Below are 72,089 nucleotides of genomic sequence, written 5' to 3'. Positions count from 1 at the left end.
GCAGACATCTTACTCTGCACGTCAGGCATACAGGGCACAGAGGTCCAGCCCAAAGAGCCAATTGGGTGCTGCACATCACCTTTGAAGATACGGTAGTCGCCCAGTCAAGACCGGCGCCTCTGCGAGAATCAGGTGAGCGTTACAATATCCTCTAGAGTCTACAACCAATTCCTTTTCTTCCCCTCGCTTTTTCTGTTTTTTACCCCATTATTATCTGTGCCATTAGATCTCTCTTCCTTAAAGGGCTCTGATTCCGCTCCTTTTAGATTTTTTGTGCCACTATTCAAACAGACAGCTTTTTTTCTTTTTTGTCTGTTTCATTTTATCTTTAGCTTCCCTCTTAGCAGAGGCTTTCAGGACCTTATTGTGTCTCTTCGTTTGTTTCCTTGTTTTTCCATTTGGCTTCTTACACCTTTTTTTTCATCTTTCTCCTTATTTAAAGTTTCTTCCGAGGTCATAGTTTCACCTACAGCAACAGGAATCTCTTCAGATCCCGCTAGTTGAGCTAGCCATATGAATTTGCCCATAACTGAGGCTTAAAGAGGAGTATCATTCAGTTCACAGTCAGGAATATTTGGCAAAAGAGGCTGCATACAGTTCATACTGCTTTTCAAGACACAGACCTTTGCGACTTCATCTATTTTCACATTCAATTTAATCACCTCATCTTTCAAATCAGCCCATTGATTTGTTAACAGGTCCATTTTCCCCACTTGCATCTCAGATAAAGAGGTCAAAAAGGATACAGTTTCCCGCTAATAGTTGTTAACTGCTGTTTTTAATGCGACCATCGATGAATCGCTTAATTCAAGTTCTTTTGTAACTTCAAGCAGGATTCCAGCATGTTGTTGGACTTCTAATTTAAGATTTTCAAATACCTTAACCAAAAAGCTCAGCACAAAATTCAGGGCCACTATTGAAGTGGAACCTAAGCCCTGATCTTTCTGAGCCACAGAGAGTTATCTTTGTCCGGAGCGACTTTTTGGCTCGAAGACACGGGGGGGGGCATTAGATCTCCAGCTCCTTAAGCCTCATCCCAAATGTCTGATATGCCATTTAGTTCATAGGAAGAGTCTAAAGGAATTGGATGAACCCCCTCACCCTCTACCTCCGGCAGAGTAGGCTGAGTTTCATTAGTCCAATCCCCAGTCTGAACTGAAAGATGGGGGGTTGTCCTGGTTATCTTCCAGGGGGCGCAGCAAAGGGGCCGATGTATTTCCTTTCAGTGAAGTTGGAAAAAAGTTTCCAATTGTGTTCTTCATTGTGGTAGCTGTTAAGGTATAATTTAGATTTGAAGAGAGAAAATGTTTTTACCAGGGAATTTGTCAGTGTAGAGACACTAGTTGTTATTTCAGTGGCCCCCAGATTTGGACCAATGGCAGAACTTGTAGGTTCTCGTGAGCCTTTTGCAAAGAAGCTCTGCCGGGAAAAAATCACCCTCATCCATTCTTGTATGGCCTAAATGAAGACCCCCCCCCTTCCTCTGACTTTGAAGTCTTCAGGTGCATAGTTATCAAATAAATGTTAGCGCTTGGCACTTCTCCCAAGGCTTCGCCCAAGACTGCAATTCAAAGATTATAGGGCTTCACCATACTTTTATAAAGCTAATCAAAATAATGTCAGTACCAATGATATCGCTGCCTCTGTTAAGGGATTAGGCCACAGGAACACTGCGATATCACCCAGCACAAAAGATCGTTGAGACGGGAGTTCTCAAGTTCTCCAGTTCAGAGCATCAACAAGCGGAAAACCCAAGGTGCTTTACTCGGACCAATGACACAGCTCAGTCTCTTTGTGGCTAGGGAGCTATAGCGACAGAAAGATTGAAATATAATGGGTCACTGCACCTGGTCCCACCGCTCTACAGAAGAACAGTGCGTACACCTCAAGTAAGTGATTCACTGGTCAAGTGGCGATGAACACGGACTATATTCCCAACAGTCGAAACAGGTGAGGCTCAAAAGCAGGATTTGCCTGCAGTCACCTCAACCTGCTATATAAACAGAAAGACACAAAAGACACAAAAAACAGACACAGAAACAAACACCAGGAGCGGTCTGCATGCATCTAACGCTTACCGCTGCTTACCGGTGCTTATCGCTGTTAATACCTTTTTCCCTGATCCACCTGGGTATTCAGAGGTATTCAGCACATGCCACAGCCATAGGCCATGGGCATCAAGTGATTACAGGTAACAAGGACTCGCACACCAGACTTGGACACCAATTTTTGTCCTGCGTCGGTGACCTGCACAGCTCAAACTCTATCGAGACTTCCTCGTTCGGCGGTCAGCGATTAGAGGAAAGTCCATAGTACCTATCACCAGCAGACATCAAGCCACACTGCGCACTACTGAGAAAGACTGAGAAAGACAGCCGCTTCCGACGTCGCTGTTTACCAATGCGGTAAACACGCATTTTGTCGAATGATTTTACATCGTGGGACTTTTCATTGTCAACCCTTTCATCGCCAAAAACTAGTAAAAAGTAAATAAAAAAAAATTTAAAAAGGAGTTTTTGGCGATGAAAGGGTAGCGATGAAAAGTCCCACAATGTAAAATCATTCGGCGAAATAACGTAGAACCACCAATGCACCCTAGAGCTGTTTCTGACCTCTGTGGCAACTTCATTTCATCATCGCTTTGATCTTCCCTGAACATATCGACATCAGTTATGTGAGTCAGTCTGTACCCCTCCTCAAGAGCTATCACTGTTCTCCATGGTCTACCCTCATCGTCTATCCCTTGAAGCATTGCCATTTCTTTCCGTACTGTGGCTGCTTCCAACTCTATAAGAATAATCTGTCCACCCTCCTCATTCTTAGTTATTTGTGGTCTGAATAAGAACTCTTCAGGTATCCTCACAATCTTTCCCACAAGGCCAGGTTGCCTTGTCAGTAAAACGCTTACCTCATATAGAAAAATCTCTAGATCTACTGGAACGTCTCGCAAAGCCACTTGCCCTGTGAACGCAATATAAACTCTCCCGCGTTAAAATAGTGTATTCCTGGAGAGGAGCACAATTTTCTTTGATCAGCAAATTAAATCGTCATGTTAAGTTTCATCATTAAATCTCTTCCTAAAATGTTGAACGGTGTCTGTCGTGAATATAACAGAGGAATGGACATGTCACATTCTCCTATGGAGACTGGTAATTTATCAGTAAAAGGAGCTTGACTCGTAGCTCCAGAGAACCCTTGAGCATTCATGGCACTACCTGACATTGGATATTTTCCCTGTCGTATACACGAATGAGTTGCTCCAGTGTCTACAAGAAAAGAAAAGGATTTGCCTTCTATCGTCATATCGACCCTTGGCTCCTTCTTGGGGGTCTGGTGTCACAGATAGTACTGAACACATCAGGTCACCCTGTGAACTGTCCTATTGTGGATACAAGCTCATCCTTGTCCCTGTGAAAGCTTTTCCTACTACCACAGTGACACCTCCTATTCTAGGTGTCAATATCTGTCATATATTTGCATACTGCTGTGTCTGCATAGGGGCTTATTGTGACTGCCCTTGTGGTGGATTCATTTGTGCTTGTTCCTGCTGTTGCACTTGCTGTACTTGCAGTGCTTGTGCCTGATATGATGTGTGATCTTGGGCAAACGCCCTCTCTGGTCTTTTCTTGTATGGCGCAGGCTAAACTGTCCCCTCTTTGGACATTTTGTACATTCCCTTGGCTCCCACATGTGCACAATATGCCCTGTCATTCCACAATTCCAACATACTGGAGAAACTCTTCTGTTAATCCTTCCTTCATTATATTCTGCCTGAGCACTCTGGTTCTCATTCTGTGTATTTTGAAACCCACCTTGTCTATTCTGAAATCCGCATCCTCTTCCCCTATAACCGATACATCTGCCTGCTGGCGTAAACCTGTACCCACCTTGGTCCATCAGGCACAGATTATTTGCCTGTGATGTACCCATTGTTTCTGCATTCCCATTCTTTCTCCGCTTGTCAATAACGCCCCTTCTATGGCAAATTTTGACAAATCTTTCTGAACTAAATTGGCTTCCTCAATCTTTCTATTCTCATCTTTCTTCTGGTTCTATTCTTGTAATAACCTGCAATGGTGTACTATTGTCAACTGTATCTCAACCAATGACTTAGCTTCCATCCCCACTTGTTTTTTCATCTGCCTCCGTACTGGCTCAGGCAATCCCTGACATAAAATGTGGTTAAATAATGCCACTGTCTTTTCCCATGGCTCACGAGTTTCAAGCTGCCATTTCCCCTGAATATCTTGAATATAAGCAATAGGGTCTTCATCTTCTTTGATTTTGCGTGCCATAATTGCATCCACATCTGATGTGTCAGGATGCTGTACCCCAAGAGCCCTCCAAACATCTGCTCTACAATTATTGAATGGTGCTCCATCATGCGCTGTATTTTGTGCAGTCACACTTGAATATCCCGCTCTTCTCCAAATGTCGTCCGCTCTCTCCCCAAGAATAGCTGCCAGGAGACCTTTTATTTACCCTATTGCCAGCGTATTTCCTCTTGTCATTTTCTCTAATTCGTATATCCATTTCCCAACCCCGAAAGTCAAACTATGAAGCTTGTATTTTAAGTTATCCTTGTCCATCTGCGGCCATGGAATGTATTGCGGTCTTGCTCTCCCCTTCTCTAATAAGGAGAACTGCGTTAACCCCATCGCATAGTCGGATCCCATACTTGAGAGACAAGATTCAACTCCAACCATTGAGATGCTTAAGATCCAGAGACTGTCTGCTTCTGTCTATTCACCCTTCAGCCTGTACAACAAGGGGAGATAGAAAATGTGCAGTCTTTGGTCCGAAACTGTGGAACACGATTCCCAGAGAAATCAGGACTCTAGAAGCAGTCTATCAATTTCGAAAGGCTCTGAAGACGTTTCTGTTTAAATAAGGGTTTTGTGGTTGCTGGCTTTTTTTTTGTGCCTCTGCTATAGGCTTCACTCTGCTTTGTCTGAATTCATTTTTCCAGCTGCGCCGCTATACTGTTTGGTCCATCATGAGTGCTGTATAAATGCACAAATACAAATACAAAAATATACTATTTGTCTATTTATGGCAGGGATAATCGTACTCGTCTGTCTCCTTGTCAGCAATGACTTTAACCTGCTTATATATGGTGGAATCCTCCCTTCTCACTATGTGATCTTCCCCAGGGATGCTCAGGATATGCTATGGGATCTGATGTTCTATCTTTAAGTTGTTCCAGATCCGACCATGTTACTTCCTTATCTATTTGTGGGCTTCCTTCAGTGGTGCACACACTCCCTCCTTCTGCCCCTAGTCCAAACTCTCTTTCCTCATGTCTAGGCCAAACTAGTGTGACTATCATCGCCCTCACCCTTGTCTAATTTCAGTCTCCTCAAAGACAATGCCTGTCGTTCATCACTGAACAGATTTTCTGCCTCACTTTGTGATTGAGGTACTGTGGATCGATCATTGTTACCTCAGGTTCCATACTCGCTATCTGATCTTAACTGTTGATAGACCTCATAGATCCATTCGCCAATGCTTTCTGCATCAAATCTTTCTTCTTCTAGCGGTACTCTAGATACTGCTGGCGTTACTTCCTTTATTGGAAGAATCTCTTCCACTCTGTCCCATTGTATTTCCGGACTCGGCCACATTTGTTCTTTATGAATGCGACTGGCATCAAAACCTTACTGTCTCCCTTTTTGTTCTATTTCTTAATCTATATCCTTTGCTTTCTTGCATCCGTTCTAATTCTTTGTTCATCTTGCTTTAATTCTTCCCCTCTCCTTACTCCTTTCCTTATTTCCTCTTCCTCCCTTCATCGCTGTAATCTTTTGTCCCTTAATCTTTGTACTTCTTCCTCCTCTTTCTTTCCTTTCTGTCCTTTTCTTCTACCGTTCTTTCTCATTGTTGTACTTTCTCTGTTCTTCTGCCTGTTCTTCGATTTTCTCTTGTTCCTCCTGATATATCTCTTCTAGTTGCTCCCTACATTTCTTTCTCTGCTCATCCTATTTCAATCTTTTCTCTCGTTCGTTATCCATCTTCTCTTGTTTGTCCTTCTCTTCCCTTTAACTCCTTCGATACTTTTCCCATCTATCTTGAGTAATATCTGTCCTCCCATCCATTTGTTTTGTATGAGCGTTGCCTCGTCAGCCTTATCTTTTTCTACTTTCTATCTCTTAATCTGACTATTTCTGTCGACAAATTCGACCGCTTCTTCCTTCCTTGTCTTTTATGAATTTAAAAATATCTTCCTTTCTTTTATTCTCTTCCGGACTACCATCACTACTGTAAGCGGGAGGTTCATATATCGGATTACTGTACCCCGTGGCTGCTCTTAATTCCTTTAAAGGATACACTGCTATCTCTTCCGTAGCAACACACTTTGCTTCGGGCAAGGTAAGGGGAGCTGAGGGCCCAACACCTTCCTCCTTATGCTGATTAACCATCCACTCCTCAGAAGGTTTGTCTTCTCTTTCCTCTTGATACATTTTCCAAAGCTCTAAAATTGCTAAATGTTTCTCTAATTTCTTTCCTGAGTACGCAGCGTGCAAGTATGTGGTCTTGCATTGCAACACCTCTCTTGACAACGATCCCCCTTGCGGCCTCGGCATGAACATTTTATCTGCTGTGCCCTTTACCCATTCTGCACTGTACTGTTTGAGCTTGGGCATGTGTTTTGGCAGTAGTTTTGATTTAGGTATTTTTCTTTTGCGCCAAATAGATTAATTTATAAACTTTTCAAATTGCTTTCTCTACCATCTTGCTTTCAAAATCCAAATAAAGATTTTTCCACACTTGGTACTATTCCAAAAATCACCAGTGGATGAGATAGAGTTGGCTACTACAAGCACTACACACGTACAAGACAACAAACAAGGGCAATGTCCCTGGCTTATTATGGGACTAACAACCTGCCTTAAAATGTTGATCTCTTGACCCCGTGCATTCAATCAAGGAGTCTGGACGGCTATTATATGTCTCACAGAACAGAAACTTATATAACCTAATACTTCTCTACATAAGGATAGTTATAAAACCTCAATAAATAACGCAAGAAGTATTGAACCATGGGCAGTAAGACAATTTGAATAAACAGGACAAGTTTTGGCAAACACTGCACATACGTGGTACATTAGATAGCATGATTGACAATGCTATGAACTAATTTACAATTCTGGTGTGTGCCCTGAGGAAGACCACAAAGGTCAAAACACGTGTTGGCACAGGCACTGGCACACCTGCTTGATTATTAAGTCAGTGATTGACACAGGTTCAACTGTTTCTTACTGGCACAGGCATAGGCACAACTGTTGAATTATTGATTCAGTGATTGTCACAGGCTCAACTGTTTTTAATTTGGAAAGTGTAAATGAATTCAACTATGCTGTGATGAAGTTTCTTTATAACTGAATAGAACTAAATCAACAATCCCAGGTTATATGACTGTCAGCATACCTTTCAGTTGTACAGCGCGTATTTGTGGGACTACCAAACCTTTTCTGTATACAGTAATTTGAGGTTGGGGTTACCTCACAGTCCCACACCACTTGCAGCTGTCTCATATTCTTTGGTTTCAACTAAATAGAGACCAATTCATAATATGACTAAATTATATTTTAGAGACTCAGCGCTCTCCCAATCTCGTTACCCCAAAGAATATTGACTTTGTCAAAATTAGAGGTTCAAGATTGACCTTTATATTGCTCTTTTTCTTTTGTCCAGTTTCAATGGATATTTTCTTTCTTACTTTTAATGTGTTGTGCTAATTCAAAGAGATAACAAAGATAAAAAGAAAAAAAAAAGAAATTGCTGGGGTTTTATCATTATTTTTCAAGAATGCAGGTTTATTAAGACTTCAATGTACAGGCAATGATTATTTCTTACCTTTTTAGTGAAATGAAGATGCATTTGTCCTGTGCTTCGAGCCCCCATTCCTAGACTGGCATCTAGGATAATTTTGGAGGTCTTTTAATGTTGTTCTGGGATACCGCGTGATGATGTCATTTCGCTCACGCTTATAAGCATACTGACGTCATCGCGCAAATGCATGAAGTGGCCATTTTCCCTTTTTCATAAAGTGCTGGTGAGAATTGTAATTACTGACCTAAAGGTTTTAAGGAAATGATAATAGGTACATTATTTGGTCTAACGAATAGGAATTCCTAGATTATTACTTATTTTTGGTTCCGTTTGGTACATTATTTATATTATATCACTGGCGATTTTTGGAATAGTACCAAGTGTGGACAAATCTTTATTTGGATTTTGAAAACCAGATGGTAGAGAAAGCAATTTGAAAAGTTTATAAATTAATCTAGTTGGCGCAAAAGGAAAATACCTAAATCATAACCATTGTAACTATTGGACAGTCAAAAACAGGGGTATATACCTATGCAGACAACTGGAAAGCAAAATTAATTGGAAGACTCGCCAACAGGTAATGAACTGACTGCATATTTCTGCACAACCAAAGTGTTTTTGGCAATGTCTTGCATAGGTGCATCTCCCATAATGACAAGTCTCAATTGACTGTCAATACTTACCAGATCGTTAAATAAACCTTTTACTTTGGCTTAAATCACTATTTTCAATATTTTAAAACAACAAATTTGATCAAGCATCATCAATCTGTGCTCTATCCTATTATTTCACTGCCCTATGTATTCTTTTGATTGACGCCAATCGTTTTACTGCACTTTATCTTTACTTACTGTTACTTTTTCAACTCTTCACAATTTCTATCGCTCCTTCGTATTTTACTCAACAAACAACATTTAGACTAGTCACACATTTAACATTATAAACACTGTGATCACTTCTTCTGTTTCCTTTACATTTTATCCTATACAGGGTTTTAGACATTACCTTGCGCAGTCCTGATTGCGCATTGTATGTTTCACCCTACTCCCGCTGGAGTTTGAAATGTCTCCTTCTAATTTCCTTGAATTAGGAATCCTAGGCAGTATCTCTTTATCTTCAGAATACTCCCCCGTTACTCAAAATTATCACAATTCTGTCCCCTTATTTGCCATTCCCCTTAGTCTACTCGCCATTTGTTAATCGACTCAAGGTTTCGGTATCGACACCTCCTTCAATCCGACCACTTCAACTTCCATCCACAGAGTGCCCGTGGTAACCAGGCCGGGATTTCGTCAAAGGGGGACCTGTACACTGTCTCGGTTCTTCTTGCAAGTTTATTTCTATTCGGCCACTCTCCACAGGAAACTTTGCGTTCTTCCAGCTAATGGAGGAGGATGCCCGAGTTTGGATGAACTAGTTTGGATCTATAAACCATCCGCACCACTAACACGTGAGTTTAGGGCCCTTTAGGAATGTGCATATTTGATGGATGGGGTCACACAGATCAAATCAGAGTCCAAATAACCAAAGCAACTCAGGAAGATGGCAAAGTACTGTTTTATTAACAATTATCCAAAACAGTGAGTTACAACAAACATCAATGGACGTACGCTCAATTTCTCTCAGCGATGTTTTAAAAAAACGTAGACTTTATACTTAACATACATGAGAGGGGACGTCATACTATGTGGCGATAATGAAAAACCTACTAAGAATCAGGATTGGCGTAAGGGGAACATCTAAGTATATATTCTATTGGAACTAGGATGTGATTGGCTGCCCACTGTCAGGTGGATAACATATGCCTATATCGAAAACATGACATCTTCAGAAACATTAGATACACGGTTTTCCATTGGTTCTCAAACTATAAGGTCCTCCGTTATGTGGACCGCTACAATTGGTTGGCACCTTTGTGCCAGGTCTGGAACATTCGGTTCACTTTGGAGCACGTAAGCACAGACCCATGTGCAAGGAGATGTGTCATAACACTACCTCCTCACCCAATTAGCCCAGCATCTCTCATCGCCCATGCCTTCTGCCATGAAGATTGTCTTTGAACTTGGCCTTGCAAAAGTATTAATGTCGCAAAAGTATCAATGTCTTTAGAATACATGGGAATGGAGGCTCTCACTATAGTGTTCTGGGACTCCAAACTCTATTTTCATCCTTGGTTCACATGACAGGAGACCACAATCTGGTCCATTTTGCAGGTTTTAAATGCTCTAAATGAATTAAATTTGGCATTATTGGTGTTCTTTTTTTGCACCTTAACAAGGGATGATTCATTCTTCAGATGTTCGCTCCTTTCCAGAATACAAAGCTGACCTTGGCCGCTTCTGTCTTGACTACAGGCCAGACAGCCTTGTCTTGCCGCTCCACGATTCTGTTTATTCTTACTTTGACATAGTTTTCCCTTCCCTCTTCATGGCTTACTAAATTCATGATACAGATGTCCACCTTTTATACAATGGCGAGTTCGCCTGCATTCTATTCACTACATATAGCCAGCTTCTATGATGACTTAATCTTCTCGCGTTTCAGGCTCTGTACAGTATTTGAACAGTTGATTGTCTGCAGCAATTTGTGCAAGTGTAATCTCCCTTTTCATATTTAAAAATTCACTTGATTCTTTTCTTCGTCATTAGTCTCTTCAGGATCAATACATCTTCTTCAGCCAGTATCTTGGGACGTTGTGCATACTCTTTTGTGACATCACTGGCTTCTTTTCTCTGCTCCTTCTCATATTCCTTCAGGGAGTTCCTCCCTCAAATTGTCATCCCTTCGGAGATACATTTGGCTGGGTCGTCTCAATGGGTATCCTCTCCAAAAACACATTGCTGTATTTGCACAACTGCTGGTGTCAAACACGGTATGATATCAAGCTCTCAACATATTAGAGGCAGGGGAGAGGATTTCCTGCAAAGGCATGCAGCTGCTCCTCTAAACTGGGATTTCCCGAGAAGTGATTCAAAGAAGTTATTATATACTCCTAACCTTGAAACAAACAATGGACAGAATGGAATTCAATGAACAGAACCTTTAATAGATACATGTAACCATGCCCTGACCAATGGTTTAATAGACAAGTAAGAAATACTGTAGACCACAAAGTGGACCACGTATCGGTCTTGGACCTTTTTGTGAAGGACTCAATGAAGCAGGGTAGACCTAACTATAAACATAAACATTTCTTCAATTAGAGATCCAACAACAGAAGAGGGTGTTGAGGGCGGCAATAAGGCAGAGTTAAAAGAGATAGAATAGTAGTGGCAGTCCCCGCCATTGGAATTTTGAAGGAAAAGTTTTAAAACCTACACAAGGTGCAAATGATACAAAAAGATGCGGAAACAATGCTGCGAGTCCTCGATAATAAAAATACATCCGACATCTGGAGATTGCTGAAAAATCTAGACAATCTACAGATCTCCTCTGTGATAAATCCTACTGCAGAGGAGACCTGGATGGCTTATTTCCCAAAAACCTTTGAGTGGAAAGAGCATGACTCCACAGCGGAGAAGTGGAGGTATAAAGATGCCTGACCTTGACTTTTCACAAGCAGGATCTCAGTAACCTGATACAGAAATGTAGTAGATCCAGAGCCCCAGGATTAGATGGGCTGTCAAATGTGATTTTTGAAGCTATCTCTGGACATATGGAGTGATATATTATTAACCATTTTCTGCACTATTATAAAATCAAAAAACCCATTCCAGCTTCATGGAAGGTGGGGGTAGTTATCCCTATTTATACGAAGGGCGTAAGAACTTTTCCCAGCTAACTATCGCCCCATGTCATTATTGTATGCTCCGGCAACATCTTTTGCTTCCTTAGTTCTGAGAGACTTACAAAAGTGGGTACTAAAATCAGGTCACTTTGATAAGAATCAGACGGTCTTCGTGCATGGAGTGGGCACCACATTAGACGGTTTCCTCCTGAATCTGCTCAAAAATAAAGCATTGAATGGTGGTACTGCGCTTCACTTGGCTTTCATTGATTTTGGCTGCATTTGATAGCATAGTAAGACCGAGGCTATGGGAAAAACTGAAGGCGTTGGGGCTCTCGTTGGGCCTTCTTGCTATTATTGACCAGTTGTATAGTGATACCTCTACACATGTCCGTTTAAATCAACAAGGAAAACTATCAAAGCAAATTCCAACTGCTAACGGTCTTAAGCAGGGGTGTATTCTGGGCCCTGCTCTTTTCTATCTAGTTGTACTGGACCTAAATAAAGATATGGTATGGGCTAGGGCTCCCTCCTCCCCGAATCGGGGACAAACAAACTCTGTGGCTATTTTATGCAGATGATCTGGCAGTACTAGATCAAACCCAGATCAGGCGGAAACAGTCACTAAAAGCCCTGGAATGATACACAATGTGTAATCACTTAGAAGTAAACAACCACTATTCCTGTAACTAAGCTCTTGCAAGTAACAGCACCTCAATGCCCATGGGCTGCTTGCACGCTATATAAATAAATCCACAAATCTAATATCATGTTGATTGCTTCAAAAGTTGTCAGATCTAAAAGTGATTCCTTTAAATGTGCTATTGCAGGGGCCTCGATGATTAGAGGAAAGGTGTACCGATATTTGGGTGTGGATTTTACCAACAAAGGGGGTGAAGTTACCTGGGCCTGGACTTTGAGAGCTAGGATGGAGTTGTTGGCATCAGAATGATTTCTAATAGTAAAGAAGTTTGTGAAACATACAATACTGCCGGTGATCCAATTCTATCAAATGAAAGCAGTTCCAATAATTACATATAGAGTGGACGTGCGATTGTGTACAATGGACTTGCAATGGAATAGGCTCGAAGGAGTCCTTTGGAAAAAAGTCCTGGGGTTGCCAAGCAGTGTACCGATCCAACTAATTAAGTATGAGTTGGGACTGCTTTCCTTGCAGGTTGTGGTGAGCTGGAAACAAATCACCTTTTATGGCATATGCTTGTTGGCCAATGACTCTACCCTGTTCTGGATACTGGTAGAAACCTTAAAATTAGGAGACATTGCGTCACTGGTCAAGTGGAAAGAGGGATGTATGGAGACCTTGAGGGAATCTGATTGTGAGGAGGCAGGGCTAATTACAAACCCTCAAGAAATTAAGAAAAGAATCTGGAGGGCCACTGGATTAGGACCCTAGACCAGTGTAAGGCGTATAATATCCAAACAACATTTTTAGGAGGATGTTTATGCAGATATGTTCTAATCTATTGCCCATGTGAGAAGTCTTGGGAATATTTTGCCCACACAGGAAGTCTTGGGAATCTATTGCCCACACAGGAAGTCTTGGGAATCTATTGCCCACATGAGCAGCCTTGGGAATCTATTGCCCACACGAGAAGTCTTGGAAATCTATTGCCCACACGAGAATTCTTGGGAATCTATTTCCCACACGAGAAGTATTGGAAATATATTGCCCACACGAGAATTCTTGGGAATCTATTGCCCACACGAGAAGTCTTGGGAATCTATTGCCCACGTGAGAAGTCTTGGGAATCTATTGCCCACACGAGAAGTCTTGGAACTCTATTGCCCACACGAGAAGTCTTGGGAATGAGAGCGCGGCCTTTGCACCAACGATGCGGTGGATTCTGTAATATCCCGGAAAGTCTGGGGGCAATCAGGCGGGTAGGTCGATTGCACTAAAGTGGCAGGAATTAGAAGCACTAGATTAGACCAATATATAGCGCTGCATACACATTTGTCACCAGATGACTGGTGGACGATTCTGTTTAGTGGAACGTATTTGAGTCTCTCATTAACCATAATAGGTTTTTAAAAACACTTATTAACTGAAATAGGAAAAGTTGGCTGAGTAAGAACGGTTTAAAAGGGGATATTTTGAGATTTTGAAAGAAATGGTTTGTGTATACGCTTCGTCTATTCAGTTTAGTATGTACACATTTGTGAACGTGTTTTTTTATAAAAGTGTTTTATATTGATGTACATATGATGTAATGTGTTTTATAAGAACTAATACGTGTTTTTTTCTTTAATTATGTAATAGCTAAAAGTTTTCTAGTGCGAACTACAGAGCCAAATAAAAGATATTAAAACATTTTGTTGCACTGTCTGTCCCCAGTGCAGCCTGGCTGCAGTGAGGAAAAGGAGGCGGTAACACAGAGACTGCTGTTTTTCTTTTTCCTGGAAAGCTGGTAGGGGTGTTGGGTTGCGCCATAAAGCACGTGCACACGCTCATTTCCAAACAGATCCGCGACTCAGAAGCTCCAGCGGTTTCTCCTGTGAACAAGCTAAAGGAACATGGCCTCCGGAACAAACAGAAATGACATTTACCGTAGAGATTTCGACCCAAAAGACTACATGGACACCTACTTCAATAAAACGTCGGGACTTTTCATGGATGACCATTATCTAAAATTCATCCTCACACATCTGCACAACACCTTCTCTTCGGGTGAGTAAGGCGATGCCGTCCTCTGTGATGCTGTGTATTGTGCAATGGCGTCTGCAGAGCGGGTGCTTTGAGTAATGAATTGGCCTGCAAGGGGTGTAAGGAGCTCGTGGGGTGCGCTCCTTCGTAAATGTCAGAGGTTTCATTGGAAATAGCATGAAGGGGGTGTTCGAGCAATACTGTCTGAGGATTGTGCTTTTCACATGCCATGCTGTGTGGTCATGGATGTGGCTCACCTGTGAAGGTCTATGCTAACTAAACGCGTTTGGACAGTTATCCCTGCCTACATGTAAAACACACTGGGCATCATTCTGAGTCGGCCAGTCTGGCAAAAAAGTGGCAGTAATTATGAATACTGGCACTTTCCCGGACTGGGCGACTATGGGTTTGCCAGTGGGGCAGCTGGGTTACCTTCAGGTAAGCCAGGGGCCCTCGGCAAAAGAGCCCTCATTACTGGCACAGGCACCCATTGTCGGTCAAAACCCGTCATGGAGTTCAATGGGACTCCAGGAATGGGAACTTACACCCAGTGGAGTTACGTTGCTGAAAATGTTGGGGGGGACATGACATCTGAAGAAAAGGTGCCCCAGCCAAATGAATGGGAACACAATGGCGTGCCATGAAAGTTGGGGGGGACAAACACCGCCGCCCCCACCCCCCTCTAAAATTACACCCATGCTTACACCGTCACTTTGGCACCCGAAATCCAGTGGCAATGTCACTGAATGGAACGGGTGCCGGAAACAGTAACAACTTACTGGCATAGTTACAATGAGGCCCACTACTTTTTGGTAATAATAGCTTTTTTCTTGTTTACATCTGAAAAATACTTTTAAACATGAGAAAGACGTACCCATCATTTAATATAAGAAAATACATTCTAGGCAAAAGGTCAGAGCACGATTAATGTCATTTCTTTTCAGAATGAGTTTAGTTTATCATATTTGAAAGATGTGCACTACCTCCTCGTAGGTCTTCCTTGCTACACAGTCCTTGACATCGACATCATAGAGGAATGACTGTGTCGAGGAAGCGTTTGAATCAGAATAAGAAATATTACTGGTATGCAATCGTGCTGTTCGTCTTCCTCGTCACACAGTCACCTTGACATCTCAGAGCATTGACTGTTGCAAGCAAGAATTGGACTCGGAGTAATGAAGATTACCAGTAAGTAATCGGGCTATTGCCCAGTGCTTGGATGACAACAGGAATGCACGTCCTTTGCAGGGAAAGCTGCCTTCCCTCTTTTTCCTCTTTTCCTACTCTTGCAGAAGTCCCACTTCCAGACTTGCCCCTCCCCCCCTCCCCCCGCAATAGTTCCTTTCTTTTCTGTTTCTTCATGTCCTGCCTCCTCTCCCTATTTTCCTGCTTTCGCTTAGAAGCAGTTTACCTTTACATGTTGCACTGCACAATAAACCTACATGAATAACTGCATATTTTAAAAGTCATGTTTATAATGTACTGAGGTTCGTGAATTTCCAATGTTCCCTCAAGTAAAACATTGCTCTTTTGGATGCTAGGCTTCAGTACCAGGTTAACGATACTCACCGGTCCTAGGGTACCAATAGATTGGGGTCCTTGCTGGTAGTTGCTCGTGTTTTATAACCTTATGAAATAAACCAATGTTATAAATATTTTTTTTTAAATGCCATGATGTGCGTTCTGATCATTGCAGGAGAGTGCATTTTCTTATATCAAATTCTGAATGCTTGTTTATCATATTTAACTGTTTTTACTGATGGAAATTAGGCAACTGATATATTAGTACCAATTCATGCATTTTATGTCTAGGCTGATGGTTTTCACGAGTTTATCTAGTCCCTAACCAATAACAGCAAGCTAGTGTGACCCCACTTTCAAAGCAAGCTTAGCTGGATCCTACCACAATGATCAACTACCGACCAATTGCCGCTCTGCCCTGGATTTCCAAACCTTTGGAAAAGGTGATATCGGTACAACTTGCAGATCCTGTGGCATCCCATGTACTGTCAGAAGTCCATCAGTCCGGCTACTGGCCCCGGCATGGGACAAAGACGGCACGCCTAGCAGTCTGGGATGACATTTTGGCTGCCGGAGATGGTGGTCCTTTCTGTGTTAGACCTCTCTGCAGCTTTCTACACGGTCGGGCATAATATTCACTTAATGCGTCTTAAGTCCATGGTCGGCCTGTGAAACAACTCCTGGGCTTGGCTTGAGTCTTTTCTGTCCAATAGATCCAAAAATGTATAGATAGGCTCTAATGGGTCAAATGCTGGAATGTGCCTTGTGGAGTCCCCCAGGGCTGGCCCCCATTCCCTTTGTTATTTAAGAAATATCAGCTCTGCTCCCACTTTGTTTTGCACCTAGTCTGGTGCAAATATTAAATGTATTTGTCATATAGATAAATTGTTAGTTTCCCTTGCACATGTTCTTGTGATTGTGTGATTGAATGAATTTACTATTTCTTTGTCAGCATTGTAGTTTTTGTGTACATATGATAAAAATTCCGCAGAAATTCAGTACGTGTATACTATGTGTAATTCTGGACCTGCTTACCCGAGTTTGTGTCCTGCTCCAACTTTTACGCAGATGGCACACGTCTATTTTAGAATTGCGAATCGTACGGAGCGCTGGCATACTCTAGCGCGGTGTCTGTCTGAAGTCTAGAATTGGATGGGGCAAAATGGACGAAATCCATTAAATCCCACAAAATCCTGTAAACACAGAAATAATACTTCTTTCTCCAAAAAACACTCTCAATGACCCATTAAATCTCCCAGAACATGCATGTTTTTTTGATCTGCCATTGTCCTAATTTGACAAGTTTATGAATCTTGGTGTCATTTGCAAGCTGATATGGGACTACAGCCCAGATAACCAAGGTACCTACACAACCTGTACACGTAAATTGGGAACACAACAAGGGTAGGTTACTGCTTTTACTTTTTAGATGATTGACTCATGCACCCAATTCTTGACCTTTTTCTTGTCCCGTTTTCTTTTGTGGTCCTTTGTGTTCCTATGCAACCTGATGCCTGTGGGCTGTTTGGCGCGTCATGAACAAATAAATAAATAAATAAACAAAATAAATAGAGCTGTGCACAAAAAAAAACGTATTTAAAAAAAAAACGTATTCCTAGAAAAACAAGCGCGTGCAATGCCTATCTAACAGAGGAGAGCATAGGCGCAACCAGCCATTGGACAACTGTTGGTGTTCTGAAAATTAATGCGATATTTAAAAGAAAAAGCACAACAAACCACCGCTAAACACGTTCATATGTGCACAACTGTGATTAATTGAACAACAAAGGCCATAAACGAGCACATCCCACAGCCCTGTACAGTCTGCAGGAGATACTACAAGTTGTATTATAATACACAAGAGTGTGGATAGACTGAGAGTGTCACATTAAAATTCAGTGGTTAATGTAAACAAGTCAGTTCTTTCATGTGGGAAGAAAAAGGATATCTATTCAGTTAACCAGGTGTTTCCATTCTTCTGCCACGGTTCCCATGGGCTCTACAACAATTAGTACTAATCTTAACCTCTGGCATAGCTCTGGGACCCTCCACAACATCCAAGCCAGTACAGACATGGAAAAACCATATGCAAATCAGGCTTGGTCCCACCCCCGAAAGGGGCAGTCCAGCCCGTACTGCTCAGTCACATCCCTTCTGCACGAGACCACAAGCATCCCCAAACATGTCTCAGCCTCATTGGATGACATTAGTGAGGTGTAGCATGGGTCTCTAGGCCCAGCAGACTCGGGGCACAATTTTTGGCATGCTGGTCACTCTGGGTGACTATTGCAAGACACAAGAGTTGATGGCTGGAAGGTTCAGAGTTAATCTTAACATCTAGCTTTGCCCTGAACAACCCTTCACACCATTGTTCTTCAGCCTGCAAATCCATTACAGAAAGAGGAAAGATCATATCCAAATCAGGCCTCGTCGCACCCCAAACAATGAAGCCCAGACATAACTCCTTGGTCGCCTTCCTCCTGCATGGGACAACAAGCAAACCCAGACATAAATCTTTCTGGGTCAGAAACTGAATTGTACTGGGCAGGGAGTCCTAGACAACCAACTCTACATTAAAACCAGAGTGCGGTCAAGAGTGTGGCTGAATGGGCCTTCCATGATGTCCCGGGAGGATAGCTCAGTGGCAACGTGCTCGCCTTGGAAACAAGCTGACATGGAGCAACACGGGTTTGATCCCCGGGTCCCCACCTAAAAACCTCTGGGTATTAAGCATGTTATAAATAACCTGTTAGGGAGATTGCTTCAGAATGGCTAATTTCCCTTACCTACTGAGTCCCTCAGCTGTTTTGCTGGATTTCCAGGATTATATTGTTTCACCTGGTAAGAGTGTGAGCCTTTTTTCCCACTCTTACATGTGTTTTGCTGCGTGTTTTACATTTTTCTGTTCATAGACTGTGGAGTCTCACCTCGTCCATATGCATTATCTTTTTACTGTGTGTCACACACCAACTTTAGTGCAGTGACACAGGGTTGCTTTTTCAGGCTTCCCACTTTAAACTCCATTTTCTGGGACTGACTACTGTGTCCCAGAACATGGAAAGTTACCATTGACTTTATTAGTCTTTTTAAATTCACAGACCCGGTACAAACTATCTTCCATAGTGTACTGGAAAGGGTTAATAGTTATCCATTTTTGTCTGTTTCTCATGGAACATTATTTCGGTCCCCTTTCTTTAAGATTTGGCTGGTGGCAGTGATAGCTACCATTTATTTCCTACCGCAGACTATGAAAATAGCCTTGGTACTGTTTTAGGCTATGTCAGTAGCCTTGAACTTTAATCCGCTGGACTTCTTTTAATTTTATTTGGTTTTGCTGGGTTCATTTGCCATTTATTTTTGTAAAGGTCTTTCTCGTGTTTTACTCTGCGTGCCAAACCAGGTCTGGTTCCTTTGTTCGCCGTCCTGCACAGAAGCCCTCATTAGGTGCCTGAGTGTCTGGGTGGACAGGATGTGAGGGAGGGGTTTTAGGCCCCCTGCACGGGGTCTCCTTGAAGACCCAAGTCGCACTTTTGTTTGGCTAGGTGACTGACCCTGCTGTGTGATTGACAGACAGGCTGTGTGAATTGGGGAAAACTGCATAAAAAGCAAGTCTCTGGGACTTGGAAGGCAGAGTCGCCACTGGATCAAGAGAACCGAAGAGAAGCTGAAGGAAGAGGACTACTGCAACTGCTAAACCTCCCGGTGAAGCCCTGCTGCGGCTCCGAATCGCCTAAATTTCAACTACAGAGAAGATCTTAAAGGAATCTTCTTCCCTTGAGCTGGTGGGACCAACCAGTTCACCAAATACCAAGAAAGGCCTCCCTCCCCCGGTCGAATTTGCTGCGCATCACTGCAGTGAACTGGATAGCCAGGAGGACTGGACCCTGTTTCGGTTTTAAGGAGCACACCTTGTATTCATCGCTTTGCTGCTGGTTTCTTCCCTGGGCAGTGCAGGACCCTCCAGTCTTCCTCCTTCTTGTCAGTCCGACAGTCGCTTCAGGAACTGTGAGCCTGCCGACCTGCAGGGAACTTCGTCCTCAGCTACAGCATTCTTCTTCTACTAAGGTACTGTTCAAATCCGGTCGTTCGTTCCGTCTGACCGCATTGAAAGTGTTTGAAATCTTTCGCTAATCTGAGGGCTGGTCCTTCCCTACTCTTTTAAATAACTTTTCTGTCTACCAACCTCATTTCGAACTCTTGGCAAAGACTTAACTGCAAACTACGCTGAACTGTGTGATCCTCTGCAAAGACTCTGAGCCATTGACATTGGCCCAGGCCTATTGATTTGAATCCTAGTTGTAGTAAGCCTTTTCTAGATTGCCCTGCCTACTTACTTGTTGGTGCTGCTTGATTTTGAATAATCTTGTCTTTCCCTCCCCTTTTAAATTGCTGATGTGACATTTTGCTCACACTTTATTTTGAGCTTAACTTGTACAGAATTCATTGGGTGGTGTGTAGTGTATTAAGACTGCAATTTTCTGCTGCTTTATATTAGTGAACTGTTTTATAACTGATGGTGTAAATAAATGTATATTCTTTTACTCAGAAACCTTCAGTCAGGTGTTTGTTTGAACCATAGTAATTGCTGTCCTTAGTGTAACTATTGATACTGTTCACTTTACTCTTGAGATAAGTCTGGCTGCTCAGCCATCGCTACCACTTTTCTGTGTAGTACAAGCTTGCACCAACGGTGAATTTGTACTTGCACTTGTAGTCTTAATTGTGTGTGGTGTTCCCAAAGGGTACTGCATATGATTCTGCTTAACATAACCTATCATATCATATCATAGACACTCAAAATTCTAAATGTTGCAGGTCTGTGATAGGTGGACTTGAGTTACCCACAGCCCAGTCTTTTGTACATAAGGGATGAGGGTCTTGAACGACTTAAGTGGTCAACTACTGCAACTGAAGATCTAACTTACAAGAGGCCACAGAGGGTTTTCTGGAAGTTGTTGTCTGTGACAAATGCTGCCAAAAGAATTCCCAGAATGTGAAGCTCTGTCCTCTTGAATCAATGCAAGCCAGTACGTTATCATCCACCCTCGACCCAGTGGAGCACCTGATTCTCCGTCCTGCATGTTGCTGAAGGTCCGACCCAAGCTTGAGAAAGCTGTGGGGCCATTGTTGAACAGCACCATACAGAGTGGGAATTCTTCTGTGCTCGGGATTCTACGCAGTCTACAGTGTTGTGCAAATTTCCAGGTATTCACTTCCAAGCATGTTGACTTCAAAGCTCTGCAGCTTTTGATCCTGACCAGAAAAGGGGGATTTGCTGGGGCTGAAGTCCTTGGTTCTTCCTCACTGTCACCTGTAGGCATGCGCAGGGTCACCATGTGTGCTTCTATCATCTGCTACATCTTTGTGGTCTATACACATCAGGGCTATAGAAGCCAAGGCCTATCTACATCAAAGCCTGATTTGCAGCCTGCAGGAATCCTAAACCGCAGGTTAAGGCTTGAGACCAGAATTTCTAACTAGCCAGACCCAGCTACCAAAGGAAGGACCTATCTACCAGTGTCCCCAGGAAACCCAGTGCTGCAACCACTGGTGAGAGCAGTCACCCACAACAGCCCTGACTTACCAGGAGTCATTGGTCTTCTTGATTGGGATTTGGGGACCCGGGCTACCCCTAAACACCTATGACTCCCATGCACTTGCATGTTCTCAATGTCACTGGGCCTTGTGTTAGGGAGAATTCTCCAGAATGGCTGATGTCCCTTAACTACTGAGTCCCTCAGCAGTTTTGCTGGATTTCTGGGATTTATTTTTTCAGCTCGTAAGAGTGTGAGCCCTTTTTCCCACTCTTACATGTGTTTTGCTGTGTGTGTTTAACATGTTCTTGTGTTCATAGACTGTGGAACCTCACCTACTCCATAGGCATCATCTTTTTACTGTGTGTTACACAGCGCCTTGAGTGCAGTGACACAGGGTTGCCTTTTTGACTTCCCAACTCCGACTCCATTTTCTGGGACTGACTACTGTCTTCCAGAACATGTAAAGTAGCCATTTATTTTATTAGTCTCTTTTACAACTCACAGACCCAGTACAAACTACGTTAAATAGAGTTCTGGAAAGGGTTAATACTTATCTTTTTTTGTCTGTTTCTCTTGGAGCATTGTTTTCCTCCCTTTTCATTAAGACTTGGCTGGTGACAGTGGTAACTACCCTATTCTTCCTACCGCAGTTATCTTAAATAGCCCTGGTATTGTTTTAGGCTATCTTGATAGCCTCAAACTTAAACCCGCTAGACCATATACGTTTTTATACGGCAGAATCCTGTGCAGTGCCCTTAGGGACCACTATACACAATTAAGACTACAAGTGGTAATACAAGTTCACCTTTGGTACAAGCCTGTACTAAACTGTTAAAGTGGTAGCAGTAGCGGAGCAGCCAGGCTTATCTCAAGAGTAATTGAGCAGTAGTAGAGATTACACAAAGGACCACAATTATTGTGACTCAAGCAAACACTGACTCAAGGTTTCAGGTAAAAAAGATAAGTACATTTATTTTTAAACCATCTGTTATTAAACACTACACCTCTATAAATTTGAAACCACACGTAAAATACACTACACACAACCAATTCCACTTGTTCCAGTAAATTCAGGTTAAGTACATTAGGATTTGACAGACCGGTGTTGCGATACTAATGCGTACCTGTGAATAGAAATGCTCACAAAGTTAAAACACACTTTGTACTTCAGAATTTCAAACAAGGGAAAAGTGAAAGGCAAGGAGACTCGAGGACGTATTCAAAGATACAGATTAAAGTCAATAGGCCTGCACCAGTTTCAATGGAGCAGATGCTCAGTTGCAGAAGATCACACGTTCAACAGTTCGAGATTCGAGATGCCAAGTGTTCGTAAAGATTGTCAAATGGAAGGAAAAGTTATAAGAGGGAGGGAAGAAAGAACAAATCTTCGTGGAGGAAAAGGGTGCACCCCAATTCCGGCTGGTCAGTCGGAGAGAATGACCAAGTGTGCACAGTACCTTATTCCGTTGGAGAAACGCTGGTGCCACGGCAGTTGTTCCTGGTAGTTCCTGCAGACTCACGGTTCCTGCGGCTTCAGTTGTGGGGACAAGAAGGAGGATGTCTGGAGCGATCTGCACTACCCAGGGATGAGGCCAGCAGCAGCAAAAAAGACAACGATGAATAAAAGGTGCGCTCCTTTAAATCAGGTGAGGGCTCTTCTGATGGCTTTCCAGTCCACTGCAGCACAGCAGTGATTTCAACCCAGGAGAGGATTCTCTGACTGAAGAAAAGACGAGCTGGTTGATCCCACCAGGCTCAAGGGAAGAATACTCCGAACTGGATCTTCTCTTAGTCGTTGAAGGGGTAGATAGCTCAGGACTGCAGCAGGACTTCACCGGGACTCGGGGTTGCAGCAGCCGTCTTCTTCTCCGCTTCTCTTCAGTTCCTTGTAGTTCCAGAGGTGACTCTGCCTTCTAGCTCAAGAGTCCTGCCTTTTATGCCAAAATCCCCCATTCACACACTCTGGCTGTCAATCACTCAGCAGGGGGGTTGTCCAGCCCGGACAACCACCTCAGCCAATCCACACAAGGTGCAACTTGGGTCTCCAAGGAGACCCTGTGCAGGGGATGACTGCACCCCTCCCTCACATTCAGCCCACCTAGACACTCAGACGCCAAAGGAGGGCTTCTGGTCAGAAGCCTACCAAAGGTCGGCGAGCAAAGGAGGCAAACCTGGAATGGCGCGCAAAGAAAGACCCAAGAAGGATGTTAACAAAAAGAAATGGTGATTAAACCCAACCAGAGCCGAATTAAGAAGTATTTGGGATAGTGGGTTTAAAGTTCGAGGCTACTAAAATAGCCTAAAACACTACCATGTTATGTGATATAATCACGGTAGGGTAGGTACCACTGCCACCAGCCAAGTCTTAATGTTAAGGGAGTGAAACAATGCTCCAAGAGGTACAGATAAAAAAGGGCTAAGACTTACCCCTTTCCAATACTTCATGTAAGATGGAGCGTACTGGATCTGTGGTTAAATGACTATGTAAAGTTAATGGCAACTTTACCCTTTTCAGGGGGACAGTAGTCAGCCCCAGAAATGGAGTCAGTGGGAAGTCTAAAAGACAATCCTGTGTCACTGCACTGAAGGTGCTGTGTAACACACAAAAGAGTGGGGCTACTGAAGTGGTTTACTCCAGAGTCAACAATCCCAAAAACAGGAAATACACATGGCAAAACACAGGTACGAGCGGGGGAAAAGCTCACACTCTTACCTAGTGGAAAAAATAAACTCCAGAAATCCAGCAAAGCTGCTGAGGGACTCACTAGGTAAGGGAAATTAGCCATAGAATGAGAATTCTCCCTAACACGCACCTTTTATTTATTGCTTTGCTCTGCTGCTGGATTCTTCCTTGGGCAGTGCAGGACCCTCCAGTCTTCCTACTTTGTGTCAGACCGACAGTCGCTTCAGGAACTGTGAGCCTGCATGACCTGCCAGGAACATCCGTCTCAGTTACAGCCTTCTTCTCCATTTAAGGTACTGTTCAAATCCGGTTATTTGTTTCGTCCAGCTGCGGTGAAGGTGTGTGAAACCTTTCGCGAATCCGAGGGCTTGTCCTTCTCCATTCCTTAAACTAACTTTTCTGCCGACCAACTTCGTCCTGAACTCTTGACAAAGACTTAACCCCAAACTACCCTGAACTGTGTGATCTTGAGCAAAGACTTTGGGCGAGGGCCCTTTACTTTGATTTCCTCACTGTAGTTCCTTTTTCTAGATTGCCCTGCTTGCTTACTTGTTGGTGCTGCTCAATTCTTGTCTAACTTTGTCTTTCCCTCCCTTTTTGAATTACTGGAGTGCCATTTTGCTCACACTTCATTTTGAGCCTAACTTGTCCAAAATCTATTGGGTGTGGTGTAGTGTATTAAGAGTGTGATTTTTGAACTGCTTTACTTTAGTGAAATTTTGTATAACTGATGTGTAAATAAATGTATATTCTTTTACTCAGAAACCTTGAGTCAGTGTTTGTTTGAATCATAGTAATTGCTGTCCTTTGTGTAACTATTGATACTGCTCACTTGCTCTTGAGATAGGTCTGGCTGCTCAGCCATCGCTACCACTTTACTGTGTATTACAGGCTTGTACCAAAGGTGAATTTGTACTGTCACTTGTAGTCCTAATTGTGTGTAGGACTCCCTGGCCAGTTCAAACCAGTTTCTGTCACCGAAATAATTGAGGGCATGCTCATACATGGCCACTCCCTAACCCCACATGGGAGGAAATTACCCCTAAAGGCAGTGAGCCCAAAAGCCCAGGCTGAAACAACAATGTTAGCCATTTTGCACACTGTTGAGGAAACATGGATTCCTCGTGTTAAAAGCCACTGGAAAAAACATAACGAAAGGGATCTACTGTAAGAAGTCTGTCTGGGATACACTGAGAGCAAGACAACTCCACAAAATAAAAAGAAAGGGGGTCCACATTTCCTCTGAGTTATTCCTCTTAAGGGGGGGTAATTGAGCTACACAATAGACCTTAATGGGGACCAGGCCCCCAGGCATCAGTAGTCTTAAGAACTAATCAGTGCCCCCAAAACAAAATGAGTTAAGCAAGTGAGTGAGGTTAAAAATACCTTACACACCAAAAATAGGTCAGGATCACACAAACAGTCTGATTTCCATTCCTGCACCATTTCACTGCAGACCGCATGCCCTCTCTGTGCACATTTAAAACCGGATTGTTTGCTAGTTTTGTTTCATTTATTTTCTTCTTGAAGACTTGCCTTGCGCACGTAGAGCAAATCCACCTCCTGATCAGCTGTGCCCCAGAGGATTGCTTGGGATAGCGTTTACACAATTCTCCCCTATTGGCTTCCCGAGTGTCTGGATGCACCACACGCCTCTCGCAGCAGCTGTGTGCAATTTCTTACGACGCCGAGCCTGCAGATCGAGCATCCGTTTCCAATCTGTGATCAGCTGTCCGTAAACAATACAGCTGGGAAACTCTTTCCGATGCTGCGCTAGAGATCGTGTTCATTTCAAAGTTTGCTTGACTGACTTTTGAACTTCCATTTCATCTGAATTCTGCAGCGGTCCCATTTACACTGGAGGTAAGCCTTGTGGCATTCTCTCTGCACAGGGCCTGTGTCTGTATGATGTGTGTGTAATGTTTTTGGGCAATTATTTGACTTTGAAAATTAAAACGAAAATATAAAAAGAAGCAATGCAATAATGGAGCAGAGCATTCAGATGGGGCGTCTGTGCTGTTAATGTAGGCCCTTTCTGAGAGAAGCACATGTTTTTTTTTGGTCAGCATTTATAGCTTTGCTTCTTAGTGTGCTGGACTTTCTTCATTCATTTGCCATATTTCTGCAAGCGGCCATTGACTCACTACAGGATGGCGTCCTTCTTCTTGTTTTCTCTGGTGCCTGTCCCTGCCTACTGACCATTGGCTAACCTTGCACTCTTATTTCCATTGGATGGTCCGGGAAGCGAGAGTTGGCCCTCGTTTGAAAGGCCCCTGTCAGCTTCCTGTCCGCTTACAGGCCGCCAAATGAGACTTTTGCTGCCTCCAGGCCGTCTCTGAGATTGCTGCCCCTGGACCATTGGACTACCATGACTCTTGTCCATATTCTACATGGGTTAGTTTCCTCCTTCATGCATGCCCTGTACTTCCTTTCCTGGTGGGTACTCTCAACTCTTCCTGTTACGTACCCATTTGAAGTTGTATCTGTACTCACCTTTACCAGCTGATGCCCACTCTCAATTTCTCAACTACTGGGCATTTATTTAATTTGTAAGACAACTTTGGTGTATTTGTATCTGAATTAAAAGTTTGCCTTGATTATAACCTACTAGCCCAGTGACAGTTTCTATACCGCTGTACTTGCTTACTCCTCCCTCTGCCTCCTCTCTTCCTACTCATGGCACTTTCTGTCTCTCCCATCTATTCCAAATGCTTCTCTATCAACTATCCTTCCCTTCTCACTAAGTCTGGAAAGAAGTTGTTTAAAAAGGATATCTTGGCCTCCAACCTAGGCCTCCCTATAGCTGATACCTATACCAGCACCTCTTCCAAACAGACCCTCACCGACATCCTCTTTGTTGTTCCTTCGCCGGATCTATGGACCCCCCCATATGATCTCTGTGCTCTATCCTGTCTCCTCCTCTCCCATTAATGTTGGCACTCGTTGGGATGTCCTCATGGCTTCATTCCACTCCTCCAGAGTCATCCTTAATGCCTACCTAAATGGCACCGTCATGGTCCAAGGTTCTCAGGCCAATCTCCTCCTCTTTGATAGGTGGTTCCCTCTCCTCATCAATTTCCTTTTATCTCCGGCTGTCCCCTCCTCTCATTCCTTGGCTACTGTGTCCACTCCTCCCTCCTCCTTGTCCCTTCTTCAGGCTACCTCCACAACTCTCCAGGGCGTACCTCTGGCTTGTCCCTCCCTGGAAGGTCTTTAAGGCTGGTAACCAACTTCACCTTGCCACTCTCGACTCTCGCTCTGCTGTCTGACATCTGCCTGCTCCTTGAAGAACTTGACCTCGATGTCCTTGTCTCACGGAGGCATGGTTCACGGCCAGCTCTGTCGCAAGCTTTGACACTCTCCTCCCTGAGGTCTACAAGATATTCTCTGCACCCAGAGCCACTTGGCCTGGAGGCGGCCTAGCCCTGATCTTTCCTGAGTGGATCCCTGCCACTATCATTCCCACTCAGATTTATTCCTCTTTCGAATGCCTTGTCTGCAGGCTCTCAATCTCTCCTAGCCACTCTCTTACTGCTGCTACTCTCTACTGGCCCCCTAGTCAAATCACCTCTTTTATCTCTGAGTGGGCTGACCTGTCCTCCTGGCCTCAACCGCTCAACTCCTCCTTGGTGACCTCAATATCCTCCTTGATGGACCCTGTCCCTCATCTCTGCTCTTTCGCGACCTCTTTAATTCCCTCTCCCTCTCTATCCTCCCCACTGGGCTGACGCACTCAGCAGGTCACACACTTGATGTCTTGATCTCCTTTGGCCTCCCCCTGTCCATCCCACTGACCACTCCTTTCTCCTGGAGTGATCACTTCCTTCTCTCCTCTCATCTCTCCCTCTCTTTCCCCCAAGACAAGCCCACCCCCACTCTGCCACCTACCTTCTCAGACATCCGACCTATGAAGCGTGTGACAGTTGAGGCTTTCGCTGCAACCTTCTCTCCCCCCTCCGCCTCTGGCTGACTCCCAGACGCAACCCTGTCCCTTCTCTACTCCTATATTTCTGATACTATTGATGCTCTTGCCCCTGTCATGAGGATCCGCTTGAAGTCCAAAGCCAAGTGTAATTCCTGGTATGACTCTTACCTAGCTATACTCAAACATAAGTGTAGAGCGGCTGATAGGAAATGGAGGACTTCTTGTTCATCCTCTGACAAACTGTCCTGTCACCTTCTCCAATGGCAATACCGACTCTCTGTCCGCACCAAGAAGAGAGTCCACATTCAAGCCCATGTCTCTGCGGCATCTAACAACTCGGCCAAGCTCTTTAAAGTCTGCAAGGTACTGGCCAACTAAGCTGCAGTCTTTACCCCTCCTCTTGCCTCCCAGCAGGCTCTGTGCAATGCCCTTGCCTCTCATTTTATCTCAAAAACACAGCACATCCTGTCCACCCTCTCTGCCCCTCACCATCCTATTCCCTCTCAGTCTGTGCTTGCTGACCCCCCTTTTACTACCTCCCCACCCTCTTTATCTTCTCTCCTGATGAGGTCGGTATTTCAGAACCCTCTGCATTGTCCACAAGGCTTTCTGGGGCCTGGGTCCAAAATAACTTCAGCTATCCCTCCGTAAATACCTCCCCTCTCGAGCTCCTTGTTCCTCTATCTCTAACTCCTTCAGGGTCAGTTGTTTTTGCAAGAAACAAGCTGGGGTAGATCTCTGTTTTCGGCTGGGGCCTCCATCTGGAATAGCCTCCCTGCCACTCTAAAGCATGAGGAGAACCATCTCTGGTTCCGGAAGCACCTCAAGACCTTCCTCTTTGCTTCTGCCTTTGCTCCCCCTCACCCTTGCTGATCTGCTCTCTCTTGGTACTGTGCACCTGGCCACCCTCTGTCCCCTGGGCCCAGGTACTTGCTCACCCTGCCACCCTCCTGCACCCTCCTGCACTGCCACCTGGCCACCCCTTGAAATGGGGACTGTATCTGTACCCATGCAGTCCCCCACCTGCCCCCCTTTTTTTTCCTTTTCTGCACTTATTTAGACTTACCCAGTCTGCTGCCGTAAACACTGCACTTGTCACCAGCTGGCTGCACTACCGCTGTTTATTGCATCTATTATCTATTTATTTGTATGTATTATTATTTATCAGTTCTCCTCTGCTCCACACTCCCCTCTCTCCACCGTCCATGCACTTTCTCCCCTTTCCCTTTTCCCATGCACTTGCGCGTTCCCAATGTTATTGGGCCTAGTAAGATCGTTGATGTGTTCCCCTCCCTTGCCTTGTTGCGCTCTGAAACACTTGTGTATGAGCGTGATACAAATAAAATATCATATCATATCATATCATATCAAGATATGCTGGGGTTCCCATTGAAAGAGATGGGGCAGCTGAAAAGGGAACATCTTTCCTAGCAAGAGGCCTAACCAAGGTCAAGCTCCACTTTAAATGTGCTAGCCCTGTCTCACCTGGACACAGACAATGTCCTGAAATCTGGCCTATCACTCACCACCTTAACACCTATGAGAAGCTCCCTCCATACTGTCCATGTCGTGGTTTATTGTATGGTCACACGCAAGTCAGGGAGCCCCTTCCCCTACAGTGAATGTGGTGTACAGCATATTACTATGAGTTTCCAGTTTGTTCACTGTGGTGAGGCCTCCAACCTGTCTCATACATAACCCCAATGAATTCCCAGTGCCCCAGTAGACTAGGAACCAGGCTGGTGTGTATTAAGAAGATATTTATTAATTAATATATTGAAGTTGAATTAGAACAAGCAGCTTACATCAGCCACCAACGTTGTGGCACCACATAACAGAATAACATTTTAGTCAAATATCTATAACGAGGTAACAATAGAATATGCAGCTACAAGAGCCCCCCCACCCCCCACCAATGCAATCAGAGAACAGTTCAAAGCACACCAAGAAAATGAATGTAAGCAGACAAGAAAGCGACTGCAAACAGAATTATACATTTTGGTCCCAGCAACCCCCACCTCCCAAACATCAATTTGACTTGATTTCTTTGAATGGAAGGCAGTGGACGGGAGTGGGGTACACAAGGGAAAAAAAACGAATTGAGGAATTGTGGGTTACAGAACCAATAGGGAAGACAGAAAGGCAATGGGACAAATTAGTTTTGCAAAGCACAATGGTAAAATTGATTTTTTAATTATTTATCATAACTGCCATGGGAACGAATTGAAAGGAAGGCTTTGTTTGCAGAGCACAATTGAAACACAGGGACACATTTGTTTTTACACCCTGCACACACCCTGCACACACATGTGGAAGCGGGGCTTGGGGTTTAATTATTTTGGAAAATCTTTGACTATACCGGCTCACAAAACACTGGGAAAAGATTGTTGGCTTCGAATTCCACCAATACAGATCCTGTGGATTCAATGGGGGAATTAATTGATTTACTTAGATAAATATGCTAAGGTGAATGGGGATTTGTCAAAGAGACAAAATATCTAAAATACACAGGCAAACAGGGCATGGGCTTTTTCAATGTGGAAATATCTAAGGCAACATGAAAGAATATAGGGTTTATACATTCTATGGCCTGGGTATTTCTACTTAAAATGTGTCATAATTCTCACGAAAGGGATTGGCTAATGCTGCCTACCCCACTCCCCCCTGTGTGCTGATAGGACAAGGGAATGTGGGAATGCTTTGGGACACTAGGAGAGGAGAGCACTTCATCATCGTACTTTGACAGGGGGCTTGGTCTGGTTCGGGGACATGGGAATCTCACTACATGGCAAGTGCCCTTTACTTTCAAAACTTTACAAGTATGAATACATTTTTGACAACTAGATTTTACTGGAAGTCAGATGAGACTAGTTAGAAGTCGGTATGTCATTCTGGTCCAGAGATACAGTTTTTCTTAATTTATTCCAGAGCCATATCATTGATTTTTCTTTCCTTTATAGGCATCTTACTAATCATCATTTACATGTTTTACCAATTTTTTTTCATCACTGGTAAACACACGGAAGCCCAAATCACATTTTCATGAATAACTTTTGTTGTGTTTATCCCCCCCCCCACCAAAATCATGTTGGCATGGCTAGAAGGGTTTTACTGTCATCTTTCCAGAAATCCTACAATGACTCTTACGCAATGAATATTGTCAATTTTACATGATAAAATAAATGTCTCCAATTGTAGTCAATGTGCAAGTTCACTGCTCATCTGGCTTCCCCACCCTCCTAAAGCACATGATGTCAGGGAGGGGTCTGTACTTAGATTAGCAGACCCATTCCAAGGGCTAATGACTAGCTAATGCACTTTTTATTGAGGCTTGTGATCTGGGGTCACAAAGGCGTAGAACAGACCCATGTCTTATCTGGTCCACAGCAAATTTGATCTCAAAAGTAATTATTTTCTTGTATTGTTAAGGAATAGGCACTGACAATGAAGCAACGCTCTTTGTCTCCCAGACAACAGGGAGGGGAGCTTGGTTTCACATTTTGAAGAAATCAACACACCGGCCCCTTGCCACAAACAGCCTGTAACACATGCCTAAAGGCATTTAAACTGACATCTTAAGGCACACAATTTGCAAAGTATGCATGCAAGTTTCTTAACATTGTTCATTGGCATAAGCTTATGATATGATATGATAGGTCATTTATAACGCGCTTAATACCCTGAGGTTTCTAAGCACGGACCCGAGGATCGAACCTGTGTTGCTCCGTGTCATCTTGCTTCCAAGGCGAGCATGTTGCCGCTGAGCTATCCTCCCGAGACGGGCACCAAATTCCCATTTTGACAATCTAGCAAACATTTTGTTGAACATAGTATAAGTTTGAAGGGAAAAAACGAAATGACATGCATTTGTTTCTTTTACAGTAAAATATTTCATTTTGCCGGGAAGGCTTGAAACACCATCTTCGCATTTTCATTTAAGATTCTGGGCAATGCTTTTTCTGAGAATGTGAGTGCAGCTCTGCATAGATATTTTTAACACGTTGGGCTCACATGTGTTTTGTTTCCTTCATGCAAGGCAGTTTGCATCGTTTATATTTGTGCATCTGGAAGTTTTTAGGCCTCCTTTCTTTCATTGGTACTTGGGTTTCATAGGCCTTATGTTGGACATTGGTTTGGCTCAAGCCTTTTATTTAGGGGTATGCCCCCCAATGACTTTGCCTTTTATTTATGGTATCCATGGGGCTATTTCACCCCACTAACTACTCCCTGAGATAGCACTGCAAATAACACAACAAAAATCCCTCACTTACCAGACTTTACTGATCACCCCAAGAAGCACGGATCACCTTCAAAGTCAGCTGAATTATACACAAATCGGTCACCAATCATGGTTTGCAAACTCCTAGACACCAGACTCACAGAGTCGGGGGGGGGGGGGGGGGGGATTACTAATCAGGAAGGCAAATACTTAATAAGAGGCCGCCTTATCATGCAGGCATTATATAATCAGCGTAATAATCATAAAAGTGTGACCAATCCTCCAGGTCCCCCCATTTATTTATTTTTATTAAAATTTGTTTTTGATACAAACGCACCTTTAAAAATTATTACAAACTCAGATAAAAGCAATAGCTCACATAATACTTGTTTAAAAGACATAACATTTCTGTACTGTTATGTAAAACGAAGAAACAAACAAAATCAAAACAATGGGCCTCATTACGACCCAGGCGGTAAGTTACCGCCTGGGTCGTACCCTTACCACCATGGTGTAAACTATGTTTACACCATGGTGGATGGCGGATTTACCGCCCCATTCCAAGGTAAGTGGGGCGGTAAATCCCCATTTCCCATTTTACCCTTCCCCATTCCCATTTTTGCCCCATAGGGCATAATGGGAGTGGAGAAAGCGCTAATTACGCCACCGTAAATTATGGTGGCGTAATTAGCACCAAGGTCCCTTAGCGCCATGGATTTTAACGCCTGCAAAAAGCAGGCGTTAAAATCACCATGGCGCTAAGGGACCTTGTAATCAGGCGTTAAGGGTCGGCGCCGTTTACGGCGCCGTTAACCCCTTAACGCCTGACTCGTAATGAGGCCCAATATTTCCTAAATGAGGATCTAATCATCTTTCCTCCTTCACTGATGTGTGGGTAAATAATAACCAATACACATTGTCAGACAACCTCAAAACAAATGAAATATTCAACTTTCCTCACATAATATCAAAGTGAATAACTAAAACATCAAGCATGACTTAATGTACCCTCTTCACCTCAAAAGGTAACAGATACATTGAGAGAAGAAAAGAGCAAAGGAAAAAAAAAGAGAAAACAAAATGTAAAACACAATGCTCAGATAATGGGTCAGATAACGGTCACCCCATTGTATCATGGAAAGATTCAGTGGCACTACCACGTTTTAACTTTGTGAACTCTTTCTTCAAACAGTTGCGAAAACTCTAAGTTACACTACAGACATGATTAGAATAGTGAACATATTGCACTTGATGACACTCCCAAATTGCATGTCCCTGTAGGCAGGCCAGTGTAAACATAACTATTCCTCAAGTCGAAGCAATCAGTGGATAGAACATAGAATCTGTAAGAGAGCAAAGAGTAAACATGCTACCTCACTTTAAGTGGCAAACTCACAAAATGATTGCATACCATGTTAGTTAAGAACAGTGTTGGGAAAAACTCCAAATGTGCTAAAATAAAAACAACAGAAATGTGTTTGTTTTTACTTAATTTGTGGAAGACATTTTATGAAGACTCATACAGATGCCTAATGTGTGCCCTCTTTTATTAAACAGGGGATGTGAAAGGTGACACCCTGATTGACATCGGCTCGGGTCCAACCATCTATCAGATCATGTCCGCCTGTGAGGCCTTTAAGGAAATCATCGCCACAGATTTCTCTGAAAAAAACCACCAAGAGTACAAGAGATGGCTGCACAATGAGCCGGGGGCGTTTGACTGGAGTCACGTTGGGGAAATGGTTTGCAAACTGGAAGGTGACAGGTAAAAGGCTATTTATTGTACTGGAGTGGTGACCTACCGATGAGTGTTAACATTGTTCTGATGTCAACAGCCAAATGGATAAAGACCACTCTATGAGTCCACCTTTAATGTTACCCCGGAGGTCAAACATAGTCCCGAATAGAAGCTCCGGGGCTACAACAGAAAGGATAGTTAGCCCCGAGTCCTGACAGTCTCGACATCAGTGTAGACCCAGATTTTTTCCCGACCTAGCAACACCCCTGGTTTGAGTCTAGAAGAATTCAGGGGAAATTCTAACATCGCACTACATTACAAGGTTTCCATCACTTTCACGAAGATGAGAGTGCGGCAGAATGCCACCTGCAAAGGCGTACTCTCTTGATTATTTCATTTTTGTAACATAAAAATAAGATTTCTTTTCTGCAGATAGGTTATCGTTAAAAAAAATGTTTTTAATAATGTTTGGTTTATTTCAAACCTTTCATACATTCTCCAAAGCCTTTTAAAACAGATTACATCACCTTCACAACCAAAAATCCCACAAATTCAATTAATCAATTCTTAACATCCATCCAAATAATGATTCATCGATCTTCAAAAGAATAAAAAGGGAGAAAGAAAACCAAAGAAAGAAAAAAAGAGAGAAAACCCCAGAAGCAAAGATGCTTACAAAATCAGCTTACAATTACCATAAGGTGAGTATTGCAGATCTTCTAAACAGTCCTTTTCAATAGACAATCTGCAGCACCTCTTCCATAAATGCCATTACCCCGATGATTTATTCCCCCTTTTTAAAAACATATTGCACCAATCGTTAGGTGACAATGACTTGCATCCCTTGGTAATATCGCACATATATTTCAACCTCATGATTTTTAGAGAATTACATTCTATGACCAAATGCTCTAGAGATTCAATCATATTCATCTGGCCACAGCATCTATATTCTGGCCCCAACTCACCCAACAGCCTTCTAGTGCCAAGGACATCTTTTGTTGGTAAGGTATTGAATCTAAATCGCAGAAAAAGTTTGTGATACCATGGGCAAGCTGATTAATTCCTCACCCTTTCAACCCAAGATTCAGGGATAGCTTACATGTGGACCTTTTTGTTTGAAAATCTATCCAATCTTGGTACATTATTTGCTTTTTAACTTTCCCCAGAGTTCTCAGTAAAACCTCTTCAGAAAGATCTAATTCTTTTAACCATGTTGTACAACCCAATTTCCACAAGTCTAAATAGCCATCTATGCCCAGTTTCCCTTGATTGTTCAGTATTACAAATGGGGTGTATACCTCCTTGCTGATGCATTTCCCACACAGTGCCAGATTTTTCCATTTTATTATGTTATGCATCGACTGTAACCCCAACTCAAATCTAATCATAGCATTCAGAAGGACTTGTGGGAGGCAAAGTAACCTTTTCCAATAATATCCTTCCAAAAGTTCTTGAGCCAGGTTTGTGTAGTTTCTGCATCATATATCAGAATCAGTACTACCTTCTGTTTGAAGAAGGTTCTTACTGGAACCAGGGAGAATTTCCCAAACATTTTATGCAATATCACTACCTGGGTCGTTAGTCTCTTGCATTTCAGTCTTATATTCTCTATCCATTGCTTTTCAATTGTACCACGGTTCAGACAAACACCCAGATATGTTATTGTATCAACACATTCGAGGATTGCTTCTCCCACCCTCCATCTGAATCCTTCACTCCTTTTCCCCCTTTTTGGTTCCAGAACCATTCATTTTGTCTTTTTGTCATTCATTTTGAGATTATTCAACTCAAGCTATTTTACTAGTTCATTCAATCTTCTCTGCAAATCTATTTGCGCCTGATCTAGAATGACAATGTCGTCTGCATAGAAGATCGAAGGGACCAGTTGATTGTATATTCTTGGAGGAAAAGCTTGCACTCCCCCCTGTCCATCCTCAGTATAAGCCAATTATAGATCAAACAAAGTGGGGCCAGGGAGCATCCCTGCTTCTGTCCCTTATATGTTAGGATTTTGTCAGAGAATAGCCCTCGGTAGACAATCTGACCCGTATGCTCGTCTTCGAGTACAAGGCCTTAATCACCTCTACTAAGTCCATGGGGCAATACCAGGCTAGCAGTTGTCCTCATAACCTCTCCCTGCTGACAATATCAAAGTCCTGCTCTAGGTTGATAAATGCCAAATATCATCTTGAGCTTGCTTTAAATGTTCTGGCCTTTAGTGCATTCAGCAGGAAGAGGTTAAGGCTAATCCCTATCCCTGTAACAGTCTGTCTCGTATGTAAACATCACATATCTCTTGCCCATCTAAGCAGATGTTACAACAGGATGGAGGCAAAGATCTTTCCCAGTGTGTCCAGAAGTGGGATCGGTACATAGTTTTTTGGGTTTTACCTGTAGCCCTTCTTAAAGACTGGGATAATCAAGGCGGTTTTCAAAGACTCAGGAACATCCTTTATCTTCTGAAATTGATTAAACAGTAGGAGACATCATTCTGCTCACGTTATCGGGTTCTTCTTCAGTATGTTATTATTTAGACCATCTGGGCCTGCCGCTCGCAAGAATTTAACTTTTTTATGAAGTCTATGATGTCTTCTTTATCAAATTGAATGATCCATTTTATAGCTTCATTATCATTTTTAAACTTTCCTTATCGTCCCCACTTACAGAGAACTGGGTAAAGGGCCTAACCCAATTGGTTTACGTTAGTGCCGATATCCCACTTGCAAAAATCTGGGTAAAATGCCTAACCCAATTGATTTCCATTACTGCCGGCATCATACTTGCTATTTGGTATACATCATTGTTGTTTAATAAGGCCCATAGGTCTCTTGTATTCTTTTTTGTTATCAATTTCATAATGTCCTCAGCTTTATTTGGAACTGCAACAATATCCCATCATAATTCAATGTAGCCCCCCTAGCAAGTACTGATTACCTCAGTCCCTTCACAATATCCCCAGGTCGAATTATAATCTTATTACAACCCTGATTTACCAGAATATTCAGCACTTTCATCCTAACCTGAGAGTCTCTGCCCTGGTTGCTTTTTATCTCCAAAGGTTGATGACCACTATTCCCCATCAGACTTACACATAATCTGATAACCCATTAATTTATGCTACCTGATACAAAGTAGTAATCTAAGCAAGAATGCTGTTTACCTCTGGACGATGTCTTCTGAGCCAGGATGTCCACCTTTGTTTGTCCATTTAACATAAAAATGTCACGCTCTTTCAGTTCATTTGTCCATAATAAGGACTTTTTCCCCAAACTCGCAGAGGGTAATATCATCCCCTCAGCATCAAAGCATTTTAGGTTAAGATCACCACAAATTACAATGTGGGGTTTGAGATCTTTCATATAGACCTTATCTATCAAGGAAACGATCATGCTAGCAAAAGACGCGTTACCCATAGATACTGGATTCCAGTATAGATTAAATATCATCAGAGACACTTTTGGTGCACCCCCAGATCTTTCCCAGGTCACAGTCACAATTTGGACTTAGTGATTAGGATTTAGGGTTTCCAGGATTTTTAAACGCCTACTGGATTTTACCCGGGTTAATAGCCCGGATGACAGGCGTCCCACGGTGGTCAGTCAAAATGTCGAAAATAAAATGTAGAATGACAATAATGTAGAAAAATAAATGTAGAAAAAAAAAATGTCAAATTCCCTTTTTTTAATTATATATTTATTTTGGGGTCCGGGAATAAAAGAAAATAGGTAAAACAAAAAAAAAACAAAAAAAGGGGGCTGGGGAAAGAACCCCCCATTTCGAATAAAAAACGTCATAAAATAAAATTTGACATTTTTTTTTCTACATTTATTTTTCGACATTTTGACTTTCTACATTTTGTCTTTCTACATTATCACTATAAACCGCGTCCCACTGCATTCATTTGGGCCCAATTACAACTGACCTCAAAACCATCACAAATTGGGGGAACACAAAGCCAGGTCTCCTGCATACACAGAATGTCATATGTTGAAAAAATCCCAACCCGCCTTATGAAAAAGATGCTCATCACCCCTCGTGTTCCAGCAGCCCCAAAGAAGGGGCAACAGATCCTCCTTTTTTGAATATTAGTTCTCAGCCCCTTGCGCCAAAGCCCTGGCCGGCCATGACTAGTCTTGTCCCCTCTTATCTTGCATTTTCCAATCGTGGTCAATCTTTATCTTCCTTTTTACTTGTATAGAACAGTCTTGTAATTTCTGTTGGTGGAAGATCTCTTTCCCCTATAGCTATATGTAAGTTTCTTCTGTTGGGCCTCCGCCAAGTTGAAACTGGATATGGGTGGATCTTCCCCTTATGGGACTTCACTTCCACTCCCATCCTCACTTTTCCAGAATGGGCATCCCCTGTCACCTCTTTCCCCGGTGACACTAAGAAGGGACTCTCTGATATCTCACATCCCAAGGGGAGCAAATCCACCACCACTTAAAGCAGGGCAATTCGGACTAGGCTAGAATATAGATGGACGATTACCCAATCCACCCGCTTTTCATGATTAAATTGGACTATATTCAAGTCCTCTGATTTTAATTTTTCTTAGCTTAGGGGGCACAACATAAGAGCTTATGAACATTTTCCGATTTAGAATTAGACCATCTTTAGTAGAGTTTAGCCTTTCGATTTTCACTGATAGTGCGGGAGATTCTTCATTGCCTAAGGACTTCATACATTTTTCTTTAACATTTCTTTCACTTAGAGGAGGTAGATTCTTTTCACAATCAAACATCGTTTCTGGTTGTGCTTTTGTCATCGTCTTTTTCTTCTTTCCTCTAGCGTACAGAGGTCTTTGGATCCATTTTGCTTTCTGTTCATTTTTTGGAGAATATGTAGGAATATGTCTTGCCAGAAGTAGAAATATTTTCTGCCGTCGGTGTGGGTGATAAATTTGGAGACTCATCACTTCTCGTTCGAGTATGTCGATAGATCCAAACATAGGAGCATCTCCTCATCCATCACCATCTCTTCTTTGTCCAGAACAATAGTTAAGTCTGGTCTTAGCTCCTCTCTTTGGATGACTAACAGGCTCTTCTCTTTCACCTGTCTGGTCTTCTTTATTTTCACCGGTGGAGGAGTTGTCATCTTGCGCATAAATGCCCTTGATCCATTAGATTTGGTTTTATTGGAGCTTTGCTGATTTTTGGTCTTCTTCTGTAGAATTCCCTCCCCCTTTCTTTGTTGTTTATTTCTTTAGACAGGTAACAATGCGATTTACACCTTCTGTTAGCTTTTTCATGGTAGTCTTCAACCATCACTTCATCCCCTTGAATGTGTGTATTGTTCTTAGCTACTGCTTTAATCTTTGGGTTCAGGGTGAAAACATTGTGCACTAGGTGGGGATTTAATCTAGCATTCTGTGAACTTGCGGGGGATCCCTTGGGATCATAACCGCCCTCTTCCAGCACAGTATTCTTCTGCATCCGATCTTTCCCTGGGACATGCACCTCACCCGGAGGTCTGCACGTCAACTGTTGATACTCTGTTAGATCAATCCGGGAAGGTTTTGCATTGGTCATTGTTTGGTCAGCCGAACATTCTTGTGGGCCACTCTCGCCCTCTTCAGAGTCTTGAGGATAGAAGTCATCAGAGTGGCTTATCATTAACCTCCCCTCTTCCGAGATCAAACAGCCTCTCCTGTCATTGGGATGATAATTCAGCTGCTTTATCCAATCGATATCGAACGGCTTCTGAGGAGGACTCTAGAAATATCAGTTTCATATGAACCATGGCCAACCAGGTCGCTTGAACTTTAATTGTTTCGTTCATAGTCTTGTATTGTTTAATTAAGGGGTTTCGCTCGACTGTTAAACCCTACATTATAATAATCTGTACATTTTCCAAAGGCGGGATCACCTGTTTATAATCCCTTGAAGCCCTATTATGCAAATGCACTGACCCACTCAAGGGTTTCGGATCCTGAAGATGACAAAGAAAATGATCTCTGTGAGCATGTACCGTACCCTCCAGTGGGTCTAGGAGGATTGGAGTATGATAATCATGCATTTCCAGTGCAGCTTCACTGTCTTCAACATTTTTTAGAGCTGTCGTTTTAGGTTCTACCCGTATGTAGAGCGAATTATCTTTGAATGAAGGTACTGCCGTTCTTCCTTTAATTTGGCTTCCATACGTATTTGTATTCTTTTTTATTGGCATCAAGGAGAGCTTGTTGTTGACATCACTAAGTCTTCTCTGCCCTTCCATTATGGTTTTGATGTCTGCAATATCTCGTGAAAGTCCAGGGGCTATAGCAGAGTGTTGCCACTCTTAGCTACTTCTGTTTAAACATAGAGACTTCCCTACTCCTTGTGTTGCTGGATTTCCAGGCAAGTTCATTCGTGCATAATCCTGGAAGTCGGGACCAGAAACACCTCCTCCAGAAATGCATAATCATCCACATTCCCAAAAACTTCCTGCCACAATGGGAGCTCTTGTTCGTTCTCCTCATCTTCAAGCTCATCAGCGCCCTCAATGGCACCCTCATTATCAGGGCATACCTTCATCTGCTCTGAGGTAGATGGAAATGTCTGAAGATTCCCTATCTTTCCTGTGAGTGTTTCTAAAGTAACTAATGATGTATGATCCTATTATAATCATCTGTGCGCCTCACTTTCGCTGCCCATCAAAAAAGTCAGTCCTTCATCCCCTCCGTTTTGTCAGAAAATCAAAAAACACCCCCCACCTTTTTCCACCACGCACACCACAACCACTATCACACTCCATAAACTCAAAACACACTGCTACTTACACAGTGCCCATCTTCGGGCCTCCCCCTACACAATAAATACACAAACAAAACAAGGTAAATAAGCTAAAATAAAAACAACTACTATTTCCGTGTTCACTAATTATGCAGGGCTCCTAGTTGATTCATGCTTCCTTCAATATCCATTATACGTGGTACCACCTTCTTCCCTCGCTCCCTAGCGCTCTCCTTGCCTTTCCTTAATATTCTCCTTAAAAAACGAATAATACCAAAAAATACAATAGCCCAACAAGGCCGAAACATGTTTGGGGATGATTGTGGTCTCGTGCAAAAGGGATGTGATTTAGCATTTTGGGCTGGACTGCCCCTTTTGCGGTGGGACCAAGCCTGATTTGCATATGGTCTTTCCCCTTTTGTAATGGCTTGGCAGGTGAAGAACGTTGGTCTGGTGGGTTGCCCAGAGCAAAGCCAGAGGTTAAGATTAATTCTAAACCATCCAGCCATCACCTCTTTGTTTTTGCTTCTTTGTGATAATGACTAAACTGTGATTCCTTGTACTTCTGTCCTCCACCGTCATTCACTTGCAGTGCTTTGATGCCATTGCAATGGCACATAGGCACTATGCACATGGCAGATTGTGCATCATTATGAGGCTTGTGGCTGCTGTGCCTGTAACATAGGCACAGCTGTCGTCGGACCCGTGATTTTACCGGCACCCGCGAATGGGCAATTACCTTGTCATGCCGAGTTTGGCAGACCCAGTAATTACCCATTCGCGGGTGCCGGCAATAAGGGACTCCATATCCCCATTCAGCCCCATAGGGCTTAAATGGAATGGGGAAGATGGAGCACTGGTACCGTTGATAATGGTACCAGTGCTACAGTCCTGTTCTGCTCACGGGTGCCGGTACTGCCACCAGTATGGTGGTACGGTAGCAACGGTGCCAGTAGCGATACCAGCGCTGTTGTTGCCATACCGCCATACTTGTAATGAGGCATTGCATTACCGTGTCACATGTACAAAGGGTGGCCACAGTGCAGGTAGTGCAACATTGTGCTGTCCAGTTGAGGTGCAGAAGATTGTGGTCTACCGGGGAGTGATAGAAGTTGCTCCAGTACCGGATTCAATAGCAGTACTCCCAGTTGATCGTGTTGGAGGAGGATATGTGGCAGGTATACTTCATGGTGAAGGTAGACCAGAGGAGTTGAGGTGAATTGCAGCTCCACATTGGACTGGTAAGGGGCAGACTGGCAGGGGGCTGCCTGGTGGTTGTGGAAGAGTTCTCTGGGGTGAGGGGAGGGGGTGTACTGTCAGGGGGCTGCCTCAGGGTTATGGGGGAGTTCAGTGGGATGAGGAGAGGAGGTGTAGTGGCAGGGGGCTGCCTAGAAATTGTGGCAGTGGTCAGTGGGGGTGGAGGTTGGGCTCAATGGGAATGGGGGGATGGTAGCAGCGTTACCGTTCATAATGGTACCGTTGCTACCATCCTGAACTGCTCACGGGTGCCGTTCTGCATGCCTGGTCTGACTAGGCACCCAGAGCAGCACCCGTGAGCAAACTCGTAATGTTACAGCATGGCAACAACGGCACCGGTAGCACTACCGGCACCATTGTTGCCTTACCGCATCTGTCGTAATGAGGGCCATTGTTTATGTACTTCTGTATGATATGAATCTTTAATATATTGTGATTAAATATTTTTTCTGTTTAAATAAAATTGATTATTAATCTAGCTCTAATTGGTTTTCCTTCTACAACCCAGTAGCATTGTGGGTTAATATGTATGACAGTCCTCCTTTATTACCAGATATAAGTAATTTTTGAAGGATGAGGAGGTTCTCAGATTTTCCTGGATTTTATAAAATAGTTGGAATTGTGACCAAATATAGACATGACTCTGAAGCCAAATTCCTTTAAAACGTCACAGAACCCTGACGTGGCTGGCATTATCCTTTTGACATATTATACAGCAGGCATATTTTATTCGGTGTAATACATGGCCACACAGGCATCCCCTGGCCTCAGACTCAAGCTGATACAAGGTATTTTCCGATTAGTCTTATGTAGAATACAGGTTAAATCTGTTAAGGTTGCCCCCAAAACACCAAAACACATTTGTAATGAGTTGCATGTGTTAGGGACTTGCGGATGTGACCTCACAGAATTCGTCTAGATTATTTGCAGGGATACTTTTACGCTCATCAAAGACTCCCCATCTGAACAACGCAGGACTCAGTCATGGGGCAAAGTTTACTCTCTGTATTATCAAACACAGGCAGGGATCATATAGTAAAACAATTCTCCATTATCTCTCTGCTTCTGAGCCTGTGTCACATGTTTTTATGCACTAATGTCCTCACAGAAATCAGGATCACCCCAAAAAACCTATGGGGGGTCCTCATTGGTCAGTTTGGGTTAACTATGTATACAAACACTATACATTAGTCTGTCATTTGGTCCCTCATATCAGATGGCTGCGCCCGAGACCACCGCCAAAAGTTAGAAACTACACTATTGCAGGGTCGCAGGAAGACCATTGGCCTGTGCAACATTTTAGACCACCTCAAAAATCGAGTTTCTGGGTTGGCTACAACGGGTCCTCCCAGGCCTGGGACCCTTTCTGGTCACAGAGCTCAGTGAACCTTTTCAAGGTGATGGGAAGGAATATGGAGGGCTTTGTGTTCCATATTGTTGCTACCGGTCTGATCACCTACCATGGGAGAGTTCCTGCAGGTTGTAGTTCTGGTGGGCAACACTTGTATCCTTACACCCTGTCTCGCTGGGAACAGCTTCTCTTCCCACCACAAGCAAATGACCGTTGTCCTGTTCTGCTGGGCCACGTGTGAAGGGACCGCAAAATGAATCCCTTCTATATGCAATTATGAGGATTTTATTCAGAATTCTTGCAGGTGGCTTGCTGCCTCGGGAACCAGGAATGTTATGATTGCCCATGTCCTTGGCTGTGAACACCAGCTCTCGCCTCGTGCTGCAGGGATCACCTCTCCCCTTCCATGTATCTGAAGCCTGTCCTTCCAACCTAACTCACTCCAGTCACCCTATAGGTTCCCTATGTGTCTTCATGGTTTCTTATGCTTAGTTGCAATAAAGCATATGCAAGCTTGGCCTACGCATATTCTGCAACTTGCGTTTTCGGGAAAGAAAGGAACGGACCTTAGCATTATGTAAATGTATCTGTCCTCCACCCACAGGAGTTATGAGCATGTTTTTCATGTCTACAAGTAATACATCTAGTGCATGTCTGTGTAGTGTCATGAATGGATGCATATTTCCTTCATGGCTAACACAGCTCTGCCGTAATGTCTGATGCCTGCCTTTATTGTCAGTCAATCTGATCCATTGATGAGACTGCTGTGTCCTTGAAACCATCAACTGGATATGGTTTGAATGGCTGCCTGAGACTGTCCAAAGAGCAAGTTACACCTTTCATTCTTCATTTTGTGAGTCGACAGTTTCATAGGGGTCATAAGGGCCATTCTGGGGACCCTCTCTTCACAAGCATTTATTGTATGCAGGTTAAATAAAAATACATTGTAATACTGTTTAGTGGTTTAACATAATCAGTAATATGCAAATAACTGTCATGATGCCTACCCCCGGACATCCGGATCAAGTCCATCCGCCCCGGGAGCAGGCATCCAGATATCTAATAAAACCCCAGCAGCCCCGGCTGGGGACTGTCTGGTTTCGGTCCTGGCGCCTTAGGCACCAGGCTCATCATAGAAATTAGTCCTGGCGCCATAGGCGCCAGGCTCATAGACCTTACTTACGTCATGCAGACCATGCTGCAAATGAATCCAAGCCAACGTGAGGCCTGGATGGGACTATTTTACTACAGGGACTATTTTTTACTCGGGTGTGGTTCTAGGGACTTCTTACCTGGAACTACTTTGGAGGCTATTTAAACCACGCCCGAACAGCAGCACATGCTTCGTGTTATTCTGCATCCAGCAGCGTAACGCTCACCGTGCCTGAAGTCAGCCTCCAGTCTTCAGCCACGACCGTCTCGAATCCAGAGCTCCTAGCAATAGAAGAAAGAAGAAGGAAAGGTTAGAAAACAGATATTATTTCAATCCTTACCTGAATTCCGGATCCATCACGTCTTCGAACTTAAAAAAGGACATTATTCTACATGCGTCGCATCACCAGCTGCAGCGCCGCGCCATACTCACGAGTCCTCACAGCATTTTTCGATCCGGCGCAGCCTCCATCATTTTCTTCGCCGAATTTCACCATCTAGGGGACAAAAGAAACATAAGGTGAGCCGAGAGAGCCAACAAATACAACCTCTCCACCATATACTTACCTGATTAACAACCGGAGGCATTATTCTGTAACAAACCAGAACTTCTTACGCCGCACCTGTAAGGAGAGAGAAACCAGCAATTTAAATACATGCATCTTTTACCGGACAGTGTTGGGTAATACAGATTCTTACCTGAACACCATCAGCTGCCACAAGACAATCTTCCCTTGGATCCAGCTGCAACACAAGAAAGGAATGTACAAGAGTGAACATCGGACATATTGAACTCTTTGAACTTTATACTTGCGGGTTCTCGCCTGGAACCTCAGAGTCAATATTCATCCAGAACTCTTCCAACGCCTTCAAACCAGTGAAGTAACTGGTATCTACGCGCCCCTGCATTCCACGCAGGATGAGAGCTCATCATTTAAAAACATCAGGTGAGCTTACTGAAAGTGAATATCGGTGGTGATTAGTGGGGAGAACAGTGGGGTGCCATTACTAGAATCCACGGGTGGCTAAATCCCTTTCTCTACTTGCAGGAGAATACTTCTACGGGTCAAGCAGACGAGATTAGGCGGTCCAGTCCAGTCAGTCATCTCTGCACTTCGCTTCATGTTGGAGGAGGTCGCAGCTGTCCGGGTCCGATCGACGCCCCTGTGGGAGCCAGGTGAGCGTAACAGAACGCAAAGCCTATATACAAATCCCCACCCGGGTGTTATGGAAACCTCCGAAACAGACCAACTAGCCCAATTATTAGGGGAACGTAGGGCGGAAGTGCACTCTGCGTGCCAAGAGACTAATGCCCTCAGGACAGAACTGATTGTTTCAAAGGAACACACAGATGATCTTGCTAGACAACTACTGCAAAATCAAGCTGGGCAAACACCCCTGCCTGGACTTGGGGGAAACCCAGCTCCTGTTTCATAGAGCAATCCTGTGCAAGTAATCCTACCAGGGGCAATTCCTTTAGCTCCACCTGAACGCTTTGCTGGGGACCCAAAAAGGTTTGCAGTGTTTATGAATCAATGCCGCTTGCACTTTTTTTGCAGACCTGGAGCTTTTCCAAATGACCAAGCCAAAGTAGCCTTTGTACTATCATATCTTAATGGCAGCGCAGCTGACCGGTCAATTCCACTAGTCAACCAGGATGACCCTCTTCTTCGGGATTTTCAGGGTTTTTCAAAGAAGCATGGAAAGACTATTCGCCAGACATTCACAGGGACAGGCCTTGGATAACGAACTTTTATCCCTACGACATGGTAATCAGGATCTGCTAACCTATATCGCAACCTTCAATAGTTTGGTGGTGGAAACCGGATGGCCTGAGGAGAAACGAATTACATTATTTCATCGTGGGCTTCGGGGAGAATTCAAAGATGTTTTGGCTCAAGTTGTGAACCCACCTCAGGATTGCGCAGAATATATAGACTTAGTGGTCCAGTTAGACCACCGACTTCAGAATAGAAAGGCTGATCGAGCTAAGTTCGAGAGTCGGGTATGGGTTAAACCCAATGTTACCCCCAAAGGAACAGATGCATCAGAACCTATGCAGATTGGGTGGGGTTGAAGGACCCTTAACTCAAAAGGAAAGAGAAAAGAGACGGCAGATGCAATTGTGTCTGTACTGTGGAACCGCAGGACATTTTCTACAGGATTGCCCAATAAAACCACCCAAGAAAGTAGTAGGAGTTGCTGAAAAAAGTCAAATAGAGTCTGATTCTGGAAACGACAATGCCCGACAAGCGTAGAGGTCTGCTTGCCGAGCTTAAAGAAGGACACTCAGACCTCCCACCTAATTACACCAATGGTCCTAATTGATCCAAGGCAGCCATCACGTATGCACGCAGTAAGGGCATACATTGATAGCGGGGCCGTAGGAAACTACACGGGCCACGAATTGGCCTCAAGGATTAATCTACCCCTTTACAAAAAGACCGCTTCGGATGTCATCACCACAGTCGATGGAACTGAAATTGCCTCTGGGCCTGTAACTCATTCCACTACTCAGCTGACACTGTTGGGTCAAGATGGGCATCGAGAAACTATTGTGTTTGATTTAATCAAGGCCCCGCAATTTCAAATAATTCTGGGAATGCCATGGTTGGAAACACATAATCCTTGTATTGATTGGCGAGAGAAGAGAGTGACCTTCCCAGATTGTGCACACACCTGTTACCCGGGAAAAAACCTTGAACAAAAGCCTAGCCACCGTCACTAATCCAGTTGTGCAGTTACCTCAGGAATATCAAGAATTTCAGGATGTTTTTCAAAAAGAACAGGCAAATACCTTACCACCTCACAGATCATACGATTGTCAAATCGACCTAGTACCCGGTGCACAACCTCCATGCAGTAGAATCTACGCCCGTACGGAACTCGAAAATCTTCACCTACGACAATATCTGGACCAATACCTTGCTAATGGCTTCATTCGCCCATCCAAATCTCCTGCATCCTCAGCTCTATTCTTCGTGCCTAAAAAGGAAGGTGACCTTAGAATGTACATAGACTACAGCGCATTAAATCAGATTACGGTAAAAAAACGATACCCATTGCCTCTGATCTCTGAATTACTAGACCAAGTAAAGGATGCTTGTATCTACACTAAGTTAGACCTCTGAGGGGCATATCATCTGGTACATGAAAAGAAAGGCGATGAATGGAAGACTGCCTTTCGCACCAAGTACGGGTTATTCGAATACCAGGTGATGCCCTTCGGGTTGTGCAATGCACCAGCAGCCTTCCAGTATTTTATGAACGATGTCCTTCGTGAACTCATTGACGTCTGTGTTGTCGTATACATAGACGATATTCTAGTGTACTCCTCCTCAGAATCAGACCATGTGAAGCACGTTTGTGCAGTCCTTGAGAAACTACGTCAGCACAAGTTATACCCAAAATTGGAGAAATGTGTTTTTCATTCTACAGAAGTTGAATTCCTGGGATTTATCCTGACTCCAAAAGGAGTTCGAATGGACTCTCGAAAGGTGGACGCAATCCTCAAGTGGCCATCACCCAGTTCAGTTAAAGGGGTACAAAGCATGCTTGGATTTGCTAATTTCTATCGCAGATTTATTCCTGAATTCTCACATATTGTACACCCCATCACAGCACTTTTGCGAAAAAACAAAATTTTTTTGTGGACTGAAGAGGCTGAAAGAGCCTTCCAAGAGCTAAAATCGAAATTCACATCTGCACCTGTCTTAAAGCATCCACGCCCTGAGCTTCCATACATAGTTGAAACCGATGCATCCAGTTTAGCCCTGGGAGCTGTCCTGTCCCAGAAGGATCCCGAAACCGGTCAACTTCATCCAGTAGCATTCTGGTCAAGAAAGTTCTCAGCACCCAAATTAAACTATGCGGTTACTGATAAGGAATTATTAGCCATCAAGTCCGCCTTCAAGGCTTGGCGTCATTATCTTCTCGGTGCCAGGCATACCATCACTGTAATCACCGATCACAGGAATCTGCAGTATTTGAAAACAGCCAAGGCCCAATCATCGCGTTAACTTCGGTGGGCATTATTGTTTGCCGAATTCGATTTCGTGATCACTTATTGACCAGGTTGTAAAAACGGAAAAGCAGATGCCTTATCCCGAATAGGGATGGGAGAAGTATATTCAAACCCAGAACCGGGGCCCATAATTTCAGAACAAAGAATTCTTGGCATAACTACTCTACAGACTCTAGAAGACATTCATTTAAAAATCCAACAACTTTTCGATCCAGCAGCCCTGCAGGACTGGGTGAAGAAAGGCCAAGATTATTCAGTCATCAATGACCTACCTTACTATCAAGGACGTCTATTTCTACCACACAAGGAACTACAAGAACTAGTCATCTCCAACTATCATGGATTTCCGAATATGCATACAATAACTCCGTACATTCAGGAACCGGACAAAGCCCCTTTTATACCATACATGGACATAATCCTCGAACCTCAGAACTCGATTCGCCTCAACACTTAGAAATGCATGCAGTGACTCATCTGCACTCTACTATTACACAAGCCTTTAAGGAAGCAATAGAACACTTGAAACAAGCAAAGGAAAAATACAAGAAAAATGCTGATCGACACAGAAGTGAAACTCCACAATACCAGATTGGAGATCAAGTTTGGCTGGCTACAAAACATATACCTCTAAAGGGAACTCAAACTTTCAATCCTAGATATTTGGGACCTTACACCATTAAGGCCATTATCAACCCGGTGGCCGTCAAATTGGAATTACCCTCTAATATGCGGATTCATCCTGTCTTTCATGTTTCACTTCTAAAACCAGTTCAACCTGGGACAAGGTTAACCAAACCACCTGACCCCATCCTAATAGATGGAGAACCTGAATTCGAGGTAAAAAATATCCTGGACTCTAAGATGGTTAAATCAAGACTTTTTTATTTATTCGACTGGAAGGGTTACGGACCACAAGAAAGGTCATGGGAGCCTAGTGACCATGTTCATGCACCTCGGTTGGTGAAGAAATTCCATCGGAACTTCCCAGACAAACCAGGACCAAGGGGAAGAGCAACTTTAGGAGGGGTCTTGGGGGGGAGTGCTGTCATGATGCCTACCCCCGGGCATCCGGATCAAGCCCATCAGCCCTGTGAGCAGGCATCCAGATATTTAATAAAACCCCAGCAGCCCTGGCTGGGGGCTGTCTGGGTTCAGTCCTGGCGCCTTAGGCACCAGGCTCATAATAGAAATCAGTCCTGGCACCATAGGCGCCAGGCTCATAGACCTTACTTACCTCATGCAGACCATGCTGCAAATGAATCCAAGCCAAAGTGAGGCCTGGATGGGACTATTTTACTACAGGGACTATTTTTTACTCGGGTGTGGTTCTAGGGACTTCTTACCTGGAACTACTTTGGAGGCTATTTAAACCACACCCGAACAGCAGCACATGCTTCGCGTTATTCTGCATCCAGCAGCGTGACGCTCACCGTGCCTGCAGTCAGCATCCAGTCTTCAGCCACGCCCGTCTCGAATCCAGAGCTCCTAGCAATAGAAGAAAGAAGAAGGAAAGGTTAGAATACAGATATTATTTCAATCCTTACCTGAATTCCAGATCCATCACGTCTTCGAACTTGAAAAGGACATTATTCTACACGCATCGCATCACCAGCTGCAGCGCCGCACCATACTCACCAGTCCTCACAGCATTTTTCGATCCGGAGCAGCCTTTATCATTTTCTTCGCCGAATTCCACCATCTAGGGGACAAAAGAAACATAAGGTGAGCCGAGAGAGCCAACAAATACAACCTCTCCACCATAGACTTACCTGATTAACAACCGGAGGCATTATTCTGTAGCAAACCGCAACTTCTTACGCCGCACCTGTAAGGAGAGAAAAACCAGCAATTTAAATACACGCATCTTTTACCGGACAGTGATGGGTAATACAGACTCTTACCTGAATACCATCAGCTGCCACAAGACAATCTTCCCTTGTGTTAGGCAGAAACCTGTGCAGTTCCCTTTGGGAACACTGCAAAAGATTTAGGACTACAGGTGTTGGCAGTAAATCCACTTGGTAGCAGTCTGTACCACCCAGATTTACCTTGTAGCTGTGGCTGAGCAGTCAGACTTCCCTCAAGAAGAGTTAGGCAGTATGCAAAGTATACACAATAGGCACTCAGACACAATAATACAAGCAAACACTGACCAGAGCTTTGGTATCAAAGTATATAATTCTTTATTTAAAAATACACTGTTCTGAAACACTCCAGCACTCTTATTGTAAAACACTCTAAACACAGTTACTATTATAGTATATACAACCCTTATTCCTTATCAGATAAGTCTTGATTAACACCACTTATTTCCATACAGAGGTGAGCGCTTAACTATAGATGCCACTCCAATAAGTTTATGAAGAAGGGAGGGAAAAAGACAGAATATGGAACGATACACCACTCTAAGATTTAGGAACACTATTAGCAAGGCAGAAGAGCAAAAGTCACTTGTGAGCCAAAGTCCATAGGCTGGGCCCACTCTTAGAGAGAGCAGAGCACAAATGCGCCCAAGATCACACAGTTACACTAGGCTTAGAAAGTCTTGCAGAGGGTTCGAAAAGAGTTTAGAGAGGCTCAGAAAAGTTTAGCCAGGGTGTCCCATGCTGACCCAGGTTCGAAAACCGGGGGCTAAATCTACCCCGTACAGTCGGTGGCAAGGGAAGCCAGGCGGGACACGGTACCTTAAGTGGGAAGGATCCTCCAGCGGTGGCAGTTGTTCCTGGCAGCGGGTGCAAGTCTTGTCGTCGTCCAGGGGAAGAGAAGATCTCGACTTGGAGGAAAGATGAAGGTCGTTGCACTGCCAGGGAAGAAACCAGCCGTGGAGTTTTCCGGTTAAAGGTATTACCCTTTATTTTGCGGTCGTGGTAAAACGTGGTATTCCGGTTGCCGGGGTGCTTGGCACAGGCAAGGCGGCCACGAGATGCGTCGGGAAGGCAAAACGACGGTGAAATTGGTTATCCCCACCAGTCAAAGGAAGAAGACTCTCTGGCGGGAGATCTCCTCTGTAGTTGGGAAAAGTGGTGAGACGGTCCAGCAGGGCTCCACCGGTGGTGTCGTCGTGGCAGGTCGGCTCAGATTCTCCCTCGTCGGATTCTTAGGTCCTGTGGCGACTTCTGAAGTTCCAGTCCCCAAAGCCCTGCTTTTATGCAGAAAACCCCCATTCACTCAGCCTAGCTGTCACTCAAACATGCTAAGTGGTGAGCCGGCCGGCTCACCACTTGGACCAATCAGGACGGAGTGCGACCTGAGTTGCCTAGGCAACTCAGTCTAGGGTGCCTAAATCCCCCACCACCCCTCCTAAGTAACCCAGACAGAGTGGCACCACTTTGGAGGGCTTCTGTGGAGAAGCCCGCCAAAAAAGTAGAACAAAGGGCTCGACTTGGGTTGGAGTCACAGAAGAGAACACAAACGCCATTTTAGAACCGAGTTTTGGCAAAAAATACCAACCGGAGAATTAATAATAATTAAATAAACCAGCGGTATGTTCAAGGCTATCGTAATTTAATAAATAAAGATAGTAGCCTCGAACAATGGGAAAATCCGATAGAGAAATATTCGCGGTTGAATATAAAAAGTAGTATCCACTGCCACCAGCCAAAACTCGATCAGGGGGGACGGAGACGTGCCCCCTCGACTAACAGACCCCAGGGCAATCGAATTTCCCCAGCCAGTACGTCCACAATATGATGGTTTGTACTGGTTCTGTTCAGAATTTAAGACTAGTAAAGTCAATGGTGACTTTACATGCCCTGGGAGACAGTAGTCAGTCCCAGGGTATGGAGTCTATGCTGGGGGGTCACTATGACACCCCTGTGTTACTGCACTGAGTGTGCTGTGTAACACACATCACAAAAACACATGAAGCCCTATGGAGTAAAAGACCCCATAGCCCATTAAACACATCTAGAGTCAAAGAAACACACTCAAATCATGCCCAAGAGTGATGGTAAAAGAGTCTCACTCTTGGCAGGAGAAAAAAAATAAACCCCAAAAATCCAGCAAAGCTGCTGGGGGACTCACTAGGTTAGGAAATTCAGCCTAAACAGAGAATTCTCCCTAACACTCGCCTCCCCCCCAGACTAAGGGGCAGGAGGATTTAATCCACTCCTGGATGAACCTCATACCTCTAGTCGATTACATACACCCTAGAGAGTCCATCAGCATTTTGATGGTGACACCCTGACCTTCAGCCTAAACAGAGAATTCTCCCTAACATCTTGGATCCAGCTGCAACACAAAGGAATGTACAAGAGTGAACATCGGACATATTGAACTCTTTGAACTTTATACTTGCGGGTTCTCGCCTGGAACCTCAGAGTCAATATTCATCCGGAACTCTTCCAACGCCTTCAAACCAGTGAAGTAACTGGTGCCTACGCGCCCCTGCATTCCACGCAGGATGGAGAGGTCATCATTCAAAAACATAAGGTGAGCTTACTGAAAGTGAATATTGGTGGTGATTAGTGGGGAGAACAGTGGGGTGCCATTACTAGAATCCACGGGTGGCTAAATCCCTTTCTCCACTTGCAGGAGAATACTTCTACGGGTCAAGCAGACGAGATTAGGCGGTCCAGTCCAGTCGGTCATCTCTACACTACGCTTCACGTTGGAGGAGGTCGCAGCTGTCCGGGTCCGATCGACGTCCCTGTGTGACCCAGGTGAGCGTAACAATAACAGTCAGATACCCTGTATTCATCTCCAGCTGTGCACTAAATCAATGCACTACCATACAAGTCTCCTTAAGAACGCATGGCTCAGCATAGTCATAATCGAATGCTGTAGTGGCGATTGGAAATCTGCACTGCACTGGTTCGTCACCAACTAACTGTGATAGGTTATTATAGTTGCGGAGTGAGGTCACAACTGACTTCAGTAAGAATATGATTTGCAGGTTTGTATACAGCAATTGCAGGTCTATAATAATATTAATGTGTGTTCCTATATAGTGCTTCATGCCGGATTCCTCCCACCTCTAAGCTCTGTGATAGCAAAGATGTGAGTTCCACTACATTGACTACATTGGTGTACATTAGCACTTGCTATATTATATAGTGCTGGCTCGTAAACAGGGTTGCTGCTTCTCCGTTTTTAGGCACTCTTGTCATCCCGAAAATGTACCTATGGGGAAAAGAGGCACTTCTTTTTCATACACATTAAGGAGCGCAATCCTTTCCGTCATTCCATAATACTGATTCGCAGAGCGTTTTCCTATGGTATTGTGCCATTATAAAAGACTTCTGTGAACCTGGCCCATAGTCTTCCCATTTGGAAAGAAACTAAACATATTTGGATTTTCTGCAAATTCAAAATTTGGTCGCCTTGATGTCCTGCTCAGCCTTGCTCAGTGGCTAGGAACAGCCTATCAAACACTAATGCTGTTACTCATGCACAAACTGGTTTGTCTTGTGCTAGAAGTAAACCGTTTTAAAAATCTGTGGAGGGATGGGAGTAAGGGAGAGAGGGACAGAGAGAAGGAGGGTAGCAGAGAAGGGAGGAAAGAAGGACGGGAGGGAGGGACAGTGAGGATGTGGACATGGACAAACAGAGGCATATCATTAGATTGCTTTAGATAGTCAGTTAACTATAAGTCACGGCACATACAATTAGAGTGGTCAGCATGTATAGAAGCTCTACTTGCACTGGACAAAGGTAGGGCTTAGACATTTCAAAATAAAATTCACTTCTGGAAATGTTCAGAGGGATGAGCATGTGAAGGATTGCCATCTGGGGAGGGGGAAATAGCCCAAGCTTTTTTAAATGTATTAAGTGATAAAAACAATGTAGGTAAACCAACTCCGAAATGAGGGTCTGCTAATCAGACCCCCTTTTGTAAAGCTTAATGCCAAAAGTATAGGGAACACACTGTGCCCTGCTCTATCAGTCTCCTGTCAGCTGCAGGGCCTAACCTTAAGTGGCACATGACAGGTTCGACGGTCACATGAACCTTCTTGACAGCTTGACAGCTGCTGGGAGACCATGTCCCTGGAGGCAGAGGCTGCCTTTAACTTCTGCACCTCAGACCCAACAAAATGATATTTGCGGCACAACAGCCTGAGAAACCCAAAGCAGCTGGGCCATGTTTCTGACTCTTCAAACCATTTTCGTACTAACTCTGCCTTGTTCTGAAACTTTGTACCACACAATACCCATAGTGCTACCTTTGCACTCACATTGGACTTCAAACCACTGCTTGCGTCCTTTCAACCAGTTTGCTGCTCCATCACACTAGCAGCGCTCATTGCAGCTTTGGCACAAACAACAGCTCACCACTGTGAAAGCCTTCGAACCACGGCATCTTCGAGCAACGCATCAAGTCAGCAGGACCTTCACATCAACCCAACCTATACCTTGACTTGAACCACAGACACACAGTGTAATGTGCTGCCTTGCCACAGAGGCATCCATCATCTTGAACCTCCACAACCATTGAGCCAACCTTAGTGGACCCTATGAACTACACCACTCAGCTGTAGCATTCAACAGCACACAGCTCTGCTTCAAACTGCATCAACACACTCTCACCACCTGGATCAATGCAACTTGCCAGAATCAAATCTGGTACGACCCACAAGAACACCATATAGAAGCTGTTAGGGAGAATTCTCACCCAAGTGCAAAATTCTCTCTACCTTAGAGCACTCCAGCTCTTTTGCTATATTTCGGGACTTTGAACTTTTCATTTTCAATGGGTTTTACTTTTGTGTTCTTTGGATATAGAGTTTTAAATAACTCCATAGGCATCATCTTTTTCTTGAGTGTCATACAGCACCTTCAGTACAGTGGCACCAGGGTGTCTTTCAGACTCCCAAAGGTTTAAATACCTTCTCTGGGACTGACTACTGTCTCCCAGAACATGTGAAGTTAAATTGACTTTTCTAGTCCTTTTAAATTCATAGACCGAACACACACTATCTTCCTATAGAGTGCTGGAGGGGTTGCTTAGCATCCCCCCTGTCTAACACTCATCTAACAGTCAAATGTTACCCTTTCCTCTTGAAATGGCTGGTGGCAATGGTTTTAGAATTAACTACCATGATTTTTCCTGACCGCAAACACCGGTAGCTAAAAATTGGGTCAGCCATGTTTTTCAATATGGCGCCCATGACCCCTCTGTAAAAACAGACTGCGGTCATCTTTTTTCGCTGTTTCTTTTAGGAAAGGTCCTTCTTGTGTTTAACTCTGTGCACCAAACCAGGTTTGGTCCCTTTGTTCGATGCCCTCTGGCGGGCTTCAGTGCTGAAGCCCACTTCTGGCGCCTCAGTGTCTGGGGTGGACAGGATGTGAGGGTGGTGCCCAAAACTCCCTGTGCTTAGTCTCCTTGGAGACCTGAATGAACTCTGTGTGATTGGCTGGCTGACTGTCCGGCAATGGCAGCCACCCTGCTGGGTGAGTGACAGCTAGGCTGGAATGAATGGGAGAGAACTGTTTAAAAGCAGGTCTCTGGGACTTGGAAGGCAGAGTCGACCACTGGAACGAAAGAACCGAAGATGAGCTGAAGGAAGACAACTGCTGAAAACTCCTGGACCATTGGATTGCCTGGTGAGTCCCTGCTGCAGGTCCCAATTGTCTGAAACTCCATCGACAGAGAGCCCCTTCAAGGACGACTTCTTCCCTTGAGCTGGTGGGAACAGCCAACTCGTAAGCCACCTAGACACTGTCTCCAAACTGGATGAATTTTCATCAGAGTGCTGCTGAAAACCGGATAGCCAGTGAGAAGGATACCAGTTTGTGGATGTTAAGGCACTCACACCTTAAACCCGACATTTTGCCAAGCTTGTTACCTCTTCCGTGGGCAGTGCAGGAACCTCCCGATGTCCTCCTTCTTGTCCCCACGACTGAAACTCAGCAACAGCGAGATCTGCAGGAACTGTCAGGAACAACTGCCTCAGCTACAGCTTTTCTTCATACTTAAGGTACTGTGCAAACACGGTGTGGAAATCCTTAATGCTGCGGTGAAAGTTTGTGAAACTTTCCCAACTTTGGAGTCTTGTTCGCTCCTAAACAGACATATAACTCTTTTTCTGGCAAACTACTTCTAAGAACATTGGCAAAGACTTAACCGTTTACTACCAAAAATGTGCTATCCTGTCCAAAACACTGAACCATTGACTTTGGCCCAGGCCTATTGCATTGAATTCCCTCTTGTAGTGACTGAAACTATTTGCCAAGCTTCTGAAAGAATATGTGCTTTAATTCTTTTAACCTTTGTCTTTCTACCCCTTTTGAAATTACTGAAGTGCCATTTTACTCCCACTTCAGGGGAGCCTAACTTGTTCAGAAACTTATTGGTTGTGTGCTATAGTGTATTATAGTGTGATATTGAGCTTTTTCTTACTTGTGGAATGTTTTCCAACTGACTGTGTAAATAAATGTATATTCATTTACCAAGAAACCTTGACTAGTGTATGTTTGAACTACTGTGATTGCAAGTCCTTTGTGTAAGATCTTGTACTGGTCACATCCCTCTTGAGATAAGTCTGGCTGCTCAGCCACTGCTACCACATAACTGTGTAGTACAGGCTTGAACCAAAGGCGAGATTGTGCTTACACCTGTAGTCTTAATTGTGTGTAGTGTTCCCCAAGGGTACTGCGTGTAATTCTGCCTAACAGAAGCTCAATTCGATGTTATCATAACACTCAAGAACAGAACAGGTTACTATTGAGAGGCCCAGGCCTAGGCCCATTGGTCAACTTTGGGACCATAGTGACTGATAAGCCCCCTTTTGCACCTTTTTCTAAATACCTATACTTTTTTAAGTGACATTGTTTTGTTAGTGTTTTTCTAGATAGTTAATTGCTTATTGGTTTGTTTAATAAAAGTATATATATTTTTGTTGAACCTTGATTGAACTTTCTTATACTTTGGAGTCTTTCTACCATTGCTGTTTCAGTTGCTACTGTTTCCATGTTCACACATCTCTTAAGAGTGTGGCTCGAGTGTGCCAGCGTCACCTTTATTATTGAGATCACTGTTGGTTTCACTAGTGTGAGGGCTGAGTAGGCAGTTTAGCCATTACTCATTCCTGTACTCCTATGGAGCAATAGTAATTTCCTCACAATGCATCACTGATTTAATAGTAATTTCAGTGTCTCACTAACCTTGTCGGTGTTCATCTCTTTTCAGGAGCAGATGGACTGACAAGGAAAAGAAGATACGAGCAGCCGTCAAGCAGGTTCTCAAATGCGACGTCTTGGAGAGCAACCCGCTAGACCCGGTTGTCTTGCCCAAGGTGGACTGCTTGCTCAGTCTTCTGTGCCTGGAGGCCGCGAGCAAGGACTGCGACACCTTCTACTGCGCCCTTCAGAATATCACAACACTCTTGAAAGTAGGGGGTCACTTGGTGCTGTGTGGTGTTCTGGGGTGCAAAGCTTGGATGGTTGCCGATAAACAATTCCCTGGGCTCCCAATTACTGAGGACTTTCTCAGGTCTTCTCTGGCTAAATGTGGCTATGACGTCAAGGAGGTGCAAGTGCAGCCCGTGGCTGGCAAGTGTAATGTCAACTTGTGTGATTATTATGGCAATTTTTATTTAGTTGCAGAAAAAAAGAAAGAGGTCAAGTAGACTTTCTGGTGTCAAACTGGTATCCTGATCTCATGAAACAATTTATGGAGAACATGGGAGAATCCTATTCTGTCTTTTTCACAAAGAAAGAGGATTTGGCTACGCGGACAGTTTTGGCTTTTGTGTAGGCATGGCATAGGCATTTGGCAGGCACTGCCGAAATAGCACGACCTCACTGTGAGATAGCAACAGCTGGAAATGGTAGCTGGGTTTATTATGTCAGTGCGCAGCAAATATCTTTTTTTTATTGTCTATCAGTTCAACATGAACTTTTCACACACAAAACAAAACATGCATTAGATTAATATACATACATAAAGCTTAATGTCACTCAAAATTATACAATACATTTCTAATAATAAAAAAAAAAAACTGAAATGTGAACAACTCAAAAAACCAACTGGATGCATTATTTAGAAACACTTCTCAACATACAGACAAGAGAGCTGTTCCTAACTTTAAGTTCATAAGTAAAAGCTTGCCAAACCTCTACCAGGGCAATAGCTCTCGATAGATCACAACCCGACAGGCGATTCACCCAGAACAGCTCACTACCTACAAGTTACCTCTATTTATGCTCATAAGAGTAAACAATGAGTTTATACTGAGCTCTATTCTTATGGCCTGAATTGATCTGGCTTTTAAGAGGCCCAACAAACGACACCAAATGTGTCCTTCCAATACATTTGCCCATTTTCCAGTACAAACGCTCCAGGCCATAGATTATACTGGACACTCATTTTTGTTGATAAAGAGTAACAATACCGGATGGATTATATCCTGCATCAGAGCTGACAACATTCATTATTGACATCATGGTGGCAATTGCCCTGGAGAGTCGTTTCTCAAAGACCAAGGATTCCCTAAGGTTAGACTCTGCCTCATAACCGAGATAGCTATAGCTCTATACTTTATGCATTATAGCCCCAGGGGTCACAATACGCAAATGTCTTTCTGGGCTTTACCCACTCCCATACGTTTTGATTTCTCCATATTGACAGACACACTGGGCCTCATGCCGAGTGTGGAGGTAGTCATGGCGCAAATAGCGCCATGACTACCTCCCATACCGGGTCCGACCTGGTTCAATGGGGACTTACCGGTCCATTCCGACCCTGGAAGGACCGGTAAATCCCCATTGAAAAATCCATTCCCATTGAGCCCCTATAGGGCTCAATGGGAATGGGGAAGTAGCTAATAACGGTACTGCAATTTGCGGTACCGTTATTAGCTCTCTGGTCCGTTAGCGGCTTTTACCAGGCGCCCATTGCGGGACCCGCTAAGGGACCTCGGAATAGGGCACAAAGGGATTACCAGCACCGATGTCCTTAACGGTGCCTGGTATCCCTTTGCGTCCACCTCAGAATGAGGCCCACTGTGTTCCTTAGCATATACAGCAAGGACAATTGCACTCTAAAAGATACCTACGTGGGTGGTGTCAAAAATGGGACATCTACATAAGTCAGGTACAGGATCTTAGAGGTGCCCAGCTTCGGTGGAAAATGTTTTATTGTCTGAAGACATTCACCAATATAAATACAAATAAAGCAGGGGCCAAGACCCACAGATGCTTTACTCCTTTACCTATCTTTATGGCAGCTGATAGATCACCCATGCTATTTAACTTAACTCTAACTTCATGTTATTCATGCAAGAATTGCAAGAGTAGCTCTACTGGAATTCTCAGTTTACGTCATTTTTCTCATAGTGAACCACGATTAATGGTATTGAATGTGGATGCGAAGTCCACAAGCAAGACATACAATGGTAATGCCTGTTTGTTCTTCGCTTGATGAACTAGAGAGCTGACAAAAAATATGTTGTAGTTGCAGGATAGGCACTTTCTAAATCCTGTCTGGAATTGGCTTAATATGCAATTAACAGCTATCCATTTTTCAATATCCTGTAGGCTTTGTTTTTGGTCATCAGAAATGTCTCCACTCCCAAATTGTGAATCCTCAATTGGTAGCCTCTGTTGCTTTGGCCAATGATTTTAACCTTTTTATTTTTGGAAAAAGTCAATACTATTAGAAACAATATGCCTGTATCCTCAGCCTCTATTGAAGCTGTCTCAAGTACTTCTCACTTGGTATCTTTACCTAGTGCCTGCCCTAGCTTGCTCCTCAGTTTTTCATTTTCTACCGTTGGGAGTGATGAAATTCTGAATGATATTTGGAAAAGCTAAAACTGACAAACTTCGCCTAGGAGACAGTTCCGGCGTACTTGGTAAAGCAACATTCCTGAGCTCTTAGTAAACCTCTGGCATCCTTAATAAATACTTATTCATCACAAGGCTGTGTTCCCTGTGAGTTAAAAAAATCTTTTCTCATGCCGCTGTTAAAAAAGCCAATTTTGCACCATAAGGCCGGCCCTTTATGGCCTGCACATTTTTTAGAAAAAGTGGTAACGAAACAGCTTCAGGCATTTATAGACAAATGCAAGATCCTTGATTGCTTTCAGTCGGGTTTTAAACCGACCCATAGAACTGAGACTGCCCTGGTGACGGTCTGGGATGACTTGTTGGGGGCTGCCGATGAAGGTACCGTTAGCATGCTTATCATGTTGGACCTATTGGCGGCCTTCGACACAGCGGATTTTCACATCCTTATTACCAGATTGTCATCAGTGGCACATGTCTGGAGGAGGCCATAAGATGGTTTGTTTCTTTTTTATCAGAACACACTTCGCAGCTAAAAATGGGTGACTGCCGCTCTAAAACTGTGTTAGTCGAGTGTGGGGAACCCCAGGGGTCCTCAGTGTCTCCTTTATTATTCAACATTTATATTTGTATTCTGTTGAGTATTCTATCAGAATTTAGTTTGTCATACCATTCATATGCGGAAAACACTGAAAAACCGAGCAGTTGAGGCAGTAAAGTCTGTGTAGTCGTGTGCAATTAAAATCAAGGAATGGATGCTGGAAAACAAACTGCAGTTAAATCCAGCAAAAACCGAGGTCATTGTACTGGGCGCAAGAAGGAGGGTACGTGACATGGTTCACACTACCCTATGTCCATCTCACTTTGGTACAACAACCAAATATGTATATATTTTAAAAACCCTCGGCTGCATCTGGCAGTCCAATATGGACTGCAATTTACAGGTAAATCAGATGGTTAAATCTGTTTACTTCCGATTGATGCTGCTAAAACCGTAATGCCTTTGATTGCAGCAAAGGATCGGCTAATTGTGGTTGCAATACTAAGTAACTCCAGGCTGCATTATTGCAATGCCCTCCTAATGGGGCTACAAACATTTCAGATCTGGAGACTCCAGGTAGCTCAAAACTCAGCTATTATGCTGATGTTTTCACTGATTAGAACTGCAATCTCTCAGTTTAGAAGACAGATACACTGGCTCCCAGTATCTCAGAGGATTCTCTTTAAGGTACTTTGCCTGGCGTTCAGGTGCATCATGGGTTGGCACCAGTCTACCTGAGGGAAAAGATCCAGTTGTACCACCCTCAGAGACAGCTTTGTTCTGTGGATAAGCGACTTTTGCAGATCCAAAGGGTCAGAACGGCTACATGGGGTGAATAACGGTTTTCCGTCTTCGGTCCCCGAATGTGGAATGCCCTCCCATGGAACCTTAGACTCCTGGAATCTTTGGACATTTTCAGGAAACAATTGAAAACAGATCTGTTTATTTAGTGTGGAATTTATTGGTACCCCAACCTCCTGTGACACTGCGATAAATTATATAAGAACATCTGGCGCCTAGATGCATTCATGCTCGGTCCCCTCAAGGGTATGCGTGGTATAAATTTGCAAATCAAATCAAATCAAATCATACATATGAAGAAACCTTTGGTAGGGCCGCCCAGTAATGATAACATTCCAGAATTCACTGTATCTTCTTTTTTACTGCGCTTAAATATAGGGATGAAGTGAGAGGACCTCCATGAATCGGGATAACACCAGGCGATCTTATCTGATTAAAGAGAGTTAGCAGTATGTCTGCCCAGAGCTCTGTATTCGCCAACATCACCACGTTACAGACCCCATCTGGTACTGGTGCTCTTGATCTCTTTCAGTGCCTGATGATGGTAATAACATTCCATCTCTCAAAACTAGGGCTGTTCATCAATCAAGGATATAGATTGGGTATTCCAGGACCATCAAAATTTATCTCCCAAATATTCTTCCCACTCTTTCCAGGCTATCGGATTTACCATAGATTTACCTTGTTCCTTACCTCTAGACTTTTAGATATGCCACTTTTTTTTGGTATCACTGTTCCTTATAGTTTCATATAGGGTGGTAGTACTAGAGGACAATTTATACCATCTCAGCCAATTGTGCTATTTATTTTTCACTTTCCAAATTCATGCATTCATACTATCAACATTGGTGGCGTTCAAGCATTCAATCCTGATGTCCTGTATCATATCTAGCCTTTTCAAATGTATAATTGTTTCATAGGGACGGAGATGTTTATTGCCCATTTGTATCCCCAGACTATATTATCTCATTAGATAACGAGACGCAATTGCACTAATCCAATTTATTATTTAATTGGGGTTGGTAAAGATTTGATATACCTTATCTGGCTAGTCCTTATGGGTAGTAATAGCCTATGTTTTATCAAACCAGCCTGTTCTATCATGGTCATTGTTCACTTTAATGTCTCCCAGCTTGTCATGGCCGATCATCTTACCATTTTGCAAAGTTACCACGATTTTTAGAATTGCATGGTCACTAAACCTATTGAATGCCACCGATAACAATCCTGTTCTACTATATAGAGCACTACTCCCAAAATCCATAGTTCAAAGTAGATTTTCTGGTACCCATTCTCCATGTATTGTTTTCTGGACATTCCCTGTGAATATCGCATTTATCATCAGTAATTCTAGATCACTATCAAATTCAACCCATGAGCACGCCATTCTTATGGTAAACTCTTGATTTTTCAATTGGGAGGGAAGTTACTCTGCATTATATGCAGCGAGAATTAAAATCACCTCTACATCAGAATCCTGATGTTGTTTGGCATATAGACCAAGTGATTCCTGAATAATTGATTGTATACTCCCTGTGTTTTTGCCCCCCCGGGATCATACACATTTACTACAAGTATGCTGTATGTATTGCTACAAAGGACCTCAATTATCAGGCCAGGCGGATTACAAGTCTCAAGCATGATCACTTTTGCCTCCCATATATTTGAGCATAAAGTTAACAGGCTTTCATAATGGCTGACCACTGACCCCTCTCCTTGTCGGATTGTTGAAACAGGTCTAGCCGTAAAAGAATAGCTCCCCCATCACCCATGATTCCAGAATTAATATAATGTCAAAGGTTTGTAAACTTACAAACAATCCCTTTTTAGCAAACAAATGGGTGTGACCTCTTGAGTTCCAGGAGGAGATATTGACATGATTTTTAGGGGCACTTTAATGGAGTGGGCAAGAATGACAATAGCCACTCTCGATGAGGCTTTGCTATAGCCTCTTGTGCTAATAGGCTTTCCCCTATTTTTACTATAGGTTTCACAGATGGTTTCACAGCCTTAACCCAAAAATTCAAAGATGGTGCATTTTGTTTATCTTTGGATGACATTATCCATCTTGGTTCCGCCACTTGATCAATGTCATATCCCCATTTCAGAAGGGCAACTTAGTTCTTTCTGATCAAAGTTACAATTTCAGAATCTGAACAATGGATCTTAGTTACGTAGGCACTATAGCCTTTCAGTTTATCCACGCAATCAAGTCCAAACTTTGTAGAACTCGAAGAGGTGCTAAATGTTTAAACAAATCAAGATTAGTTGCGATTTATCGGCATGCTACCATCTTCGAACAGTCGTGAGATAGTGAATGACATTGGAGGTAAACAAGGCTTAAAAACTTTCACGTTTGATGCGATCACTTTTGGAGCAGTCCTCGTTACACAGTCATTTTGCGCAGACTCCCCTTCAGATAAAGATTTGAAGTCAAAAACTTCCAATGATGTATCCTTAGTGATTTAGTCTGGGTGGGGTATGTCATATTGGTTTTGATAGCTCCTCACATGCCCTGTTTTAACATTATTGGCGGTCATCAACACGAGTTGAAATTCCTCATTTTGTTCTTGGATCTTCTGAGTCTTCTAGCCACTTTTTTATAGGCTCTTTTTTGACCCACGGCCGCCATGTCTGGCTGCATGATGGGCTCCAGGGGAGCAGAAATTAACGCTGTGCTCTTTTCCTGGTTCACCATCTTTTTGAGACTTCCTTATTTTCTTCTGGATTTACGAGACAGAATAGAATGGTAGGTAGGTTTGTTAACTTCCACCTAATCCTCATAGCTTTCCACCAAGGTGGATTCCAAGTGATCAGCACCCGTCCTACCAGGCTCCTTTACTTCTTGGTCAATGAATTTAACAGACTTAGCGGTACTTGGTTTTGTTTGCATTTGCTTCTTATCACAAGCCATGTTTGCCATTAACAGTCTGTGTGATCAGTACAAGCATGGAAGTTTGTTGTTGCGTTTGCACCAATATGAAGTTGCACAGTTTCGAAAGTATATTTAGGGCAACTTTGAGTGCCACATTTTGAACATTGGTGTCTACGTTCCCATTACTGGTACTGACCTCGATCGCATCCACGGACTCATCAGTCAACAGACTTTCACTTCCTGTATTACAACTTAGATCGTCTAGAAGACCAGATAGACGTGGTGACCCGGAAAGTCTTTGACTCGGATCCATATTTGCGTGCATCCATTTTGAGTTGCCATTGGTCACATGTCGTTCGCCAGAGGTTCTAGAAAGATTGGTACTGGGCAGCTACAAGACATCAGCCTGTAGGGATAGACATACATTGAGTAGCAAATTGTTACTGTCTATCGCTATGGAGGCGTTCCCACTTGGCGCTTGAGTACCAATGCTTGAAGTTGATGGTATTTCTTGCGTCAATTTAGTATTTTTTACTGAAGCCTTAAAAATGTCCTAATTTTCACAACATCGCCACCAATTGTTTTAGGTATACTTGAACGGGTGTTTCTGTTATGGATTCTTTACTGTTGTTCGTTTCCATTTGCCTCGCCTGTTTCTTCTGAGGGATTTTGTTTTGAATGTTTCGATTTGCGCTACGTCGCAAATTGTAGTTCCTTTTTCCTGCAATTAGTTTTGATAGCTCCGGATAGACTGTAGAGAATGTATCAGTGTCAGGAAGAAGATGGAAACTAGGCTAGTAGATCAGATCCGCCTCAATGAGTGTCAGCTGAAATTTCCAGTAACAGTAATCACTGCACCCGAGTCAGCGCCAGCAGTTCAAGGGATATTTGGTTTCCCTGCTTACTTGATTTTATTTGCTATCTTTAGCGGTAAATGTACAGTCAAAAATACACCAAGAGAGGCTAATCAAATACTGCCGTATGGACACAGGCTTTAGTTGATTACTATTTGCCTTCACTCACTGCATGCATCAGGTTCCAGCACTCGACGATCCTGATACTGTTGCCAGTGCGATTTGTCAATTACTGCTCATGTGTGCCCCATGACCAAGCTATATCAGTCGAGTGCGCTGTCTTAGGGCCCCCGATTTATGGAATTATTTGCGTCGAAAATAGGGTACTTGCATGCCATTCTGCGCGCAAATCCCTGTTCGTCGATTCATGGAATCGAATGCGCTGTACTTTTCCTGGACCTGCGTGGAGTTCGTGCAGGCTCTTTACGTCTCTACGAGCCATTGAGGGACATGCGTGAGAATCCACGCCGAGCAAGGGCGTGGCTTGCGCAGAGGGCTGGGAAGGGGCCGGAACACCAAAAATGGGGAAGAACTTGCTCAAAAATGGCATTCTGGGGGCCGGCCTGCAGGCAGTCACTCACATGCCCTCAATTTTGCGGCATGAGACATATTAATAGATTCGATCACTGCACAACCCCTAGGCCGGGAAATGGCCACGCAAGTCCTTCACAATATCTGCCACCCGAAGGCAGGTATAAATACACTTACATGTAGGATTTGCAGCGCAGTGTTGGGTTGCATGGTGGATTTTGTGGTGTGTGTACTGAACCAGGGTTCTGATCTAACATAGGGGTGCGTGTACGCAGTTTAGAGGGGTGCAGGAACTGTTTACGGGGGTTTGCGTGCAGATTTCCCGGGTAATTAAGTAGTTACGATTTTTCATAGGCACTTGTCAGGTAGCTGTTCTGGCTGTTTATACTTTGCGTGTGGGCGTGTCGGGGCGTTCCGGCCACAACTTGCGATTACGGTTACTTTGTGCAGTAAATTCAATGGATACGTGGGGCGTGCATTTTTCTTTCTGTGCGTGAGCTTGGGCAGTGTCCTTCTCAGTACACAGCCCCTGCGGAATTTCTGTGCACATTTCCATGAATCGAGCCCTTAGTGTTAGATCTTCATTGCCGCTGACAAAAACCTGCTACAGTGGCAAATAATGGGCAGTTACTTTTCCCATTAAAAGCGAACGCTGACTCTCGCGGTTATGATATATAGCTGCTTTACAGGTCTGCATGCTGAACACACTGCTTCCAAAGATATGAATGATGTAAACAAAGGATCTATGGGCGGAATACACATAAGCGAGATTTAGGGCCCAATTCATGAATTTGTACTGACTTTGCACTGCAAAAATACACATTGCTCAGCTCCATGAATCAGGGTTTGTGCCGGCAGTGCAAAGACACTTTTTGGCAGTGTGAAATCACTTTGAACGATGCAAAAAATTCCATGAATCGGGCCCTTAACCTCTCATATAGAGATCCTTAGACGCTTACCGCAGACGCTGTAGAAGACCATTCTCGTGCGCGTCTTCTGATGTGCACTCAGCACCTCACGGTCTCGGCGGATAATGGCAGACCACGCGTTGCTCTGCCCCTCTCTGCTGATTCTTGTTAAGTCTGGGTCCTTCTCCAATCTCCATATCTATGTAATACCCATGCATAAGCCACAACCTGGCTTTTCCAATTCTTGTTCTTAACAGGGCTTCTGTGCTGAGAACAGATGTGTTGAAACACACATGCCTTATGAATCAAGTGGCTGAAGTCACACTTGGTTAACACATTTCGTTTACCCCAAAAGCTCTTTTGCAGCTGCAATTAAGCCATTAACTGCCAGACGACTGCTTAGAAATAACAACGGGAGGCCCTAAACAGCACAAAGTTCAATGTCAGTGCTTCATAAAACTAACCTTAAAAAATCCCTGGAGGATGATTTTTGGGCAGCGATGGGCAGGTAGTAGGTTGGCATGTCCATGTGGCAGGGGTATGCAATCTTTTTCTCGCTAGATATGTGGACTCCCTCAGATCTAGAAAGTTTAGTCAAGGAAGAGGGTGAGGATGGGGATCATGAAAGTTGCAGGGCATAGGGATTAGCTTGGAAAATGGTCCATAGGTTGTGCAGTATAATGATTTGCTGCACCCTAATCTACTGCAAGAAGAAACAAGGATAAATGAGCAAAGGGGATCACTACAGGCTGGATGCTCTAGCCCCTGTCTCAGGTAATGTCCCAATTTAGGCTATTTGCTCAACGCAATGTCATATACATATCAATTAAAATCAAATTCATTGGACATCCAACCTGATAATAGAAAAATAGATTCACAATTTATTGCAAAATCACATATTTTTCACAAATTCGAATTGACATGTATTTCATGAAACAACATCACAATTGTACAAAAATGTTTTTAACAATAATAATTCAATAATAATTGGTATCAACAAAGAGACATTTTTAAAGAACAAATGCAAATGAAACAAAGAGTGGTAGCAATTTATATGGAAACTTCTTCCAATTCAGAATATTCATGTACAGGGATTGCTGCCCACTGGCTTCTATAGGTCTATTTCATTGCTAAGAGAAGCATCACGTTTCAACACAGTGGTAGTTCACTTATTTAAGAACAATGTTCCACTGCTATTTTGGCTCTAATTCAATTAGAGAACAAAGATGGGCCACAGTCGCATTAGTGTCCAATAGCTTTATGTGGGACTATTTGTTGCATGTGTGAGCAATCTCTCACTCTTCTTCTACCTCTACTAAGGGATGTCCAGAGGCATATAGGACACACCAAGTTGGAAATTAAAAAAAGATGGTGTGATGGACTACGTTTCGGCGTGTTGGTAAAGATAGCCGCCTTCCTCAAGACAAACAAAGTCAGGTATGTAAGAGCAACAACTCCTCTACTAAGGATCTATGTATCCTGCATGTTTGGATGTTTGAGGGATTAGCTTGGATATGGGTGGCCAGTGGGTGCATAACACACTTACATGCTGTGTGTGCGTCCCTTCACAGCCAATCTCCCACCTATGTCTACTCCAATCAAATAGGTTTTACTTGGAGGTGGCCTGAAAGAACCACCTAATAACCGAAACTAATGAAATGATCTTAAAAAACACACACTACATGAGCAACTTAGATTCGGCTCCATCTGGATCGTTTGGTAGCTTTGGGCACAGAGAGTCCCTCACTGTGCTCACCTGCTATATATAATAACACATGATTTGTAATCCATTTCCCATTCCCTTTGTCCATGGCCATTATGGTCCACGTTGTTTCCCGGTCTAATCATCCATGATACACAAGTAACTCTGATTTACTGCTGACTTATTCCCAGTTCAGTAGGAGTAAACCAGGAGTATCTCCAGAGTTGCACCTAGTAACTTTTTGGGGACTCAATAGCCCCCTCCAGATTTAAGTCAAGAGTAAGTCACAGCAGCTTCTTTGGGACTCAGGCTCTTTCCAAGAGACCAAGCTGTATTTTGCAAGGACAGAGGTCGTCTTGCTGAGGAAAGGAATGGCTGTAGATGTGGAATAGGTCTGGGGCAACTGCAGCTATCCTACTTGCAACCTTTCCCAATACATGGGCATCACATGCAAAGGTTTCTGGTGTAATTTCCTTTACTTCTTTAATGAATACATGTCTTCTGTATGTATCTGTACTGTTGTGTACCCCTGTAAAGTGCTCCGTTATGCATCTGTACTGTTTTGTACCCCTGTAAAGCACTCCATTATGCATCTGTACTGTTGTGTACCTCTGTAAAGCGCCCTGTTATGTATCTGTATTGGTGTACACTTATGTAAAGCGCTCTGTTATGTATCTGTATTGGTGTACACCTCTGTAAAGCGCCCTGTTATGCATCTGTACTGTTGTGTACCTCTGTAAAGCGCCCTGTTATGTATCTGTATTGGTGTACACTTATGTAAAGCGCTCTGTTATGTATCTGTATTGGTGTACACCTCTGTAAAGCGCCCTGTTATGTATCTGTATTGGTGTACACCTCTGTAAAGCGCTCCGTTATTTATCTGTATTGGTGTACACCTCTGTAAAGCACTCCGTTATGTACCTGTATTGGTATACACCTCTGTAAAGCACTCCGTTATGTATCTGTATTGGTGTCCACCTCTGTAAAATGCCCCGTTATGTACCTGTATTGGTGTACACCTTTGTAAAGCGCTCCGTTATGCATCTATACTGTTGTGTACCTCTATAAAGCACCCCATTATGTATCTGTATTAGTGTACACCTCTGTAAAGTGCTCTGTTATGCGTCTGTACTGGTGCGCACTTCTGTAAAGCGCTCTGTTGCTTCTCGAAGCTCAGTCCATGCTCAATAAATACAATAATAATAATAATAATAATAATAATAATAATAATAATAATAACAATAATAATAATAACAATAATAATAATAATAATAATAATAATAACAATAATAATGCCTTGGGCCTGCATTGGATTCTTTCCACCGTGAAGTTGCCTCTATGAACCTACATGAACTGCCCCGGGTGCTAACAATTGCTATTTTTACGATAAAATGCATTTTGTGTCATGTACCACCACGGATACCAAACTGCACACAGCAGCTGCACGTTAATGGGAATTCGTAACCCACCTGTTATTTTCATTTTTGTGTTTTTTTAAGCAGTGCTCAGTAAATCCTATTGGCAAAGAAATAAACGCAATCGTTCTACAGAAGGCAGAACAGCTGCATACAAATTGCGTGTGCATTGTACTTCACAAAGTTGCCACTATGCACCATCTGCATACTGCACATCCAACGCTGTTGGCGCACACCTGGAGCCGAGTCACAAGAAAGATAAAGGGGCCGATTCATGGAACAAATGTGCACCGAAACCCGTGGCACAATCATGAAAAAGTAAGTGCGTGTGATTCATGGAAGGCCCTGTGCGTGTTTTCCCCGGGTTGTGCGCCAAATCCACGGGTGGCGCACATGGGTGCACACATGATTGCAACATCCAGAACGCCGTGCATGACGCGCACAGCAAAAGCACACAACGTCAGCGCACACACCAAAAAGGGGGTGGAACACGGGCGGAACACGCAGAATGGGGAACAACGTGTGAAAAAGAAGGCATAACTGGGGAAGTACTGCAGGGAAATACATGGAACACCCACACGGACAACACGTATTGATGGAATCGAATACGGGAAACCCACGCATGCCAAAAGACGCGCACAGATGTAAATACGTCTGCCACACGAAAGGCAAGTGGAAGCATCCCCGCTCAGTATAAAAGTGCACGCAAACAACAAACACGTATACACAGCTACAGTGAATGCCCCATTTGTTGCAGCTCTGATCGTGGGACACCGCAGGAGTGAATAGCCAGTCCCCGCATGTTTTTCCCAGGACCAGCCTTTTTGGGATGCCTGATGAACAGGTCTATGGCAGGTATAGGTTTCCACCTCGTATCATCGTAGACCTGGTCACTGAGTGGGAGAATGACCTCAGATCACCCACCTTGTGCTCCCAAGCACTGAGCCCCTTGGAAAAGGAGCTCAATGACCTGCATTTTTTGGCCACTGGGTCATTTCAGCAGACAACTGCCATAGTTGGGGGCATCTCACAGGCCATACAGTCACGCTGCCTACACCAGGTGTTGGCAATCATGACTTCCTGCCCTTCAGTCCGCAGGCACATATACATGCCCAGAACACCCGCAGAAAGGCAGGCCTTGGTCCTGGACATTTTCAGAGTGGCACACTTCCCCAAAGTGCTCGGTGCCATAGATTGCACCCATGTGGCCCTATGTCCACCTAGGGCAACTGAGCACATCTATCGAAACCGCAAGCACTGACATTCCATCAACGTACAGGTTGTATGCGATGCCAGGGAATCATCACCTTTGTCTATGCAAACTAACCTGGCCCTACCCATGACAGTTTCATATACAGAATGTCCGCCCTGAGCCGGGCCCTGGAAGCTGGGAAGCATGGCGACACATGGCTCCTAGGGGAGTACAAATGCCTGTGCACATGCATGCATGTCACACAAAGACAAATACACAAACCCAAATAATCACAACCAATATCACCTCCCCAGGGGACAGTGCCTACCCTCTGAGCAACCACATGATGATGCCAATACAGAACCCCACCACACCACCCAGGTACGATACAACGCTGCCCATATTGCAACCCGGGGCATAGTGGAGCACACATTCGGAGTGCTCAAGTCACGCTTCCGCTCCCCTGACCGCTCTGGCGGGCAGCTACTATATGCACCCCCTGTAGTGTGCAGGATCATTGTGGCAGCATGTGTCCTGCACAATGTTGCAAACAGCAGGCCGTACTGGTGGACATGGTGGTGCCCCCACATCCCCAACCACAGGCACAAGCGCTGCCCATGGGAGGGTAAAGGGCACGTGGCGAGGCAGCCCGGACACAGCTTGTGGCCACATTTTTCAGCTAAACTCCAACCCCTGCGGAGTGCACACAGGCATGGCACATACCAGGTGACAATCGATGATGACAAAGAGACAGTCATCTGTCACAACCCTACCACCATGAGAATGTTGCCACGGAAGTGCCACATTGTGTGCATCCCTAGCTACTTAAACATAACCAATCCCATGTGACCAAAAGGAACACATGCAAGGTGTACATCACACCACCCCCTGCAAAACAGGCCATGACAATCACTGGTATGTCACCCAAACCCTCCCAACCCACATCACCCTTGCCTGCCACACCATGACATGGCATGCAACAGCAAAAGAGCAAACCAAAAGCACAACACATGACCAATTAGATACAAAGTGACATGTGATAGATGGAAACAGGCCTGAGACACCTGACATGGAATCCGGTCAAATGACTGACCAACAACCTCCCCCCCACATACAAAGTCATACACAAATGCATGCCACCAGCGGTACCATCAACAAAAGACAGAATGCCCGTTGGCATGCACATTGGTCAAGTCAA

At 43.8% G+C, this 72,089-nt stretch overlaps 1 protein-coding gene across 1 annotated transcript; it reads left to right on the top strand.

Annotated features, from left to right (window-relative positions):
- The first annotated feature begins 14,070 nt into the window (after positions 1–14,070).
- Positions 14,071–69,366, top strand: LOC138487697 (indolethylamine N-methyltransferase-like). The gene is made up of 3 exons (XM_069614222.1): positions 14,071–14,249; positions 33,668–33,875; positions 57,476–69,366. The coding sequence occupies exons 1-3, from the start codon at positions 14,096–14,098 to the stop codon at positions 57,912–57,914; spliced, it is 801 nt and encodes a 266-aa protein (XP_069470323.1). The 5' UTR covers positions 14,071–14,095; the 3' UTR covers positions 57,915–69,366.
- The last annotated feature ends 2,723 nt before the right edge of the window (positions 69,367–72,089 follow it).

The sequence above is a fragment of the Ambystoma mexicanum genome, chromosome 9 (genome assembly GCF_040938575.1).
Source record: "Ambystoma mexicanum isolate Mex_15411 chromosome 9, UKY_AmexF1_1, whole genome shotgun sequence".
NCBI classification, from domain to species: domain Eukaryota; kingdom Metazoa; phylum Chordata; class Amphibia; order Caudata; family Ambystomatidae; genus Ambystoma; species Ambystoma mexicanum.
The sequence above is the reverse complement of the archived record's forward strand: the minus strand, read 5'-3'. Positions and strand labels throughout refer to the sequence as shown.

Bases quoted from the DNA above. Each gene is read 5' to 3' on its own strand.
- LOC138487697 (XM_069614222.1), top strand. From the start codon at position 14,096: ATGGCCTCCGGAACAAACAGAAATGACATTTACCGTAGAGATTTCGAC. The intron at 14,250-33,667 runs GTGAGTAAGGCG...TTTATTAAACAG, and splicing joins GCACAACACCTTCTCTTCGG to GGGATGTGAAAGGTGACACC. The intron at 33,876-57,475 runs GTAAAAGGCTAT...ATCTCTTTTCAG, and splicing joins TGCAAACTGGAAGGTGACAG to GAGCAGATGGACTGACAAGG.